Source organism: Triticum urartu, chromosome 3A (genome assembly GCF_056163025.1).
Source record: "Triticum urartu cultivar PI428250 chromosome 3A, HENAU_Tu73, whole genome shotgun sequence".
Classification (NCBI taxonomy): domain Eukaryota; kingdom Viridiplantae; phylum Streptophyta; class Magnoliopsida; order Poales; family Poaceae; genus Triticum; species Triticum urartu.
Window position 1 is genome coordinate 713,923,783 of NC_141875.1, and position 72,089 is coordinate 713,995,871.

The following is a 72,089-nucleotide window of genomic DNA, read 5'->3' on the forward strand; positions in this document are numbered from 1 at the left end:
ACGAGCTCTAGTAAGGTACACATCAATAACATGTATATCACATATACCTTTGTTCACCTTGCCATCCTTTTTATCCGCCAAATACTTGGGGCAGTTCCGCTTCCAGTGACCAGTCTGCTTGCAGTAGAAGCACTCCGTCTCAGGCTTAGGTCCAGACATGGGTTTCTTCTCTTGAGCAGCAACTTGCTTGTTGTTCTTCTTGAAGTTCCCCTTCTTCTTCCCTTTGCCATTTTTCTTGAAACTGGTGGTTTATTGACCATCAACACTTGATGCTCCTTCTTGATTTCTACCTCCGCAGCCTTTAGCATTGTGAAGAGCTCGGGAATCGTCTTATCCATCCCTTGCATGTTATAGTTCATCACAAAGCTCTTGTAGCTTGGTGGCAGTGATTGAAGAATTCTGTCAATGACGCTATCATCCACAAGATTAACTCCCAGTTGAATCAAGTGATTGTTATACCCAGACATTTTGAGTATATGCTCACTGACAGAACTATTCTCCTCCATCTTGCAGTTGTAGAACTTATTGGAGACTTCATATGTCTCAATCTGGGCATTTGCTTGAAATATTAAGTTCAACTCCTGGAACATCTCATATGCTCCATAACGTTCAAAACGTTGTTGAAGTCCCAGTTCTAAGCCGTAAAGCATGGCACAGTGAACTATCGAGTAGTCATCAGCTTTGCTTTGTCAGACGTTCTTAACGTCGTTAGTTGCATCTGCAGCAGGCCTGGCACCCAGCGGTGCTTCCAGGACGTAATTCTTCTGTGCAGCAATGAGGATAATCCTCAAGTTACGGACCCAGTCCGTGTAATTGCTACCATCATCTTTCAACTTTGCTTTCTCAAGGAACGCATTAAAATTCAATGGAACAACAACACGGGCCATCTATCTACAATCAACATAGACAAGCAAGATACTATCAGGTACTAAGTTCATGATAAATTTAAGTTCAATTAATCATATTACTTAAGAACTCCCACCTAGATAGACATCCCTCTAATCTTCTAAGTGATCACGTGATCCAAATCAACTAAACCATAACCGATCATCACGTGAAATGGAGTAGCTTTGAATAGTGAACATCACTATGTTGATCATATCTACTATATGATTCACGCTCGACCTTTTGGTCTCAGTGTCCCGAGGCCATATCTGCATATGCTAGGCTCGTCAAGTTTAACCTGAGTATTCTGCGTGTCCAAAACTGGCTTGCACCCGTTGTAGATGGACGTAGAGCTTATCACACCCGATCATCACGTGGTGTCTGGGCATGACAAACTTTGGCAACGGTGCATACTCAGGGAGAACACTTTTATCTTGAAATTTAGTGAGAGATCATCTTATAATGCTACCGTCAATCAAAGCAAGATAAGATGCATAAAAGATAAATATCACATGCAATCAATATAAGTGATATGATATGGCCATCATCATCTTGTGCTTGTGATCTCCATCTCCAAAGCACCGTCATGATCACCATCATCACCGGCGCGACACCTTGATTCCCATCATAACATCGTTGTCGTCTCGCCAATCTTATGCTTCTATGACTATCGCTACCGCTTAGTGATAAAGTAAAGCATTACAGGGCGATTGCATTGCATACAATAAAGCGACAACCATATGGCTCCTGCCAGTTGCCGATAACTCGGTTACAAAACATGATCATCTCATACAATAAAATTTAGCATCATGTCTTGACCATATCACATCACAACATGCCCTGCAAAAACAAGTTAGACGTCCTCTACTTTCTTGTTGCAAGTTTTACGTGGCTGCTACTGGGATTAGCAAGAATCGTTCTTACCTACGCATCAAAACCACAATGATAGTTTGTCAAGTTGGTGCTGTTTTAACCTTCCCAAGGACCGGGCGTAGCCACACTCGGTTCAACTAAAGTTGGATAAACTGACACCCGCCAGCCACCTGTGTGCAAAGCACGTCGGTAGAACCAGTCTCGCGTAAGCGTACGCATAATGTCGGTCCGGGCCGCTTCATCCAACAATACCGCCGAACCAAAGTATGACATGCTAGTAAGCAGTATGACTTATATCGCCCACAACTCGCTTGTGTTCTACTCATGCATATAACATCAACGCATAAAACCTAGCTCGGATGCCACTGTTGGGGAACGTAGTAATTTCAAAAAAATTCCTACGCACACGCAAGATCATGGTGATGCATAGCAACAAGAGGGGAGAGTGTTGTCCACGTACCCTCGTAGACCGAAAGCAGAAGCGTTAGCACAACGCGGTTGATGTAGTCATACGTCTTCACGATCCGACCGATCAAGTATCGAACGCACGGCACCTCCGAGTTCAGCACACGTTCAGCCCGATGATGTCCCTCGAACTCCGATCCAGCCGAGTGTTGAGGGAGAGTTTCGTCAGCACGACAGCGTGGTGACGATGATGATGTTCTACCGACGCAGGGCTTCGTCTAAGCACTGCTACAGTATTATCGAGGTGGACTATGGTGGAGGGGGGCACCGCACACGGCTAAAAGATCAAACGATCAATTGTTGTGTCTCTAGGGTGCCCCCTGCCCCCGTATATAACAGAGCAAGGGGGAGGTGCGGCCGGCCAGGAGGGGCGCGCCAGGAGGAGTCCTACTCCCTCCCTTTTCCTTGTTGGATTAGGAGAAGAGGGGGAAAGAGGTGGAGGAGAAGAAGGAAAAGGGGGGCCGCCGCCCCCTTCTCCTTGTCCTATTCAGACTAGGGGGGAGGGGCGCGCAGCCCTTGCCCTGGCCGCCTCTCCTCTTCTCCACTAAGACCCACTATGGCCCATTAACCCTCGGGGGGTTCCGGTAACCCCTCCGGTACTCCGGTAAAATCCCGATTTCACCCGGAACACTTCCGATATCCAAATATAGGCTTCCAATATATCAATCTTCATGTCTCGACCATTTCGAGACTCCTCGTCATGTCCGTGATCACATCTGGGACTCCTAACAATCTTCGGTACATCAAAACATATAAACTCATAATATAACTGTCATCGAAACGTTAAGCGTGCGGACCCTACGAGTTCGAGAACTATGTAGACATGACCAAGACACGTCTCCGGTCAATAACCAATAGTGGAACCTGGATGCTCATATTGGCTCCCACATATTCTACGAAGATCTTTATCGGTCAGACCGCATAACAACATACGTTGTTCCCTTTGTCATCGGTATGTTACTTGCCTGAGATTCGATCATCGGTATCTCAATACCTAGTTCCATCTCATTACCGGCAAGTCTCTTTACTCATCCCGTAATGCATCATCCCGCAACTAACTCATTAGTTGCAATGCTTGCAAGGCTTAAGTGATGTGCATTACCGAGAGGGCCCAGAGATACCTCTCCGACAATCGGAGTGATAAATCCTAATCTAGAAATACACCAACCCAACAAGTACCTTCGAAGACACCTATAGAGCACCTTTATAATCACCCAGTTACCTTGTGACGTTTGGTAGCACACAGAGTGTTCCTCCGGTAAACGGGAGTTGCATAATCTCATAGTCATAGGAACATGTATAAGTCATGAAGAAAGCAATAGCAACATACTAAACGATCGAGTGCTAAGCTAACGGAATGGGTCAAGTCAATCACATCATTCTCCTAATGATGTGATCCTTTTAATCAAATGACAACTCATGTCAATGGCTAGGAAACATAACCATCTTTGATCAACACGAGCTAGTCAAGTAGAGGCATACTAGTGACACTCTGTTTGTCTATGTATTCACACAAGTATTATGTTTCCGGTTAATACAATTCTAGCATGAATAATAAACATTTACCATGATATAAGGAAATAAATAATAACTTTATTATTGCCTCTAGGGCATATTTCCTTCAAAATGAATCAGTACATCACTTGTTCTTTGACTGTGTGGTGGCAAAAGAGATTTGGAAAGATATTGTTGATTCTTTTGATTTTTAAAACCCACAAAGTATGTTGGAACTTTCTTTTCTGTGGGGTGCTAATAACAAAAAGACTGTTATCAACATTGCTTGTGTTGCTGCCATTTGGAGCATCTGGACCATGCGTAATGATATTTGTTTCCAGGGCGTGCGGTGGACAAGTACTCGGGTGATCTTGGGGAGAGCTTGTGCACTACTTCACCAATGGAAGATCCTGTGTGTGGGAGATCAATCGATCTTACTGTGGCGCTGTCTCCGGCTGCTGGACCGGCAAAGAGGCGAGCTGCTACGCATTGCGTGGTAGGGAAGACGAGGGATGGAGCGAAGGGGGAACTAGCTGGCTTCATGCTCAAGGCGCACTCCGGCTGATGCCTCCTGCGAGAGGAACAAAACTCATGTAATAAGCTAGCTATCTCTCCATTCATAGTCGGCGCTGTCTGGTTCAGAGATCCCTAATAACTTTTAGTTGCCCTGTGCGGCCTCTACTGTTCCTTAGTTCTCATGTAATCTGGCCTGCTACTTTGGCTAGGCCCGAGAGCTACTAGATCCACCTGGATGTTGTTCCCCGTTTTTTGTCAATGAAAATGGGGAGGGGGGAAACCCCTTTTGTTCAAAAAACATAAACAAACAGAGTGTCACTAGTATGCCTCTACTTGACTAGCTCGTTGAATCAAAGATGGTTAAGTTTCCTAGCCATAGACATGCGTTGTCATTTGATTAACGGGATCACATCATTAGAGAATGATGTGATTGACTTGACCCATTCCGTTAGCTTAGCACTTGATCCTTTAGTATATTGCTATTGCTTTCTTCATGACTTATACATGTTCTTATGACTATGAGATTATGCAACTCCCGGATACCGGAGGAACACTTTGTGTGCTACCAAACGTCACAACGTAACTGGCTGATTATAAAGGTGCTCTACAGGTGTCTCCGATGGTACTTGTTGAGTTGGCATAGATCGAGATTAGGATTTGTCACTCCGATTATCGGAGAGGTATCTCTGGGCCCTCTCGGTAATGCACATCACTATAAGCCTTGCAAGCAATGTGACTAATGAGTTAGTTGCGGGATGATGCATTACAGAACGAGTAAAGAGACTTGCCGGTAACGAGATTGAACTAGGTATCGAGATACCGACGATCGAATCTCGGGAAAGTAACATACCGATGACAAAGGGAACAACATATGTTGTTATGCGGTTTGACCTATAAATATCTTCGTAGAATATGTAGGAACCAATATGAGCATCCAGGTTCCGCTATTGGTTATTGACCGGAGATGAGTCTCGGTCATGTCTACATAGTTCTCGAACCTGTAGGGTCCGCACGCTTAACGTTCTGTGATGATTTGTATTATGAGTTATGTGATTTGATGACCAAAGTTTGTTCGGAGTCCCGGATGAGATCGGGGACATGACGAGGAGTCTCGAAATGGTCGAGACGTAAAGATAGATATATTGAAAGGCTATATTCGGACATCGGAAAGGTTCCGAGTGATTCGGGTATTTTTCGAAGTACCAGAGAGTTACAGGAATTCGTATTGGGCCTTAATGGGCCATACGGGAAAGGAGAGAAAGGCCTCAAGGGTGGCTGCGCCCCTTCCCCATGGACTGGTCCGAATTGGACTAGGGAAAGGGGGCGCCCCCTTCCTTCCTTCTCCTTCTCCCTTCCCTTTTTCCTATTCCATGTGGGAGGTGGAATCCTACTAGGACTCTCCACACTTTGGGCGCACCCTATGAGGGCCGGCCTCCTCCTCCCTCCATCCTTTATATACGTGGCCAGGGGGCACCCCGTAGACACACAAGTTGATCATTGATCTCTTAGCCGTGTGCGGTGCCCCCCTCCACCATAATCCACCTCGGTCATATCGTCATAGTGCTTAGGCGAAGCCCTGCGCCGGTAGCTTCATCATCACCGTCATCACGCCGTCGTGCTGACAAAGCTCTCCCTCGACACTCTGCTGGATCGTGAGTTCGTGGGACGTCACCGAGCCGAACATGTGCAGATCGCGGAGGTGCCGTACTTTCGGTGCTAGGATCGGTCGATCGTGAAGACATACGACTACATCAACCGCGTTGTCATAACACTTCCGCTTACGGTCTACGAGGGTATGTAGAAAACACTCTCCCTCTTGTTGCTATGCATCACCATGATCTTGCGTGTGCGTAGGAAATTTTTTGAAATTACTACGTTCCCCAACACTGTCATGGGACCCTATGAGCACGGAGAACATGAAGGTTGAATATGATCAACTGACATGTTTGGAGACTACATTTAGTCCCTCGATCTCCTTAGTGATCTATTTATTTATGTCCATTTCTGATGTTCTAATATGAACATGATTATTTTTGTCATCATATATTGATAGCACAATATATTGTATCAGCATTTTGATACAAATACATTTGTATGTATTCTATATATCTGGCAGTGATTTTCTTGAGAATGTTCATGTCTATATAGATTTCTACGGGGGTCAATCTGATGAAAGATGATTTGTGCTATGTGGACATATGCACCACGAACTCTATACTCACGGAAATGATTTCCACTATCGTTGAGAGAAATGAGATATTTTAAATTCGCTAGATGCGATGAGGTATTTGTTGTCTCAACTCGGGTCATATTTACTATCCCTGTGGGTACTCGAGTAACGTCGGAATGCTTTATTCCTTCCGGGTTTAACTCATACCCTACTAAACTATAGAGGTCCGTCAAAATAGTTTCCATAGTGAAACTCATGATGACAACAAAGAGGAATATCTTCTCTTTACCATATGCAACGGATATGGAAGCACATTCTCTATGTATAATCGGCATTGCACTACACTTACTACAAAACCTGTAGCACATGTTGCGTATAAGATAGTTTTCCAGAGTGTCTTTTGCGTGACAAACTTGGCATACTCGTCTTGGTCATCCAGACATTGGGTTGAAACCGAAACTATCAGCAATTCCAATGGTTTATGATTATTATTATGCTAAATTCTAACAATATTTGAATTTTGTGTGCACTACATGTGAAACAGGGAGGCAAATTTAAGGCCCGCACGCCTTAAAGTGTATGCTGAACCACTCAGACTCCTTGAATGCATCAAGTCGAGGTAAGTGGCTCTTCCCAACCATTGAGTAGACTATTCAAGTATTCCATGGTTCTAAAAGACATATCTACATGATGGTCTTAAGTGTGTGCTTTATTCACACAAAACCATTGGCTCATTATCTTGACATCGATTTCAAGCAAATCGAATGGATAACATTGCAGAATTCTCCTTGAGTGCCTTCTCTATGGCCCTCGGATTGAAGTTTAGCAATTTGTCCTATGTCTAGACTCAAAATTGTTTGGTAGAATCCCATCCAAAGAATTGAGCTCATTGCATGATCTTTACTTTGAAATTTCAACTTACCAACCTTACGTTGGAGTCATGCAATCTTGCACGCTCATGACCAAACTGCATAATATTATTCCCCTCTATCTTTGTTACGTGGAAATCTACCAAGTATTTCCCATCTACAGTAATTCGGTTGCATATCGATATCACCACCCGACATACATCATTGGCCCCTCAACATATAGTTGGGATCTATGTGAGGAATAACTGCATTACTGTCAATATCTCAAGCCCCTCACATGGGGAGTTATTCAAGGCCAGTATACTGATTCAGTGAGGAACATTTCCAAGCATTAGGGGGAGATTTCAAGTACCATAAAGAATGCCATGAAATTAGTGGAATGTTCAACACATTTCTGCCTCAAATCCACATACTCAAAGATCTTAACCATGCGTTCAGAAGATTTGCAACACATTGCAAATAACCTTCCAGATTCATTTAATGACTACAAAGGTGTGACGCAATCCTACAATCCTGCAAAAATATGTCGGAAAGAGTGGAGGTACCAACTAAAACCACTCAACTCCCCGCTCAAAGCAACAGGGGGAGAAGTACGACAATAGTACACCAGGATTCAGCTTCTTGCAAGCAAGGATATCGAGGCCTCTGAATCAGTAAATGCAAGTCAACTTCACGTTGACAGACACCTAATGGATGGTATACACCTCGTGGATGAGAAACCTTCACCAACCCAGGTCATAGTGCACACAATGACCGGGACATCAGAATACCCGACTCAACCGCATTGGGAAATTGCGAGCAGTCACCATGGGTAACGATATTTTCATCAACTGTATATTGATATATAGATTCTGGAGAAACATATAACCGGAAGGCTACAACTGTCGACATTCATTTCTCAACTAGATTGCAAAAACCTTTCAAATGATTCAGATCCAAAGACCATGGCCATGGAAAAGTGTGAACAACACTCGGACTGGACTCGAGCAAAGGGTATAATCTAGGTAGAAATACTCTTGCTCAATAACGGGAAGGTATTCATAAACAATACCTACACCAGTTTTCTTCTGGAAATGGAATTGAGAACAATGAGGTGGTGAAACATAGAGCAAGTATTGTAGCACAAGGGTTCATGCAGATACCCAACTATTCTCCAGAGGTGAAATCTCTTTCCGATAAATTATATCATTGGCAGTACAAAATCATCTATCTCTGCAGTTGATAGATGTAGTGATTACATATCCATGTGGGTCACTAGATTCAGGTAGATGGTTCCCGATGGAATCTCACTTCTGAATCGAAATGCAAAATGCAACATACATTGTGTGAAATCAATAAGTCACCATATGGCTTATTATTGTCGGAACATTTGGTACAACCGACATAGTGAGTTCATTATTCACAAGGATTGCTCCTACATTAATGATTACCCATGCATGTTAAGCATGTGATCATCTAAATGACGGAATTTGAGTTGAAGGATCAGGTTGAAACCTCGAGCACCTTCACTCATACACTATGGTACACCGTGTTGTCTATATCCAAAATATATTGGAGAAATTCATTATGGACAAATCTTATGCATCCACAACTCGTATGGCTTTATTCCCTAGATATAAAGAAAGATCCATCAAAACCATGAGTTGATGGGAGTGCGATATTGGGACATAAAGTTTCATATCCTAGTGCCATTGGACCCACCACATATAATTGATTGGGGATCAAGAATATCTTTCAATATTTCCAAGGCATCAAACATCTTGTCCTAGTTTTTCAGTTTCAGAGAAATCTGGATACCAATATCATTGGATGCATCAATCAGATCCCTACTATGACAGATCGTAGACAAACTTTGTGTTCCTGTTAGGTGTGGTAACCAATATCCCATGAAAGTCTTCGGAAACAAACCTCAATGGCTACATCCACCAACTATTATCTCAAAGATAATGTTGCTTGTGTTGCCCAGATGCAAACAAGTTACGTAATAAGCAATATTACTATATTCCATATCTTGCAAGTCAAATCATGTGACTGATTTGTTCACCAAGTCTCTACCAACTTCTACATTCCAGAAATATGTTCATGGAATTGGTATGTGATGGCTTCGGAATTTGCAAGAATCAGGGGGAGTATCTTCCTAAATTGTTCTTGTTCAAAGCATCATATTATACTCTTTTCCCTTCATGAGTTTACTTTACAGGTTCTCATAAAGGTTTTTTAATGAGGTAATATTAACATGAGATCATATGTCGTATTTCCTTTTCCCAACCGGGTTTTTTAGGAAAGTATATACGACATATTTATTTTCTCTAAATTTATGAGTTTCTCATATATCGAGTTAAAAGAGACAATAACCATTATATGTTGCATTATTTTCTCCTTATTTTTCCCACTGGGTTTAAAGGAGTTTTAGCAACATATCAACACTGTTCTCCTCATATTTTTCCCACAGAGTTTTTTTTTGGGGGGGGGGGGGGGGGGGACTTTCAAGATCATACACAAGATTTCTCAAGATGAACATCGTATATACAAGAAGTCTTGAATGATAGATTATTCAAGAAGCGGTGTTGTACAAGGGGGAGTGTTAGAAATAGAATTACCACATGGGGTTTACTAATTAATATGTGCTAATTAGTGAACCGTCATTGGTCTAACTGGTGTGTCCAACACCGAACCGACGCCGCGTACAGACGCATCCTTTCCCTCTCTCAAAACTATAACTGGCGCCTTTTCTAGGTGTCTCTTCATCTTGTATATATAGTTCAAAGATCAATGAAATAAGTGTCTGTTCGATCATTCGTTTCTCTCATTTTACATTCAACAAAGTCATCATCATCATCAGAAGGTGATAGCATTCGCACAATAATGAAAATGGCTTGTCGGAGAAACCCTAGACGGTTGGGAGTCTTCCTTCCTTTCTAGGGAAGAACGTTGAGTTGCTCCTCTCAGTGCCTTGTGGGGCAGAGGGCGGAGTGACGCGCGAGGACGATACCAAGAGCACGACGAACAGGGCTCTATTTTGGTTTTGGGTTCGCCGAATCGGACAACGAATATGAAGCCCCTGTCAGCGCACAAAGTATTTCAACTCGCTGCACTGACTATGTGTCAATAATAGTCTTTAGTGAATTGACAACCCTAGTTCTGCAACCCATATTTTTTGGACCGGTATATCCAGTGAAAGTCGGATTTTTAGGCATGGTAAAACAAACGTTTTTCATGGCAAGTTGTGTTCGTCGAGGATGACAAGTTTAGTTGAGCATGACAAATCTGCCTTAGTTCATATTTTTGTCAAAAAATACCGTGCTTCGAACTAAATTTGCCATCTTGGCGCCAATATAAATTGCCATGAAAAATGTTCGATTTGACATGCCTAAAATTCCGATGTCAAATTTTAGCCTTTCGGTAGTCTGTTGTATTACCAGTCCGTTCGTCTTCCATGATTTTTCATAAGAAACAATAGTATGCTACGTGGCAAGTAGCTACGCAAGCGGAACCCGAATGTGAGCATGCTGAAAGTCAACCTTATGCGAATGGCAAGGGAGGGATTACACTAGGTTGACTTTGTGCAAACACACAAGAATGCTTCGCGGGTTGCCCGCTTTGCATCCTTAATGGTGGAAGTATCAGGTCGGCGGTATGAAGATAAGAGTCATGCAGATCATACTGTAACACAATTGCTGGTATTCCATTCAGGTTTTACCAGAAAAAACACAGTTAACTACCACTGCAACTTTGTACATGATGACAGTAATAAACGGTGCAATCAACAGGTCACTGGAAGTCTGAAACATAGTTGGTTCCGGACATATATAAAGTAAAGTTCTATTCATGTATCTTTGTCTTTTCAACCTTTTTTTTGACCGGATTGTCTTTCCAACCTCTTGCTCCTTAATTACTCCTGATACCAAATTGGATGGAACGGCGGATCCTCCGCTTCAGAAGGCCGCGCCCTCCTTACGAGAAGAGCCTCATGCGTGATCGGGACACGGCACACGGGGCAGGTCGATAATGTTGGGCCGCATTCCCTGCATGTCTTCGGACAGAAAAAGAAGGGCAAAGGAGGTTAGATCAGGCACTCATCCAAGAAAAGAGCTACTACTTCATTGTATCTGAATTTAGCCGTGTTTGTTCATAGTAAAGTCGGGGTTTCATTGTAAGTTCACAAGTCGAGTTTGTCCGGCGCTAGAGAGGCTTACCAGATGACCGCACTGGAAAGCCATGTCCTTCGGATTCCTTAAGCAGATGGGGCATACCTACAAGTTTTACAAAAACAGAGTCTAATAAGAGGCCATGACTGTAAAAAAAAATGAATATGGTGCGGACTTACTACTAGCCTGAAGGTACCAACCTGTTCATCCAAAGCGTCATTGCCAACGTCGGTTAACTGGAAGATTGCGGCTGGAGCATAGGTAGCTGCAACAGCATCATCACGTTCAAGGACTTCAATTGGTGGCGGAAGGATCATCCAAGGGTCAGCCATTTCTTCGTGCCACCTGAGAGATTAGTTTAGGATAAGACAATAAGTATGACGCCGGCAAATGAGAATATGACAAGGATGCCAAGGATAACTAATGCAGGGACGCCAAGAATGAAGAAGAGCGAGTACTCTGGAGGTAGGAGGCCTTGGGCCGCTTTGTATTGAGTGGGTATTTCCATCAGAGCTGCAAAGGCAAATGCAGCCTCCTTCTTCTCCATATCCTTGCTTGTTGACATGATGTCAGTAAAGTTCACAAACTGCAGTAGTTTATCAACAAGGTTATAACTGCATCAATAGATATATGAATGCAACACAAATCTGAAATTCTTCTAATCAGAAGGCAACGGCACAAAGTAAATTAATCTCAACAAAATGTGTTATTTTATTTCTTATTGGAATCATCAGCCTTCCCACATCATCAAGTCCAAGAAACACAGCTAGAATCATTAGCATTGAAGGCAGCACTTTTTTCTGTGTGGGGCACAACAAAAAAAATTGGAACTGAAGCAACATAATAGTATTGTTAAATCACCTGGAAATTGTAAAAAGCCCTGCTAGGAATACATTCATCAGCAGGCTGCATTTCATCCCATGGTCCATCGCCCACTCCCACCATCACAATTGAAAGAGGATAGAAGCTAGCAAACAAAAAGGCTTTAGTTAGTAATACAACAACACCAAGTCGAATAACAATAGATGAACTGCATTTACCTAGCATCAATAAGTGCTTGTATAGTTGCCTCTTCTTGTGGACTTACGATGCTGTAAGAATTTGAGGTGGTTGCCTGCAACTTTTGCTCAAGTGAGACTCACGCAAAAGGGATGAAGTTCCATTGAAGAATTTACTGCTACAATGAACACATTACCTGCCCATCAGCTATGATGACGAGGACATGATGTTGGTAGTTACTGTTTTCAACAACTGAAATCGCCGCGTAGATAAGAGGTGCAAAAGAAGTTGGTCCTACAGTGACCAGCTCAACCAAATTATGGATGAAACAAAAGATTTAAGTATTGCTGGTGAAGTATTCAGCTGCCCCTAAACAGAGACGGGGTCATAGATACAAAATTATTCAGTCAAAACACAATACATGAGTTATACTGCAAATAGCTTTTGTCTTTGTCAAAATAATGTGTGTAATCATGATGCAACAATCGCAAGGATATAAACCTTATCAACAAGTGATGTCAGAAACTTAAAGATGCACTACATAGAACTATTTGCAGTGTGCTATCCTAGGGTAATCTGGGAACATTATCAAATAAGTTTTTTTTTCTGAAATAAGCAACAGAATGTGTGTTATTTTGTATTAGGAGGAAGTATAAGATGACGCAACCTGTACAGGCGACCAAATGAACACAAAGCAAGGAAAAGCCAACAAAATTAAACAAAAGGAGGCCTGGAATAAATGAAACAAAAAACAGAAAACTGTACGGCTAGCTATCCATCAATGCAGGGAGGGGTCAGCAGGTCTGGCGTGCACTTCATCAAATAAGTTGAAGCAAGGAAACAGAGCACAGCACTATATGGCTACCTAAAAACATAACTTGTCGTAAAAACAGTTCATCGATTAGAAAAAGACTGTCTCCAGTGTCAAAGTTACTGAGACAGATAAAACTCAGATTTGTTATGGTTTTACAATCCCAGAATCTCTACTGAATGAAAAAAGGGGAATAAGCCTTCATTACCTGAAAGCTCCAAATATGGAATCATTTGTTTGTATCTGTCCAGAACCTCCTCAAAACCACAACAAGGACGGTAATCTTCGTAAAAGCTGAAGACGGAATGATCACATGTAGAAACTACAGGTTTGAATTACATTTCATCAAGTCACAGAAGAAGTACAAAATTTCCTTGAAAGAAAGTTAAAATAGAAAAGGAAAACACAGTGAGCCAATACTTACCATCACCAAATCCAAAGCATGGTATCAAGTTATCATCATCAAAAGGTGATAGTGTTCGCCCAATAATAGAAATGGCTTGCTCATATGGATTTGGGGTGCGGCTAATGGCATGCAGAGATTCTCCTCCGAAGGAATGCTTACCTACAGAAATCCAGCAGGATACTTATTCAGTTAAACGACAGGGACCCTATTGGGTAAAACGGCAGATCTGACGGTGACAGTGATACAGAAGTAACATTACCTGACCAATCGTTGCTTTTGGTGAAGTCAATGCCAAAAATCAGATTTGATGATTCAAGCCCAGCTTCTCTCAGTGCAGTAATGACCTTCATATATCCAAATTAGTACCAAATGTCTAGAGAATGCAAGCGCACGACAACATGATGTGGATACGATTTTATTTACTTACAATTTTAAAATGGAGATAAAGTAGCTGAAAATATTTTAAACAGAAGGTAAATGTGTGGCTCGGAGAAACAGTTAACGTTATGCAGATTAGGGCATGTAGCATACAGGTTAAAACATTTTATACCCTGCCAGGATATGACATTTCGCAACGTTTATCAAGAAGACCGCGTCGAAGATTGAATAACAGGGACGCAGAATTTGAGCAACACGCTGAGGTTTTAACCAAGCGGACACTAGAATAAGCTGGGTGACCGCCTCTGTCTGACTTTTCGCTGAAGTAACTTATGCTCAACAAACAGCGGTAGGATTCAGAGCAAAGAGTGTACATATAAGTAGCAGAGAAATGTATCTACACTTGATAGGCATGAGGAAACAGAGTGACCATACTGGGACAATGTCTGCTTGTGACTCACCTCATCCACCGTGCTGTAATTGTACATGGGCTCCCCTTCCTCGGAGCTCCCGGAAGGAACGTCGTCGGAACTCCCAGAAGGAACGTCCTCGGAACTCTCGGAAGGAACGTCCTCGTCATCAGTATTTTCGTCCCACGATGTCGGCGGCGATCTGCAGAACCACACGAATTCCGCGTGAGCGTCAGCAACCGTGGATCAACGGAATGTGCAAGAAATAAAAATGATTTCTCTCGGTTTCCTAGAAATTTACCGGGTGTCATGCTCGTCATCAGTCTCCTCCTCTTCATCCCACATCGTCGGCGACGACCTGCAGAACAACAGGAATTTCGCCTACGCGTCAGCGGCCCTGGGTGAACGCACTATGCCAAAAAAAAACATTGTTGGGAAAAATGATTTCTCGCGGTTTCCGAGAAATTTACCGGGTGGCATGCTCGTCATGAGCCTCTTCCTCTTCCTCTTCCTCTTCGCCCCAGCCCCACATTGTCGACGACGATCTGCAGAACCACACGGGGATTTCACCTACGCGTCAGCAACCCTGGATCGACGCGGCACTATGCAAAAACAAAAAATAAATGGTTGTGAAGAATGATTTCTCTCGGTTTCCGGGGAATTTACCGGGTGTCACGAGCCTTTTCCTGTTTGCCCCAGCCCCACATTGTCGTCGACGATCTGCAGAAGCACAAGATGAATTTCGCGTAAGCGTCAGCGACCCTGGGATGAACGCAGCATGCATGCAGAAAATAAAAATGTGTGGAAGAGATGATTTCTGCAGGTTTGCGAGAGATTTGGTGGGTGGCAGTGGCAGCTTGCTCTAGCTTGCTCTAACAAGGACAGCGACGGGGGCGGTGTGGGATCCAGATCTCTCCCGATAGATAAAATACAGTGATAAAATAAGACCGAACACAAACAGAGCATGTACAGAACTAGTACTAGTAACTAGTAAGGGTCAGATGAGGGACGGCATCGATGTATCAATCAATCAATCAATCGGCGCTCGCTGCCGTCAGGCCAGATCGGGCGGAGCGGAACCCCTGATCGCGCCCACCACCACCAGAGCGAGGGCCGATCCCCCGCCGCCGAGGAGGGACGGGGAGCGGCGGCGTGCGTGCGTGCGTGCGTACGTACGTACCGCTGCGGCGACGGCGACGGCGAGCGGGGAAGGAAGGAAGAGACGACGGCGCGCGGAGGCGGAGGCCCCGGCTTTGGGCTTGGGTTGCTGTTTGATGGCTAGAGACGCCAAACGAGCGGCAGTTTCCCGTGGGTGCGGGCGGGCGGCTATTTCGATCCGCGTTGCGCAGCCAGCACAGCGCACGGTGGCAGCCTGGCAGCGACGGCGACCTTCACTTCTTTCCTTTTTCTTTATTTTTTATTTTTTATTACTATAGTATATACTCGTTTTGTTTTATCGGTCGTCCGGAAATTCCTCAAGTCTCGGTCGCGCTCCCAAGCCAACATCTCCCGTCACTTTTTAGAATGTGAGCATTTTCCCTAAATACTTGCGCCTGCATACGGGAAACGTTTATAGCCGACAGGCGGTCCGGCGTTGAATCCCACAGGATCACACGGCCGTGCGTGCGTTCCGAAAGGGGTCAAACCCAATCGCTTCGCACGTGAACCTCCACCACACTTCCATCGGTCGTCTTCCCTCCCACGCCATCGCCTTCTCCTCCTGAGCACGCGCCAGCCTGATTCCGTCCAAGACGACGAGGGATGTACGCCGGTGCTGGAGACGACGCACCTGTACCGCTGCCACGGGGGGCGGCATCTTTTTTTGAGTCATCTTTGTGGTGGCCTTGACGCGCTGGGGACGTCGGTCACCGTGGATGTGCCTCTACAAAGCTTCACCTTTTCTTTATTGATTGCTGCAACCGCCGCATGAGACGCTACATCCGGTTATGAGGGATGCTACAACCGATAAACCTTTTTTGCTGGAACCAATGACTACTGGTTTCGTCGCTGTTTTATGTTTTGCTACTCTGGCAGTGAACTGCAACCAAACGGAAACGACGATTTTTTCCTGCCAATGCCGTCGGATTTTTCTACAACCGGCGGGAATTTTTTGCTACATTCATCCATGGCCGAGTTGCGGCCCCGCTACGGTGGTGATGATTTTTCTTTTGTTGCAACCATCGTGGATTTTTGTTACATCCGGTGAATTATTTTGCTACAGCCATTCACGGCGATGATGATGATTTTGCTGCAATTGTCGTCAATTTTTGCTATGACTGGCAATTTTATTTGCTACGTCCATTCATGATGAGCTGCGACTCCGACAGTGTTTTTGTTGCAACCGCCGTTGCTTTTTGCTACGACCAACATGTTCTTTTGTTACATCCGTTTCATGGTGTGACTGTTGGCCGTTATTCATGAAAACTCATGCAGACCGCGAGGGCGGGGGAGACGCACCGAAGTGCTACAACCATAGAGCATCGACGGCAGGAGTTGCCACTGGTCGAGGGGGAAGTTGCAACCAATCGACAACGGGATCTGCAACATAAATTGAGAGCAGGGGAGGTTCCTTGGCGAGCACCGTTGCGGGAGACGACGTGCGGCCTCGCCACTGTGAGTGGCGGCGATCCAACGAGCGACGGCGTCTCATTTTTGTCCTGCACGCGCTCACGTGATTTGGGGACAAAGCCAGGAAAAGAGGGAGTTGAGGAAGAAGGGATCCCCTGATCAGACGGCTATGATGCAGCGTATCGGACGTTCAGGGTGTGACCGGCCCAACTTTAGGCCGGCGCACCTGCGTCTAGTACTCGCCTGCGCCTATACTATATTTCACCCAAGTTTTTTTTCTGTCAGATATATTTTTCACCGAATTTGTATGCATCATATGGTGCAATTTCAGGACTAGTTATATTCTTTTTTGGTACCCGCCATCAAGGTAATTTATTCAAGTGTTTGGCGGATTTGCATCTGACTGTACAACGTCAAACAGAAATTCAGGGATAACATCGAAACCAAACAAGCTAGCATCTACTGTACCTTACACGCTGCCATTGCACTCACATATGGGCAGCGACATTTACTTCTCTCCACATGTTGTAGCTTGAACTCCTGGTGCGTCCCTAGCAATTGCACCCGTCCCAGCAATGAGTAACTCCATGGTCTACTGAGATGGCTCCGTCAACATTAATTTGCGTCCATCCCTGCTCTGCAGGTTTCCACCTTTCTCCTATAAACTGGTCCTTCGGACTCCCTGGAGTCGGAAATCCAGAGCTAAAATGAGCTCATCAATTAGCTCTCTTCATGGGCGAAATATCAGGTGAAAATGACTATTCGGTGAAAATCTAGAAATTTCTATCGTGAACTGTTGGATCAGGAGCGGACGTCATGGATCACAGGTGGGAGTCCTAACAATCCACTTAAACGCACATTAGCAGATAACCCCCTCTCTCTATTCAACTACTCCAGGATTTGGTTACCCCGTATGAGAAAATTGACCGCCTCCATAACCTAGCCGCACGCCCGCACCATGGCGACTCGACGGCGCGGCGCTCTCTCCAGGTGAGGGCGGCTCGATGGCCGGGTGGCCACCCCTCCCGCATCTGCGACGGTGCGTCGACGCTTCGGGCGACGGCGACTAGTGGTCAGGGCGCTGCCTCACACACAGGTGACTCGGCCGCCGGAGCTCCGCCCACACATGACGGTGCTCGATGCCTCGGGTGATGCTACGGCCGCGCAGCTACCCCTCATGCTACGGCGACCCGGTCGCCACGAGGCTTCCCCGCACAACGGTGGCATGATGGCCGTCGTGATGCCCTCAAGCAGCGGTGACATAGACCCAAAACTTATTATGTCCTGTTGTCTGATTCTACAGCCCAATGCTTGCTTCTTAGTATTAGTTCAGAAGTTGTATCTGAATGTTGTATTTTTTGGTGAAGCCTGTAAGCTTGCTTATGTAGTCCAAATTCTGAAGTTGCATTGGCATGCAATCTGTAATCTTTGGATGTATGAATTTAGTTGAATAAATTTCCTGAGCTGGGCTATTTTAAATCAGTGATTGACCAAACAGAAAAGCGAAGTTCTGTTCCAGCCCTTTTCTAGTCACTCAATGTGAGTTATCTTGGGCAATCCATTCATACTGGCCCTTAATATGAATTCAGTTGAAGATAATTGAAATGGGAAGAAAAAAAAGTCAGGTTTCTCAGTCATTCAATATATAATAATTGAAAGATTTGTTCGGGTGGATTTCAGTCTGCAAAGGACCTACTAGCAGCTAGCATTGTTGTGCTAGTTGTGGAACAAGCTTCATCTAACAAAGACGTTATTCAAGGCATACCCAGGCTACAAAATTGGCAACAACTTCAAGTTATTCCTCTCAGAAGAGTAACTAGACATCTCTCAGAAGAACTATGATATTCACATCTAGAAGTAACAGCAGTACAGCTCCCGGAAGAACTATAATATTCATTCTTAAAATTTATCCAACACATGAAGTTGTTGTTCTGCACCAACATACGCATTGGATATGAACCAAAATCCCAAGTACATACTGAGATGAACCAAAATCCGAGGATATTCTTATGTGCTCAACCTTAACAACAACAAGAAAAAATACTGATCATATTACAAAAGATACAATTCAGTGCAGACATTGTGCATAAACCAGTGAAAACTTACAGATCTTTCACAAGATAAATAACTATTTGTGTCTCTCTAGAAGGGAAAATTGAATTTCTCTAAAGGTAAACAAAAGGAAGTATCCAAAGACAATATTTGCCATCTTGCATATGCTTGACAGTTATCATGCATGGCCTCACAAGCACATCTAGTTAACTTTCTTGCATGTTTTCTTCGCTTCTCTCCCTTCAAGTCCTTGTGTTCCTCCTCATTTGTTCGGAAACCAACTTTGCCACAAAGAAATCGCCTCAGACCACCACATTATCTACAACCCTTTTTTGTTCAATTCTGATTGAAAACCCAACATTGTGTGCATATGCCTTGTAAAACTTCTCGACATCTTCCATAGTCTCGAATGCCATACCTACAAACACCCAGTAGTCATATAAGTCAATGATTATTAGAGAGATTTGAGTGAAATTATGGTGATAATGGTACTCACATAAAATAGGCCACTTGTAGCTCTCTTTTTTCATGTACCAAAGTTTCCAAATTGATCGGAGGAGGCAGAATTTCCATATCATGGGTCCCTCCATTGTTGACATGCTCAGGTTCATGCTCCATCTATAATGCAACATCGCATGATTAGTTCTTATCAATTGAGGAACAACAACAATCGCCAAATATCCATGTTCCGTATAGTAAATATACATGCTCTGTACACTGGTTGACCTATGACTTTCTATTGCGTAGCTTGTGATCTTTTTTCTAAAAAAGAATTTCTATGCTTGACAAAAACGGTGAAAATAATGTATGTCTTTTGTAGCAGCCAAAGCTTTCTCATGATGCTGAAGATAGTGACAACCAATTTGCGTACAAAAACATTGTCTTATCAGTGTATCCTACTCGTCATTCTAGGTAAGCATCTAGTGAATTACGATGCTTGTCCATTTGATGTACTGGATTACCTGTATATGACTATGAAGAGGCAGTGGCACGTCAGGGTTCAAAATTGTGAGGGGCAGCGGTGACAAGTACTCCTAAGGATGAGTCCCGGCTACAAGAGGGTGAGCCAAGTCCAATGGAGGGCGACACGCAGCCGACGAAGGCCCCATCACTGTCGATGGAAGGGCAGCCATGGCACGAGGCGCGGTTGGCAGAGGGAGAATTGCGATGGATGAAAGGCCCATCCCGACGGTCGGAGGGCCAGCCGTGGCCGGCTGAGGGCAGTGGTTACGCGCCGGCAGCGCTCAAGACGATCGAAGAAACAAATCTCAGGATCTCACGAAGGGTCGAGCCCTGTTCACCTCAAGATTAATATAGAGGGGGGTTATCTGCTAATGTGCGTTTAAGTGTTTTGTTAGGACTCTCACCTGTGATCCATGACGTCCGCTCCTGATCCAACAGTTCACGATAGAAATTTTCAGATTTTCACCAAATAGTCATTTTCACCTGATACTTCGCCCTCTTCATGAACATATTTGTTTCCGTTGGACCAAATCGCCCCACATGACCGAAACTGCAGTCGCTGCCTTGTTTTTGGGTATAAAACTTGTCCGGGAGATCCTTTGCTAGTTATACTCCACTGCGTGATTTTTAGGTGAAAGAAGTCCACATAACCCCCCGAGGTTTCATGAACCGGCCAATTTACCCCTTGAAGTCTAAAACCGGGTAACTAACCCCCTGAACTTTTCCAAACCATGTTAATCACCCCCTAACCCTGGTTAGAGTGGTTATGTAGGTGGTTTTGATGACGTGGTGAGGTGCTCCTCGTTCCCGACATGCACCTGGCCTCGACCATACTACTCCGAGCACGAACCAGTGTGGTACCACTCATGGCACAGGACATCGACATGTAGCTCGCCGAGTCTCACACTTCTAACTTTGTGATCTTCTTGGCGCGCGGTGAGCCTTCCCAGCTCCAGGTCGTGCAGCCTGCACGAAGCCAGCAGCGTCTTGCATCAAAAGGCAACCCCTCGACCAGGCAGGCCAACGTCCTTGAACCTGCTCTCCTGCCTAGTGCATGCGCCCAAGGTTTGAGAGATCCTTATGGCTGTCTGCGCCATAGCGCTCCTGTTGCTTCCCACGTGACCAGTGGCTGGTACAGTCATACTCATGCTCTCCGAGGCGGACAGTGGAGGTCGTCTACGACGGTGACGAGCAGGGCACGAGCGCCGGAAGCACGAGGAGCTGGTGAGCCGCGTGCACTTGAGGAGGTAGGCACGAGGTCCCCGATGGCACGTGAACTCAAGCTCCGCCGGAGACAATACACACGTACATACATACTGCTGTTGTTGAATCGATTCTCTCCTGGACAAGCACACACGTACACACATCAAGTATGTGCCACCATGTACAAGCTAGACATGACTATTCTAATCGTGATTAGCTCTAAAATGGTGGACGTCGCCAGCTGCCGGCGGCAGCCCCAGCCGCAGGTGGCATGGGCGCGAACTCGGTATGTGGTGCAGGTGCGAGCTACTGTCGACTTGAGGACAAAGCGAACGCGGTCAGCGAGGGCTGCCGAGGCGACTAAGGCGACGACGGTTCAGTTGCGTGTGCTTGCTTTTAGGAGCCAGGGGCCTTGCCAATTTGCCATCCGATTGATGCACCAATTTTTTTACGGATGAGGACGGAGCTCGAGAAGCCATTCCGCCGGGTTCAACGAGAGTACAAAGGCGAGGGGTCACGCAGAGTGGGCGCAACAGTAGCACATCATGCGACACAAGGTACTCCTTGTACTATGCTGGGCTTGGCTCCCTCGTGGCCGGCTGCTTGTTGGTGCTATCATGAGGTCGACGAGTGGTTTGGGCGCGACGTGCAATGGCAGAAGGATCGGAGGAGGACAGGAACCGTGCCGACCTGGCACCTGCAATCTGCCCAGTCACCAAAACCGCTTGAAAAACAAGTCTAGTAGATGTGAGGGGATGATTCACCTGGTTTGGGAAAGATCAGGGGGTTATTTAGCCGGTTTTAAACTTCGGGGGGTAAATTGTCCGTTTCAAGAAACCTCAGAGGGTTACGTGGACTTCTTTCATTTTTTAGGTGACCGAGATTTACCAAACACCGAGGGCGCTCAACATTTCTAAAGTGCTCCTGCCTGTTTTATTTTTCCTAACGAAGGTTAAAGGTTTGCCCATCCATTGATTAAGCATACGTAAAAGAATTGCTCGGTGCGAACCAACCTATGATTGGATAGTTAGGAGGACAGTGGTATCTCCAGCCCACCAGGGTCCAAATCCAGGTGATTGTATTTATTCTGGATTTATTCCAGGATTACCGGCAATGCGCGTTCAGTGGAAAGATACATTTCCATCGACTACGAGCCGCCTATAATGACTTTGTAAAATCTAAAGATGATACGTCAGCTCAGTCTTTCGGAGGTGCTAGGGTGTGCGTGTGTGCATTCATAAAGAAGAGTGTATGCACGTATATATGAGCGCTTGCATCTGTTCTGTGTTAAAAAAAAGAAATTTTGCACCGTTAATTAGCGGAAAACCGAGTCCTCTAGCTTGTGGATCGGCTGAGCGTGGATTACAAACAATTTGGAAGTTTGAACTCTCCCTTTCGACTCGAGGAGGGCATGGCACATGGCTTTGTCTCTGCTCACCGTAATTCTAGCGGTGCTTCCTTCAACCCTATATTTGATCGTTGCAACTCCTTTACGCACTGCCACTCTCTCCGCATTCACGCAACGACTCTTCATGGTCTTTGCTGTAGGCTCTCACGTCCATGGTGTTAACCGTACGATCATCCTACAAGCGTTAGAGGATAAATTCGCTTTTCCTCCTCTAACCAGCACCTAACGGATCCTCAAAAGCTTTAGAGGAGGATAATTTTTACTCCAGCCCCTCTCGATCCCTAAATACACTTGCCCATGGCTAGCTGGAGTAAAAAAGAAAAATTCGCTCCAAAGACACCCCCACACCTCCAAATCCGCTCCAATCTATCAGGATGGTGATATGAAGATGCAAATTATATTGAACCACAATTATTTCTAGTACTTCCTCCGTTTTTATTTACTCTGTATATTAGAGTTGACTAAAGTCAAACTTCGTAAAGTTTGACCAAGTTTATAAAAAATAATATAAACATTTAGCATAACAAATTTATACTATGTGAAAGTACATTCAATAATAAATCTAATGATGTTGATTTGTTATCGTATATGTTAATATTTTTGTTTATAAAATTGGTCAAAGTTTACAAAGCTTGACTTTGACTAAAGCTAATACGCGAACTAAATAAAAACGGAGGAAGTATTGATTCATTTAGGTTTTACAGGAAAACACGATTTTCAACTACGACTACTGCTGCTACTTTTTTTACAAGATGACAGGAATAAACTGCACAAGAGGTGATGGAAATTATTCATCAGACTCAGACAGCCGAAACAGTTGGCGCTGGACATGTTATACAGTAAAGCTTTATGAACATGTACATATCTCCTTGCCCGCCCAACTTCTTGCTCCTTGATTACTGCCGATAACATATTGCATGAATGGCTGATTCTTCACTTCCAGAAGTCTGCATCATCTTTATGAAAAGAGCCTTACACGGACAGTGATTGGCGCGCGGCACAAGGGGCATGTCGATAGCGTTGGCCCGCATTCCTTGCATGTCTTGCGACAGACATAAAAGGAGACAGGAGGAGGGTTAGATCAGAGTACTCATCCAACAAAGGAGCTAGTACTTCATTGCATCTCAATTTTTCCAGTGAACTGCTTCATTATATGTTCAGAGGTTGAGTTAGTTTGGTGCTAGAGACTCACCAGATGGCCGCATTGGAAAGCCATGTCCTTTGGATTCGTTAAGCAGATGGGACATACCTTTCATGTTAAAAAAAAGAGTTAAGGTCATAACTGTAAAAAGAATATGAGGCGGAGTTACTGGCCTCAAGGTGCACCAACCTTTTCATCCGAAACGGTGTAGCCAACGTCGGTTGACTGCGAGGTTGCGGCTGGAGTATGAGAAGCTGCGACAATATTGTCACGTTCAAGAACTTTGCTGGGAGGGGGAAGGATCCTCGGAGGGTTGGCGTTTTGTGCGTGCCTCCTGATAGATTAGTTAGGCTAAGGTGTTAAGTACAAGATCGGAAAATGAACGCTTTCATAAGGATGCGAAGAATAACTAATGCAGGGCCTCAAGGAATGAAGAAGAGCAAGTACTCTGGAGGTCGGAGGCCTTGAGTCGCTTTGTATTGGGTGGGTATTTCCATCAGCGCTGCAAGCGCAAATGCGGCCTCCTTCTTTGACATATCCTTGCTTGATGACATGATACCAGTGAAGTTCACGAACTGCAGTAATTTATCAACAAGGTTATAAGTACAGCAACAGACAAATAAATGCAATGCAAATCAGAAATTCTTCCAAGTCCAAGAACAAAGTAAATTAATCTCAATGCAGTATGATATTTTCTTTTTATTGGAATCATCAGCCTCCTTGCATCATTAACTCCAAGACACACAGTTAGAATCATTGTTCTTGGCACTGAAGAAATTTGGAACTGAAGCAACATAATAGTACTGTTAAAACACCTGGAAATTGTCGAAGGCTCTGTCAGGAATACAGTCATCAAAATGCTGCATTGCATCCCATGGCCCATCACCCACCCCCACCATCACAATTGAAAGAGGATAGAAGCTAGCGAACAAAAAAGGCTTTAGTAATAATACAACACCAAGTTGAATAACGATATATGAACTGCATTTACCTAGCATCAACAATCGCTTGTATAGTTGCCTGTTCTTGTGGACTTAATCTTCCACCTGAAGTTGAAGTGGTCACCTACAACTTTTGCTAAAGTGAGGCTCACGCTGAATGGCTGCAGTTTCATAAAAAAATTGTACTACTACGATAAACACATTACCTGTCCATCAGCTATGATGACGAGGACATGGTATTGGCAGTTACTGCTTTCGACAACTGACATCGCCGCGTAGATAAGAGGTGCAAAAGAAGTTGGTCCTACAGTGAACAGTTCAACAAAATTATGAGGCAACAAACAGAAGATTTGAATATTGCTGGTGAACTATTCAGCTGCCCCCAAACAGAGACGGCATCATAGACACATTATTATTCAGTCGAAACACAATACATGAGTTATACTGCGAACACCTTTGTCTTAGTCAAATAGCTATCGCACCATGTTCACAGATTACATAATGTATGTAATCATGATGCAACAATCACAATGATGCAAATCTTATCAACAAGTGATGTAAAAAACTTACAGATGCACCGAATAGTTGAGCACCGACAGGGCTATTTGTTACTATGTGCTATCGTACAGTAATCTCAGGACATCATCAAATAAGTTGTTTTCTCGAACAAACACCAAAATTCATGTCATTTTTTACATTAGCAGGGAATGTCAAGATGACGCAAACTGTACAAGCGGCCCAGTGAAAACAAAACAAAAACTACCTAAGCTAGCCGAAAGGAACTGGTAACGAGACAGAAAACAGAACCAGAAAACAAAAAACTGTAGAGCTAGCTATCCATCACTGCAGAGAGGGGTGGGGAGGCCTGGCGTGCACGTCATCAAATAAGTAAGCAAGGAAACAAAGCATAGCACTATATGGTTACTTTAAAACATAAGTCATCCTAAAAACAGTTTGTTGATTAGAAAAAGACTGTCTCCACTGTCAAAGTTACCGAGGCAGATAAAAACTCATATTTGTTATGGTTTTACAATCCCAGAATCTCTGTTGAAGGAAAAGAGGGAATAAGCCTTATTTACCTGAAAGGTTCAAATGTGGAACAATTTGTCTGTATCTGTCAAGAACCTCCTCAAAACCACGGCAAGGACGGTTTTCTTGGTAAAAGCTGAAGACAGAATGATCATGCGTAGAAGCTACAGGTTGAATCACATTTTATCAAGTCATAAAAGAAGTACATGATTTCCCTCGAGCAAAGTTAAAATGGGAAAGTTAAAAACAGTGAAGCGAATACTTACCATCACCAAATCCAAAGCATGGTATCAAGTTATCATCATCAAAAGGTGATAGTGTTCGCCCAATTATAGAGATGGCTTGCTCATATGGATTTGGAGTGCCACTAATGGCATGCAGAGATTTTCTTCCAAAGGAATGCCTACCTACAGAAATTCAGAAGAATACTTATTCACTTAAACGACAGGGATCTTGTTGGGTAAAACAGCAGATCTGATGTGACAGTGATACAGAAGTAACATTACCTGACCATTCATTGCTTTTGGTGAAGTCGATGCCAAGAATTAGATTTGATGATTCAAGCCCAGCTTCTCTCAATGCAGCAATGACCTTCATATATATCGGAATAGTAGCAAATTACATCGTGGTAGAGAATGCAAACGATATGATTACTTATTTTTAAAAGGAATTGAGGTAGCTGAAAGCACTTCAACAATGTTTACTGTGAGCAACAATACAGAAGGGAAATCTGTGGCTCGGAGAAACAGTTTATGTTATGCAGATTTGGGCATGTGGCATATGGGGAAAACAGTTTATTCCCTGCCAGGATATGGCATTTCTCAACGTTTATCCTGCAGATTGTCTCTGTCTTATTTCTCAACGTCGGAGAAACAGTTTAAAACATTGAATAACAGGTTTGTGCAATGTCCTAAGGTTTTAATAACTAAGCAAATACTAGAGTAATAAGCCAGGTGATGGCCTCTGTCTTATTTATTTTTTTCTGCAGTAAAAAATTATGCTCAACAAGCAGCAGCAGGATTCAGAGCAAACAGGAGTAGCAGAGAAATCTGTCAACACTTGATATGCATGAGAAAAGGAGAGAGGACACTCACCTCATCTACCGAGCTGTAGTTGTCTGCTATGAACTTGGGCTGCCGGTCCTTGGAACCCCCGGACGGAACGTGGTCGTGATGGTGCCCATGCCTGTGATGAGCCCTCTCGCCCCACATTGTCTGCCGGCGACGATCTGCAGAACTCGCACGGATTTCGCCTACGCGTCAGCAACCTGGATCAACGCACTATGCAAAATATGTTACTGGGCGGCAGTGCGCTCTGGCTAGTACACGCTAGGATAGGAGCGCGCGGTGTGACAACAACAGCAGCAACGGACTGGACTGGACTGGAATCTAGATCCATCCCAGTGAAATAACAGCAGAGCAGAGCAGACAGAGCGTCGGCTTAGGCGGTTGCAGACTTGCAGTGCGCCGACTGACTGACGGATTCGCCGGGCCGGGCAGCCAAGCAAGCAAGCATGAGCAGAAGGGCTGGCGCGAGTGATGCGTGATGTGCGGGCCATGGAACGGATCGCAGCCACAGTGGAGCGTCAGGGGCTCCGTGGGTGGTGCATCGATCGATCGGCTCTAGCTACCGCCGGGCCAAATCGGCCGGGACCCCTCCCCCGCCAGAGCAGGGGCAGGGGCCGGCGAAGGGGGCTGCTGGGGCTACTAGGCTGGAGGGGAACGAGCGGGCGAGGAATTCGGCCCGGCCTGGGCCCCTGAGGAGGAGAGGCGAGGAGGGAGGGGGCAAGTTAACGGGGAGAGAGGCGGGGGAGCGTACCAGCGCCGACCGGAGGGCTGGACCGCGGCGACGACGACGGTGACGGACGGCGACGGGGGCTGCTGCTTGCTTGCTGGATGGGATTGGGGAAGCGTGCGTGCGTGAAGGTGAAGCAGAGAGAGCACCGAAAAGGACGCGTCGGCTGGGCGGCGTTCACTCCTTTCTTTCCTTTTTTCTTTTCTTTTCTTATTCGTTTTGAGTTGCTGCCTTTGCTTTCGACGTGATCCATTCCACGTGCGATTCTTATTTTTTATTTTGCCTGCTAAAGTACACTTGAGTAGTTTTCCATCCTGACCTCAGCGCTAGATAGGTTCAGCGAGTTGTATCTTAGTACTCCCTCCGTTTTTTTAAGACGTTTTAGACAACTGATTTTGAACCGTTTCAGAAGCTGCCTGAACTTTCTAAAATGTCTTATAAAAGTGAACGAAGACGGAGAGAGCAACTTTTTATTAGGAGGTTGTCTCATCGTCAGTTGTCTGGAAATTTCTCGAGTCCTGACGTTTCCAGTCAATAGGTCAACAACTCCGGTCATGACTTTAGGTGACCGATATTTACCAACAAAAAAAATAGCAAACATTCTGTAAAAGTGGGGACAAAATCGATGAACCCCGACTTGTTTTATTTTCCATGACGGAGGTAAAAGGTTTGCCTCATCCATCCATTAATTAAGTAGGAGATAATTTTCCTAATTAATTTGCAAAAAACCAGGTGCCCTTTTTTTTAGCAAAAAAAGGGACCTTATTCCCCTCCAATTTCATACAAAGAGATTAAAGCGCCATCAACAAATATTCAAGATTAAGTCTATTACAAACTGGAGGTACGAAGACCTACCATCACATCAGGAATAGAACATGATCCAGGACCAGAGGCCAGACAAGGCTGGAAACCCGCCAACAGATAAAATTGACTCCGAGAAAACATCAAATTAACAAAACTAAAACACAGGACTAGGGGAGCAAGCAAGAGAAGCAGCAACTTCAATGGAGCGCCAAGTCAGGAACTATAGTATCTCCATCTGTCAACCACCAATCCGAAGAACTCACGGCCTCTACCCTTGCGGCACCCGCTAAACTTCATTTGTTACTCGCTTGACTAGCTTTGCTCCTAGCTTCAACACCCTTGTTTCTGGCTGCTTTGTCTGCAAAATTGGGCAATCGATGACCGACGAACACAATAACCTCACAAGGATTAAAGAGCCACTAATAGTTTTTCTTTCAAACATAATGTCATTTCTACATCTCCAAATAGTCCAAAACATGGTTGCAACACCAACCAAAACAAGTTTCTTATCATGTCTAGGGAATAATCAGATCCATCTACCCAAGAAATCATTGAGACAATTAGGAGTAGAGTTTAGATTAGAAGCACATTTCTTCAGGATCCACATCAACCTAGCAGCCGAACAAGTAAAAAAAACCAATGGTCAATAAACTCATTCTAACCACAAAAGGCACAATTTTTATTACCTTTCCAACCCCTTTTAAGCAAATTATCTTAAAATGAGCCACAAAAGGATTTATAGTCCCTGGCCATAAAATGCTTTTTCTAGTCAAGAGCCACTAAAGGGTTTTGATCTTAGCTAGGACATTGGTTTTCCACAAAAAAATTATGTGGAAAGCCAATGTCAAATTTAACCAAAAACAAATACAAGGATATAACAGTAAATTTCTTATCAATTGTCAGTGACTCAGCATCCACTTAATGTGATGTTTACCCCCATTCATTTGAATTTCATCACATATAGTTTTCAAGCTATTCCAAAGGTCAAGGGATTCACCCTACAAAGTTCTTCCAACAGTAAAAGTATCCCACCCTTTCTCAATAGCAAAACCGAGTGCTCTAGCCTGTGGATCAGTTGATTGTTGAATCTTTGCTTGCCTTCATTTTAGTGGCACTTCTTTCACCCTATTTTGATCTTGTAACTCTCTTACGAATTGCCACTCTCTCCACCTCCACCTCCATGCACTGCATCTTTGTGGTCTTTGTTGTAGGCTCCCACGCCCATGATGTTAATCCTACCGTCGCCCTACACCATCTCTCACATATGGCGGTGTTGTGTCATGCCTCGTCACCCCCCCCCCCCCCTCTTCATCTGCCATTGCCACATCTAGGTAGCATGGTGTTTGTCTTCGAAGCGAGTGATCCACTAGCATTTCCAAGACAAGCATGACAAAGGAAGAGTGCCATGAAAAAAAAGATGGAAGATAGTTCTAAAACTATTGTTGTCGTTTCATCCTAGATTTGGTGTATTTTGTTTTGCAAATTGGAGGGCGACGGCGCCTCACCAATCGACCTCCCTCACTTCCTCCTCCGTCATTTATCTTCCTTCTCCTCCTACATGTTGTGTCGTAATACCAAACTTTGAATGGTCGTCCTCACAGATTAGTAAGCACATCTTTGTTCTTTTTCCGAGCTCGATCACTTTTCATGTGCGTAAACATTAACAGTAGGATTTTAAATCGCCGATGATGAAGCCAGCACCCAGGTAAATTTTGCATCGTGAGTGCACACGTGAAAGCAACAAGAGGGACGATTCTCGCACAAGATTCTTGAACATGAGATAGATTTGAGCTAGACGGGCAAGTTTCTTGACTAAAAAAGATTCGAGTATATGTGCTCATGCTCACCCAACAGATGGGATAGAATTTGCAGCCCAAAGTAAGTGTCGATGATTCATAGCTAGTCAACAAATATATTTCCACAAGAAGAAGAAAAAAACGCAGGAGAAATGAAGTGTTTGCAAAACGTGAAAAACAAAAATAGAAGCACGCCCGGTGGGACTCGAACCCACAATCGCCTGATTAGAAGTCAGACGCCTTATCCATTAGGCCACGGGCGCCGTTGTGATCACAAAAATAATATCAACTTATTTATAGGTTTACAAGAAGTGGGCAGACTGAGAGCACACAAATGTCCGCGTGCATAAAATGTAAATTCTGATTTTAGATCAACGCTCTGTTCGCACCAAAGAGGCCAAGGGATGAACGAGGTGCTTCAGTTTTGGCAAAGGGCTCCTTCGGTTCATATGATTGGAAGAAATAATGAATGAATCCTATGAGATTTTTTTCCCCGGGAGCTTCTTCCATAGGAATGATTCCAAAGGATTGCATTCCTACAAAATCACACACCTATAGAAAAAATTCCATAGGATGGCAATACTATGAAAATCCTACGAATCAAAGGATTGTTTATGGGTGCGTGGAGTGGGTTAGTTATGACTGGATTTGTTTGTTAACGGGAGAATGGTGCCGGTCTACAAAAATACCCCCTTCTTCACAAAATATAAGGCGCCGGTTGGTTGACTTTTTTGGTCTTCGTTGCACAATTTTGACTATGATTTTCACATAAGTATACAGACATATGAAATAACATTATTTTGCAAGACAAACATGACAATGCCATTTATACGTGTTCAATCCATGTACTTTGGTATATATTAGTGGTCAAAAAGTCATGCATCAAAGATCATGCAAAGTCAATCATGTCTTACATTTAGGAAGGAAGGGGTATCACCTATGAGTGCTTTAACGTTGAACACATATTTGATTTTTCCTACAAAAAAGAACACTTATTTGATTGATGACCAAGAAGTGGTATGTGGGAAAATTGTGCCAATCAATTATATTTAAGTGTCGTTACAAAGAAGGGGTCCACTTTGGTTTATTATAGCCATTGAAAGTTCTATGCAATATAGTGATCCAAGTGTCCATGGAGAACCAAGAAGATGCCCTAAGGGTAGTACCATCACCCAAGAGAGGATCATGGATCGACAGCCTCCTCATTTGCACGGGAAGAGCTATAAAGAAGGCTAGATTGAGAGACATACTTTGGAAAATAAGTATCATTATTTTTATATAGAATTGATTTTTCTACGCTTATTGAAAGATCACCTGAGACCAAGATAAGTGCATAGAAATAATCAAGCATCAACGGCTTCTCTGGAAGATCACAACACCATTGAGCTCTCAAGACTTATTCAGCCATGAACGGGACACAACTATGATGCTAAGCAATTCACTCACAGGTGTGACCAGACTTGTCACTCCTGGGCCTGTAGACGACACTACAAAGCTGCACAATGACATGTCAAGTAATGAGATTGTTGTCCAAAATTTGTTCCATATTTTGGAGGTTGACATTGATTAACTAAAGGAACAAGCAATTGAATTTTTTTTAGCGTTAACTACAAGCATGAAACAAAATTTCTTCGAGAGGCTGCATCACATCGTACTTAAGGATAATGATATAGAGGCAGAACAGAATGAAGAGAAAGAGAAAAGAGTGATTAGAAAAGCCGGGGAAGGACTCATCAGATTTGTTTAGGGTCTCAAGTGCAACAGTCGACATTGATCTACTTACCATGGAAGATGGAATCAAACTATTGACGAGGGTAATTCTCTGTCACTGCATCCACCTAGTTTTAATCTTATTCTCATTTTCTCTAAGGATTCTTAGCAGTTCAAACATGGATAAATGGGTCAAAATGGTTGCTTTTGGCTCCTGGGCATGAGTGATTTTAGGGCGAAATCAATTGTTAGTTTTACCAAGGTGGTTTTCTTGGTTGCATATACATGTCATTTTAGTATTCTTCCTCCAATGTTCTTGTGAAGTTATAAAGACGAGTAATGTTAGAAGTAGATTATTCTTGTTGACAAGTAATTATACAAATATGCTATTTTTGTTGATGAGCAATTGTCGGGTACTCTGTTTTTGTTGCCTATTTGCATTGCATTGATATGTATCATTTTCATTGCATTCATTTGTATTAGTATCATATGTGATATGATTAATCCTTGCAAAAAAAATATACTATGATTATAACATTTCTAATTGGCTTTTTGTGCTAAAATTATTGTTCTAGGTGGTTAATTAAATATTATCTAGCGAGGAAAAAAATACTGTGAAAAATGAAGAAGAGAGCAAAATGTTGGCTGCCATGTTATTCAGGCTCTTGAGACCATGTCGGGTGTGTATGAACGCATGCTCATGAGTGGCAACCATGACGAGATGCCTGTCAAGGCTTTGGCTTCCCTTGTGAAATGGAGTTCGTGGCACAAGGCTAGAGATGTGATGCACTAAGAAATGGGTGTTGCTTGTTTTTGTCCTAATTTTTTTATTTTTTGCAAATGGTGTGCTTGTACAGTTTGTTTTATTAAGTTTTGTTTTTATGCTGAAAATGATAAAATATTGTTTCAAATGACAAATTAAAATTATATCCTCTTTTATGGGTCCAACCAACCCTTTGACCCGAGGTTTGTACATATTTTATACTAAAATTTTACACTTATTATCCTACCGTGTTAAGGATTATAGTTTTATTACTTATTTGGCATACTTAACAACACAATAAAGTTCAATATTAATCCTATTATTTATTTATTACATATTTGTAATATATAGTACCGAAAAATACTCATGCATTGCGCTAAATTCAATTTGTACTTTGTAACAAAAATGTTTTTTAAAATAGTGTTTGATACTTATGTAAATTATATACATATCTATGTTAGATATATCGCTAAAACATATGGTTTGACAAATATCGTAACAGTGGTTGTACTATATGATTAGAAAAACATATATGTAGAAAATTCTAGAGTACAAATTTAATTGTTGCTTAAGTTATATTCGTTTTTGGAGCATCCGTGTACTAATTTAATCATATATTTGCTAAACCATATGGTTTATTAGATGGACCTATATACCTTTTTTTAAATAGAAATAATGAAGGCAAGTAGTGTAGCCAGCCGCCGCCAAGCTAGGGTTCTCTGCCTTCCGCCGGCGCCGGCGCCGGTCTGTCCCGTCTCCGGTGGCCTTAGGGCCATGGAGGCGAAGTGGATCTCGGCCCTTGCCGGTGGGAGGGCTCCGTTTTTAGATCTTTTCAAGCTTTTTTAAGGTTTGTGTCCTGCTCGGGAAGGTGAGACGGCAGCGGCTCCCTGAAGATGGAATAAAGGTCTTCCCACCTAGCCCCGTTCCAGTGATGCATCTAGCATCATCGGTGGGCATGTGGAGATGTGTCTCCGAAGGATCTATCTTTGGTGGATTTGCTCGAATTTGCTCGTCATTCGTCTTCGTTCGTGTGTCTTCGGGTTGGATCCTTTTGATCTACACTCTTCATTCGCGGCGATTGATGTTCTGGTGCGTTGGTTCTATGGGGCCTTAGCACGCGACGACTTTCCGACTGTCTACAACAACAAAGTTTGCTTGACTCCGACAAGGGAGGGGCGATGACAGCGGCGCGCCTTCGACTCACTTCAATTCTTGTAGTCGTAGCTAGGTGGTCCATGGATTTGGATGCATTTTTTATTATTTCTAATGTTTGTTGTACTACTATGATTGAAGATGAATATATTGGAAGTTTTTCCCGTAAAAAATAGAAATAATGAGTGTACATCTATACACCCATGTACTGCAAGGCCCCAGATTTTAACTCAACCTGGCAGCTACCACACTAATCTAATACTACGAAATCTTGGAATATTTAGAATTTTCGGCAGGGTTTCTCTTGTTTAAATGGACACCCGTGTCATGCAAATAGACATATATATCAGAATAATCAATAGCATAACTTAAATGACAAAAGACTCGCAGAAGGTAGATAAATATTATCCAATTGTTATACTACAACTAGTACATAAACATTTGAGTGTCATCTAAGGATTATATGAAGGTATATGTTGTACTCAAGTGATGTAGTGATGCTACTCCCTTGCCCATGCATTTCACTACTTGGTGTACTTGAAATCCAAATAAAATCCAACAAAGAAACAAATACTACCTCCGTCCTGGTTTATTGACCCCCTTCACATTTTATGCTAAAATTTGACCTTAAATTTAACTAACAAAATGTTAATGCATGTAACAAAAAATAATATCCCTGGATACTATGTTCAAATATGAATCTAACTATATAATTTTTGGTGACATGCATTATTATTTTCTTAGTTAAATCTATGGTCAAAATTTGGCGCAAAATACTGAGGGGACTAATAAACTAGGACGAAGGTAGTAAGAGTGAGTAATGATTACTCAGCAAGTACAATTTAGATCCATAGAAATAAAAAGTAGTCACAGAAGGTAAATCCATAACAGAAGAAGTCTGAACCAGAACTGAGTATTTCGGTATGCTGAATCATCACATTTGGGGCTCTCCGGAATAGACACATCCTGTGTCACTCTCATCGTCATCGGAGATTGAAGCAGACATGACGGACTTTCCACAACGGTATTTACCGGAGAAGTCGACCAATGCCTGTACTGGACGCTGAATGACATGGCGGACACTTCAGTTACCGAAAGAGTCGACTGATGCGTGAACTGAGCTGTCAAAGCTGAACGTATGGGCTTAAAACTGAAACTTGCAAGTGCAGAAAACACTGAAACCGAACAGGTATCCACAACACAGAAAGATCAAACAACATAAGAATGGTGAACCACAAAAATAACCAAAACAACTTGCAAACCACAAAAATACACCAAGGTCGTCTTGTACTTGCCTCAAATTCAATGGAGCAGAACGGTGCATTGTCGGCTTAACTCCTGACGGAGCAACACCAGAACCTGAGCAAATATTGTCTACTCCGAAAAATAGCAATGCGTACTGCTCTCTCCGTCCCATATAATATAAGAGTGTTTTTGACACTAGTGTAATGCCAAAAACGCTTTTATATCATGGGACGGAGGGAGTATGTGATAAAATATCTAAAGGTGCTGTCCATGCTTTTGTTAATTTCAGATTTAATTATCTTCAACTGTAACTTTACTAGAACAAACGAAAATAAGGTGTTTAATATATTGCTCCATGTGCACCGTGTGTACTACAACCACCCCTGAGCGTACACAAAAAAAAAATCAGAGCTTAAATTCCAATATCTGGGTCATATATGTACTGCAACTGTAGCTTCATTGTGTCAATTAATTAAAGATAGAGCCAGATGGAATAAAGGCAGGGACTAGTACGAGTGAATCACATGATGCTGTGCCAAAATTACTAGCTAAGGCTAGCAGCTCGTGTTCCTCCTACCAAACCAAAAGTACTAGTGATGTTTCAACCAAATCAGATTCTTGATTCTTTTTACCAAGCAGTCAGCTTGGTAAGCTACCTACAAAAATTTGCAATCAAAAAAGACTCTTGATTCTTTCTTTTTTTTGAGCATTTTTTTAGCATAAAAAAGACTCTTGATTCTTTGTTCGGTGCTGAAGACTCAAAAAGAAAAAAACTTGGACTTTACAACATGGATAATCGGATGTACTCCCTCTGTTCCTAAATACTTGTCTTTCTAGGCATTTCAACAAGTGACTACATACGGAGTAAAATGAGTGAATCTACACTCTAAAATATGTCTACATACATCTGTATGTAGTAGTCATTTGAAATGTCTAGAAAGACAAATATTTAGGAACAAAGGGAGTATATGCTAGAGGCTCCGGCAAATCTCAACATGTACTGCTACACGTAGAGCCATGCCAGTCTCTGTTTCACAAATCGAGGAACACTGAGAAATTGAGATTGGAGATGAATCTATAATTTAAACATCCTATAATTTTAGGAGCATGTAAACATAAATTGTTAGAGATAAGAGTTGGAGAAAATTCATTAGCATGTTTTGTCTCTTTATTTGCCAAACAGTGCGTAAGACGAGAATGTCTTATCACCCGCTATATACATACGTTGAATGGATGAAGATCTAACGACCACAGCGACTGACAACTAAGGAGGAAATGAAGATCGAATGGTTGAAAGAATATGTGGTGTGGCCCACCCACATTTCCCACCCCTTCTCTCAATTATCCCCTTTTGTAATTTACTTTGGTGCCCATATCCTTGATTGATTGCACTTTGTTTGTTTGAACCCAACTGAAGCTAGCACTTGGAGCGTGTTTATTTTTCTGTGCCAAACGACCAGGCAAACCAACACCAAAACCCTATCGGTGCAGAACAAATTGTTGGCAGTTTTTTGTTAGTTCTGTAAAAATACCATCAACCATGCTAGAGCAGGTAAAACACCCAAGTTAAAGCCGCCGTTGCTAGGTGATTTGTGTCTACTACCATGTTGGTGACTGTGATGATACTTGGCTGGAGCCCTTGGTCGTTTCGTATGCCCAAGTTTTAATTTAGTTGTTGGTTCATCAGTTTGTTTGCGCAACAAATTTACAGCATGGTATGAATTAGTCTTAAATTGCTCTGCTCAACTCGGTCAGAAATTTAACACAAACTACTGTATCAGACAGAGCCTTGGGCAAGCCAAGTTGATGCGCCTTCAGCTCATAACCCTGCTAGACACAAGCAAAATGACTAGATGAGAAAGTTTATCCTCTCTTATGCCTGTAAAACCATACTTGATATGTTTACAACCTTTGCCCCTGTGTCTTCTTTTTCTCTAGCTTCAGAAAGTTAGAGCGGCCACCAATATTGATGGAGGAAAAAAGAAACTCTCTGTAGAAGAGAAGAAACCAAACTGGTCACTGATTGCCATCTGCAGTCACAAAAGCATTCGCCATAAACAACATGATATCAGTACTACGTATATAGCATTAATATAAGATACAAAGATATATAAGCTTGTACCTAATCGACAACTTGAGTCTTTGGTGTGCTGCTATACTTCAATATGTGGGGACTAAGACTGCGTTGATAACGGGCAAGGCACTGGAAAGGTGTTCTCTGTGTACCCAACGCAACTGCAATATTAATCCAGTTATGCGTTCCTTTTTCTTGGACAGTTAGTATAAGTCTTTTCTCCTCACATGCAGTCCAGGCGTTGTGATTAATCAGTGGATCGTCATAGTTTAGCCACCTAGAGAATAAAATTACAATTTCTTGAATTAGGACTAACCAATTGAAAACACAGATGCAGACACATATTGCAGAAACGTTAAATGACAATATCAGGAGAGATGGCAAAGTAAGATCTGGTGAAACTTTTGCAAGATGAGCGAAATGAAAATTGCTCCGTGCGCTAGAAGGGAAAAAAATCTTCTAGAGGGAAAGTACCTTGATTCGCATTCAGCACCGGATCGACCAGGCAGGTACATAGCAGCGATATAGTCCCAGTTTACTAATGGCAAGACTGACCGGAGAATCTCAGGAGTCGCCTCAAAATTACCCCCAGCGTTCGTCAGTGCATAAGCCATATCTACAGCACTGAAGTCACCACTGGAACTGCAGAACGAAAAAGGAATAACAGAATAAGATTGCATGTCAAATCTTCTAGCAGAAGACCATGTAAAATTACATTAAAACTCATAAGTTTGGCATCAAACCCACATCTCAATTTGCGGAAAACAAATACCCCAGTAGCACAACTATAGAGACTATAAAGACTGTCAATTCATAATTTATAGACAGTTCAGTCAGGAACCCATTGAATTCATATTGATAGAAAACCATCAAGAAAAATGGAAAATAGCTATTAGAACCAGATACTCCCTCCGTACCAAAATAAGTGTCGTTGATTTAGTACAAAGTTAGTATAAAGTTGTGCTAAATCAACGACACTTATTTTGGGACATAGGGAGTACAAAACTTTTAACACTCTTGAAGCTTAAAAAGGGGTGCTCTTCAAGTGTTAGCAAAGAATAATTGATAAACTATGACAATGGGTTGTTCAATGTGATATTAAGTGATTAAGTCATGATTCAAGATCCATGACCGAAATAGAAGATGAAAATGCTACATTGGTGCAAAGAGTTCAATAATTCGACAAACCTTCCATTCTTCATGGAGTCCTTAATTAACATTTCCTGATACTGCTGCTTTATTCCTTTAGCAAGCCTGTCTTTCTCTGTATCTGACCATGAATGCTTCTGAAGCGACATTGGGAATTGCTTCAGAACTACTTGTACTTTTCAATATGAGGGTTCTCAGCTGGGCCAAGAAGTAATGGAGACATCTTACATTTATTCTGCAAGAATAGAATACTCTTTTGTAAGTGCCATATTATCTGTTCCTAAAAATCAAGAAAGATAATCACTTGAGAGTCATGTTCATGCACATGACAGAGCAATATGTGACTATATTCCCATGATCCGCGAGCTACTATGTTTTTATGTACCATTCTCTCCATTATGAAATGGAAAACAATGGTTCGGGCAACAGAGGAAGAATATGTACGTGTACAATAGAAACAATATTTAGAATTGATCTGTCTAATAAATAAATTGATTTAAGTGTGATAGAATAGCAATTCAATATCCCTAAAATAAAGAACAGCAATTCAATTAAATTCTACAAAATACATACATGTTAACAAGAAAAGGATCTTAAGTAATTTAGTCAACAGACTCAACATGACTGAAAATGCTATCACAACATAGTTGCAAATCAACATCTAGCTTCTTATACAATAGAGATCTACCCTGCTAATCAACATATGCAAGTCCGATTCAATGAAAATTTGTTGTAGATGATTACCAGATCCAAATGGATGCTATTTCATATTTGAATTTCTACTAATCAAACAATCACATAATCTCAGGGAACATTGCCTGAAGAGAGCAATGAAAATAATAGCACAGGTGACACACTTAAACCACCAACATATGTCATTCCTACTTGCACTAGGATACGAAACCTATTCGCCTTTTCATACAGGTATTTACAACTATCTTATGCAGGAAACAAGCGTGGGTGTAGAAAAATCTGTAATGAAAGTTAATAACTACGTGGCGTTTTCAGAGAACAAATAGGAACATCAACAACAGAAGGTACAAGTGCTCTATAAGTCTATATATCATAAGGTGATTATATATGTTATCTAATATACAATACACAGCTGTAAATACTGACGTTATTACCATTGCGGATTGTGCGGTTTGTTTTTTAGAGGAAATCAATCGAACACGAGGATCCACCTTGTGGCATAAAAAATTGCTAAATGATCTTCTGCAGCTTAACTGATAGTCCATAAGGCATTTGACGCGATCCCTAAGATCCTTATTTACTTCAATCTTTGCTTCAATGTTAATCATCTTCCTTCTAATAAACTTCTGGCATGCTCTGTTCTTCTTGAGAGCATCTACTAACAACAGTGCAGCTTTGGGGAACCCAGTTTGAGTGAGAGCTTTCATGTTTTTGTTCTGTACATCCTCTTCACCAGGTCGATGTGCAATAAATTCATCGTCCCCTTCTTTCGATGCCTCATTTTTCATGTTTTCCAATGGACCAGTGGAGGTACCTTCAGTAGGTAAATAAAGATTAAGGGACCCTTTATGTATCGACATATATGCCTTTTTACACTATTCAGGAATTATGATAACATTGTATATGTTGAGTTTTCGATTATATACTGGTACGCGTGTCTTCAAGAGAAAAGGGTTCTGCTTACATGTAATAACTCGTGAATCAGAAAATCAACCATATATTGCATCTAATTTGTCGACAGAGTTTGTAATGGGTTATTCTCATGCATTGCAATTCTAGTATCAGGATAACACTACATATTGTGTTAGCACAGCCCATAGTTTAACATTCAAAGCTAACACTGTATGGAAGTTACTACAGATGTAGCATGTTTTAGTTACTAGCCTTTATAAGACAACATTGCTACATAAAATTCAGAACAGTATAAAATCAGAAATACTCAAAAATGGCAATCAGATACTTCTTTCATACCAAACGAAATGCACTGAATATTTTATGATTAAATGTAATCAAAATTCAGCTTGGAAGTTTCTCATGGTATTTTGAGATATCTATCTAGAATAGGGATTACCAGGCTATATCGTACTATCCTTGATGTACCATCAAACAGACATGTCCATACACAGAAGAAATGCGAATGCACACAAAGTCCCGAACAAGCCGAAAACACTCACCAGGCACTTCCAAACTGGAACTGGGAAGAACCGGATCGTGAGTGGTCTCACCAGAATGGTAGTGTGAGAAGCGGCGCTGTATCGCGCGGAGCGTCTCGAGGCCATCCTCTTCATCATCCTCCGTGTCGGAAGGCGGCCAGATGCAGATCGGGCGCGGCGAGGAGGGCGAGGCCTTGTTCAGGTGAAGGTTCTCGCGGATGCTGCGAACGAGGGCGAGGTCCTCGTCCTCCTCCTCCTTGTCCGACAAGCCATCAGTTGCCGCCACCGCTGTGTCGTCGCAGGGGCGACGAGATAGGAGGAGGCCTGTGCGACGGCGGCGTCTGGGTCAGCGCCGGCAATGATGCAGGAGCGGCGGACCAGGTCAAGATCCTCCTGGAGGTCCTCGTCGAACTCGGAGTCTGAGTCATCGTCGGAGTTCAAGTCCATTGAGGCGGCAGCAGAGGCGCCGGTTGTGGCGATGGTGCGCTAGTAAAATAGAAGGTAAAATTCTGGAGGATATGTGCAGCCACCTGGATGAAAAATTAAAAGCTTAGAATGTATAAAAGGGCGTTTGCAATGCAATCTGAATAATTAGTGGACTGGGCTGCATACACGTCATATCTATATGTTCTAAGGAAAACAGGAAATGGGGTGATAAGTTGGTGCTTCCTCATGTTGTGCAAGAACTGGTTCTACATGCTATTTAAATGCTTCTTGTATTTAAAACCAAACTGTTCTGGTTGTTTTGTGGAAATATAATCATCAACATGATTTCCAATTGAGTTGGAAAATAACATTCACAGAGCTCGCACCTTGGGAGCAGAAAGTAGATTACGTCGCCACCATTTATTGGAAGATCCTAGCTGGGCTGAAGTGGTAAAGCACGTAGCAGGAGGTTTCCAATGTCCGGTAAGTAAATCCCTCCATCGGCATGACAGTGCTCCCAGCCCGGCTTAGTCACCTCAAACTATGGAACACTAATATGCTAGTACCAATGTCCAGGGCTCCAGGCTGATGGACACTTGAGTTCCACCAACCTATGTTTTTAAGGCGACGCTTTGCTTTAAGGCGCTGGGGGGGCGCCTCGACGCCTAAAGCGGACATATTTGCAAAGCGCTGGGGGGGGGGGGGGGGGGGGGCGCCTCGACGCCTAGGCGTCGCCTCGCCTTAGAGACGCCTTAAAAACATAGCCACCAACTTATGCATATTACGTACTACGGACTAACCCTATCTTTCTGTCTTTCTTCCTTCTTTTATCCTTGTTCTAAGTTTTAAGACTTCTCAGTATGATATGCTAGTTGCAAGTTTGTTTCGTTATGTATCTGATAAGCAAAGCTAGATTGGTGGAAGTACAGTTTGCAATTTGGGCCCGATAACAAATCTGATAAGACATCAATCACTGAGCAAGAAACGGTGAACATGGTGTGATGATCTGCAATACTAGATTGAAGCTTAAGACCAATTTAACACCCTGAAACATCAAGAATGCATTAACGAACCAGTGGCTGCTGCATAATACCGCTAGTGTCAGAGATGCAGTAGTGGCGGCATAAGAGGAGCTAAGCAGAGGGCTGGACGTGAGGGGCGGGCATGGAGGATGGCAGGGCGGGCAGGAAGGACGGCAGGGGCGTGGGACAGGATGGCGGGCACGGCGGGCGGGGTGTGGCACAGGGGAAAGGCGCCCGCCGGTCCTGGGGCGCCGCTGACCTCCATGGCGGAGGGAAGGAGCGACGGGAGCAGGGATGCGGGAGGGGGCGGAGATGGGGAAAAGGGGAGGAAAGCACCTGCGCAGCCGCCGGTCGCCGTCGTGGTCGCCGCCGGCCTCCCTGCCTGCTCGGTCGCCGGTCTCGTCTTTTTTTTTTTGAGGGCTTGTCGCCGCTCTCGCCTGCGACCCACCTAATCGTCGCGCGGGCCGGAGAACACCTACCAAACGCGCACTCCCCTGCGCGATTTGGTCCAGCCCACGGGGCGCAGGCGCCATTTTCTTTTACGTTTACGTTTTCACTTTATTATTTTCTGTTTTTACTACTTTTTAAAATTTATAACAAATAGAGAAATGATTCCATATTTTAAACTAAAATCGTAGATTCAAAAAATGTCCTTGAAACCAAAAAATGTCCAGCCCATTAAGGGGCGCGGGCGCCATTTTCTTTTATTACGTGTATATTTTCCCTTTTGTTTTCTGTTTTCACTACCTTTTAATTTTTATACAAAATATCCTTTAAAAAACAATTATCAAAAATAATAAATTCTTACATGTTGTAATAAAATCATAGATTCAAAAAATTTCCTCAAAAACAAAATATATTTGTGAATTTAAAAATATTTAAAAATTCAAAAATGTTCACAGATTTCAAATAATGACAATGTTTGTGAAATTCGTAAAATGTTCAAAATTTCAATAAAAATCTAGAAAACAAAAAAGTATTCATAAATTCAGATAAATCGGAAATATAAAAAATGTTTATAAATTACAAAAAAGTTAGTGAATTAGAAAATATAAAAAAATTAAAACGTTCATGAAATAAAAAAGTTCGTCAACTAAAAAAACACAACTTGAAAAGTCTGACTTTTCAAAAAAATGTTGACGAACTTAAAATATGTTTAAAAAATCCCAAAAATGCACAAAATGTTCTGGCATTTAGGTAAAAATGTTCACAAATTGTTAAAAATGTTTTCAGAAAATTAAGTTGATGAAATTCAAAATATATTATTTAATTGTGAATGAACTAAAAGGAAGGAAAATGAAAGGAAAAACCCGAAAAGAAAATTGCAGAAATAAAAACCGCTCTTATAGGTGAAACCGGATCAGATTCAGAGTTTTGATCATAAAGATTCCATTGATCCCGTCAAAAGGAGTCCCAACACCTGGGATAGGACGGTACATCTAAGAAATTATTCCATGAATCATACTCCCCCTTGATGCAGGAATAGCAAGGATAATATTTATGTCGTATCATATTTCATATGAGTTTTTTACTTTGATTTATTTTTTCTTGTTTGTTTCTTATAAGATGTGATATTGCCCTACTTCAGATAATGATTAACATAGACAAATGTTGTTCAAATGAGATATTGTTCTTCGTCTTTTAACCGCCATTCCCCAATAGTATGTACACATGATTCATAGTTTTTTTTCCTTTTGTAGATACTCTATGAAGTTCTCACTACAAAACTAAGAGTTTGACTTATATGTTCCTACAATTGTCAAAGTGCTAAAATATATGGAAGAAGAAGACAACGATGACATAAACAGAAGGCAAACATGTGGTCTTCTCGTTTATTTCCAGTCTTTTGATTTTTGTGCTGTACTTACGGGTTATATCCACTATATTGCTAATCACAAACACATTATCATTGGTAGTACAATGGAAGAATCAATACATTGTGAATGCCATTAAATGTGTGCATTCAACCAAAACCTCCTTAAATAATATAAGGATTGATAAACATGGGACCTCAGGTCATTTTTGTCCTGGGTCCGCCCCTGTCTCGCATGGTGGAGACATGCAAAAAGATCAATGGAGAAGATTCTAGTGGTGTCATCTCTGACCATGTCAATGCATCAGTGATGAACAAGCTCAATAAGATAATAGAAATGAACAAGAATGCTACCACTCAAGACTGGATAATTTTGAACATTGTATTTGATATGATCATATCAATGGTTCACCTCAAGCCGAGTTGTGCCACTGAGTTGAACCAAAATAACTTCCACGAGGTACTCTCCAAGGCTGTTGAGACCATGCCGGGTGTGGATGAACGCATTCTCATGGGTGTCAGCCATTGCAAGATGTCTGTCAGGCCTCTGGCTTCTCTTGTGGAATATGAACAGAATGAGCTCGTGACACAAGGTTATAGACGTGATGCACTAAGAAGTGGGCGTTGTTTACTTCAGTCGCCAAAAAAATCTTTATTTGTTGTAAATAGTGTGCATGTGGAGTTTATCTTGCTAAATTATGTTTTATGTTACTGATGATACAATTTTGTTCCAAATGTCATATTAAAATTATCTACTTTTTCATGGGTCCAATCGACCCTTTGACTTAGAGTTTATAACATATTTTATACTAAAATTTTATACTTATCATCCTACTGTGTTAAGGATTATAGTTTTATTACTTATTTGGCATACTTAACAATATATCAAAGTTAAATATTAATTGTATTCTATATTTATTATATATTTGGAATATATATTACTGAAAAATACTCATGTGTTGTGCTGAATTCAATTTGTAATTTGTAACAAAATTGATTTTGTAAATAGTGTTTCATACTTATGTAAATTATATACATATCTATGTTACATATATCTCTAAAACATATGGTTTGACAAATATCGTAATAGTGGTTGTTGTACTGTATGATTAGGAAAACATATATGCAGAAAATTCTAGAGTACAAATTTAATTATATGCAAGGAATTGTTTAAGATATACTCGGTCTTTGGAGCATCCATGTACTAATTCAATCATATACTCCACAATGGTATTTGTTAAACCATATGGTTTAACAGATGAACCTATATACTCTTTTTAAAATAGAATAATAGATGTACATCTGTACACCATGTACTGTAGCGCACCGGATTTTAACTCAACCTTGCAGTGGTACCACACAAATTTAATAATACAAAATCTTGGAATATTTAGAAGTTTCGGCAGGATTTATCTTGTTTAAACGGACACCCATGTCACACAAATAGACATATATCAAAATAATCAGTAGCATAACTTAAGCGACAAAAGACTCGCGGGAGGTAGATGAATATTATCCAATTGTTATACTACAACTAGCACATAACAATTTGACTGTCGTCTAAGGATTGTATGAAGGTATATGGTGTGCTCAAGTGATGTAGTGATGCTACTCCCTTGCCCATGCATTTCACTACTCGGTGTACCTGAAATCCAAATAATATCCAACAAAGAAACAAACAAGAGTGAGTAATGATTTCTTAGCAAGTACAATTTAGATCCATAGGAATAACAATTAGTCACAGAAGGTAAATCTATAACAAAAGAACTCTGGACCAGAATTGAATATTTTGGTAATACCGAATCGTCATATTTGGGGCTCTTCGGAATAGACACATCCCGTGTCGCTCTCATCAGAGACTGAAGTAGACATGTCGGACTTTCCACAATGGTATTTAATGGAAAAGTCAACCAACGCCTGAACTGGACGCTGAATGACATAGCGGACTTTCCACAACGGGGTTACCGAAAAAGTCGAAAAATGCCTGAATTGAACTCCGAATAACATGGCGGACTTTTATCTAGTTTAATTTAATCATCCTATAATTTTAGGAGTATGTAAAAAATATTAAATTCTTACATGTTGTAACAAAATCATAGATTAAAAAATTTCCTCAAAAACAAAATATATTTGTGAATTTAAAAATATTTCAAAATTCAAATGTTCACGGATTTCAAATAATGACAATGTTTGTGAAATTCGTAAAATGTTCATGAATTTCATAAATGTTCACAATTTCAATAAAATCTAGAAAACAAAAAATATATTCAAAAATTCAAATAAATTGCAAATATAAAAAAGGTTTATAAATTCCAAAAAAGTTAGTGAATTAAAAAACATAACAAATTTCAAAACGTTCTGGAAATAAAAAAGATCATCAACTAAAAAAACACAATTTGAAAAGTCTGACATTTCAAAAAAATGTTGACGAACTTAAAACATGTTTAAAAAAATCCCAAAATGCACAAAATGTTCTGGCATTTAGGTAAAAATGTTCACAAATTTTAAAAATGTTTTCAGCAAATTAAGTTCATGAAATTAACAATATATTATTTAATTGTGAATGAATTACATTCGCAAAAAATGTGAACGAATTAAAAGGAAAGGAAGGAAAATAAAAGGGAAAAAGCAGAAAAAAAACCCGAAAAGAAAATTGCAGACATAAAAACCGCTCTTATAGGTGAAACCGGATAAGATTCAGGGTTTTGATCATAAAGATTCCACTGATCCCGTCAAAAGGAGTCCCAACACCTGGGATAGGACGGTACATCTAAGAAATTATTCCATGAATCGTACTCCCCCTTGATGCAGGAATAGCAAGGATAATGTTTATATTATATCATATTTCATATGATTTTTTACTTTGATTTTTTTTCTCTTGTTTGTTTCTTAAGATGTGATATTGCCCTAGTTTGGATAATGATTAACATAGACAAATGTTGTTCAAATGAGATATTGTTCTTCGTCTTTTAACCGCCATTCTTTACGGTTTTTTTTAACCCGAGTGTCAGTGAAATTGGACAACAATGGTCATTGGAGTGATTGATTGTGTACGTTATTGTCCCTTTTATCCTTTACGGCCCCTTTGGATGTCGATACTGAAGGCAAAAATTGGACTTTGGCATTCGGGTGGCCCCTATATCTCTGTTTGTATGGTCACAACATTCATATGCGTAATTGCCAACACTTGGTCCACCCCATCCCGAATTTTTGTTGCCAGTTCTGTGTGGTCATATATGTATTGATTTATGCTGAAAGTATATAGGATTATATTGAGAGTTGTGACGCCCGCTCCTGCTCACCGCCGACCACCATGGCCGCCGGAGATTGGTCGGAGAGGGGCCAGCGAGGGGGTTGGAAGAGAAGATCAGAAGTTAGGGGCGGCAAAGGGGCACAGCCTCGGCACGAGGGCCAATCCAGAAGTCTGAGTTCTCGACGAGGATGCTCACATTGTTCATTCTTGCAAAGGCCTCTGCAGTTCAGGCCTTCTTATTACGTGAATTATGCTACAGACGTGGATGTGCAGAGGATTAGCACCTAACGACATGTACCTGACGACTATTCTGAGTTCTACTAAATACTCCCTCCGTCCGAAAAAGCTAGCATCAAATTAGAGCTAGATACATCCATTTGAGGGACAGCTTTTTCAGACAGGAGTATCTTCTAAGCACTTTTCACTTGCCGTAACAATGACATGCAGATTGATCACCCGGGCCAAGATGTGCCTCTCCGATATTTGCACAGAAAAGGGAAGCACAAAATTAAATTATTGAACGATCTCCTTCAATTTGACAAACCATGATCTATGCGCACAGTTTGAATCTCCAAATTTAATATTTTGGATGACGGTTGTGGACACAAAACTATATCATCACAAGGAGCATCCTTGCATCAATCTCTAACTTATTTAGTTCTCGCTACAGATCATCGCAATTCAGGGCCAAGAGGACTTGAAACTGCGGCGCCGTTGCTAAATTTATACTTACCAATTATGAATCAGAGCTACTCTCAGTGTGCATTCTTCCAAGCTCTACTCTCAAAGCAAGCTGCACCAGACACAGCTCCTTTTGCTTACATGATCCCAAATCTAGGTGCAGAAAGAACATGTAGTCAGACTTTGGATCGACAACATTTAGAAGAGTACCACCATCATCATGACTTCATGAGTATTTGCAAGCTCATGCAATCGGAGAAATGGTAATTTAAGCTCGTTCAGTAAAACCACTGAACTGGCTTTGTGTGGATACGACGGGCACAGCTGTGAAGTAAAGGATATTAAGTTCCTACTATAAGAAATAAAAACAGGCAGAAACAGAGAAACAGATTTAAAAAAAAACAGAAATAAACGTCATACATAATACTGTGTTGATGTGTGAAAAAATCGAATAGTAAACAACTCTTTATAAGCATCTACATTATGAATAAAAGGGATACTCATAGCTCGCAAGGCATAAAGCCTTCTACTGGTGATTTAACTGAAAGCTCAGCAGTCATAAAGCCCACAGGGTTATTATTACTCACCAGAGCAGGGCTTAGTTAACAACAACTGGAGAATACAAAATCCAGTTTTGTCTAATCTAGTTGATATGCTAAGAAAATCTTTCTCTTCAATGCATTAATTAAACTAGAAAAAAGAAGAGCAAACATGATGTGTCTAATCTTTCTCCAGTTGTGCCTAATCTAGTTGATATGCTCACACCATACACTTTGAGATATATAAGCCAACTCAGACTATAAACCTGCAAGTATCAAAGTCGCATCCTGGCAACTGAGATGATCAGAATATTTGTAGACAATAGTAAATGACCAAGTTCACAACACATTTTGTATTTGAACTAGTTAAGATGCATGTGCTACACTACCGAAGCAAAAAAAAACGTACATAGAACATAGTTTACTCAAATGATATTCACTCCGGCGCGTTCATTTACCAATTATAGACTATGGACAAAGGAACTGCTATTAAATGCAGGGTAAATTGGTGCAAGGTCTATAGACTGGACGAACCCTGGTAGCTTTTGCTCTCAAGATTCGATGAGCTTTGGCATGAAAAGGTTGTTGGGTTTGAATTTTAAATGGGGATGGGTAAGGGGCAAACAGACAACCACCAACTCAGATATTTACAAGGGATGGCCGGATGGGAAAGGTTTCATGAAGTGAAAATGTTTGGTTGAGGCACAATCATAATGATACTTCTGTGACATGGCAAACAGTGTCGCACCATAACTTAATTGTGCCTACTCTTGCCCTTCATTTTATTATTGACAATGGAACAAGTCGGTTAACAACATTAAAAAAAGAACACAATCGTTATCAGAACCAAAACAACCATATATGCCTATGTTGACCAAACACATACCGCCTTCAGAATAACTAGAAAGCATCTATTGTGATTTTTTAGTCGCTTAGGATGAAAACACCACAATAAACATGAAATTAAATGCATAGCCTACAGAAATCAACTTATGACCGCCAGCAACCACAACAAAGGGCACAGCCTGCCTTTTTAGCAGCAAGAGCAACCATACTCATCACTACTCACTGCATGCATAATTAAGTTCACAATAAGCAATGTACTACTATACTTGTTACAAGATTGCAGCAGCAGTGATCTCTGATAGATGCCATGCTATTCTGTCAACAAGATTTAGAACATCAGCCATCACCCACAACTCTAATTTAATTAGAACTGCAATAATAGGCTTTCCACAGACCTTTCATAATAAGCACTTGAAGAGACAGTACCTTTACTGATGCAGTGCAGAAGCATCTACAAAACACAAAAGATACATATAAGAGGACATCCCAGAACATTCCAACATGGGGAAAAGCATTGTGCATTTTCAAGATATCAAGAACACCTTAGAAGGCAAACGGTAGAGCCAATGCAGGCACCTGAACTCTGGAGCACTATCAAATAGGCAGGTAGGCATCGTTAGCTTTCTTGAGTAACACAAAAGTAATAAAAAGGATAAACATCTCCAACAATATGTAGCCATATTAAGAAACATAGACAAGTCTGGAAACTACATAGTGCAGATCATAGTGCTGGACTTATAAAACACATGATACAAGAATCCAGAAGGCAGCAACCAACAAAAATAATCTCCATGATAGCCACTGAAGCTTGGTTGTAAGCATTGTCCTGCGAGTAAACTGAGATAAGGAAAGCTCATTTCTTTCTCCCACCACGCTCCCTCAGAGCTAGATTGATGACCACCCCAGGGCCCACATTGTAATAAGCAAGAGAAAGATTGTCCTTGAGGAAACTAGTCCTCACACTCAGCTTCTGCTTATTAGCAGGAAGCTGCAGCTCTCCAGCAATTTGCTCCTTCAGACTGCCGACTGTGTCTGAGAGTGATTGGACAGAGATTTCCAAAACTTGGCCTCGCAAGTTTCCTTCATCAAGGTTGGGCACAGAAACTGAGATGCGAGCAGGGCCCTGTAGGAGGAACAAATAAATTAGCATGACAGCGCAGAATAATAAGAAAGATAAGTACGTGATTAGAGTGGAAGTATATGAAAAGAGACATTACCGGATGCTGAGCGAGGAACTGCTCAGCTGGGATCAGAGAAGCATCATCTGTTCTCTGCCTCTTAGGTTCTGGTTCCTCAGGTAGAGGTGGCTGCTCCTCGGCAGGTGGTTGTGGAGGCAAAGGTGGTGGAGGCTGGGGGATTCCGATGGGGTTGACCATGGTTGGCATGTTCTGCATGTGCGGGGGAGGGGGCATAGCAAACCGTGGTGGACCAGGCATGAACTGAGTATTATGGCCTGGAGGCGGCGGAGGGATATTACTTGGCATATGACCCATGGGACCTGACATCCTAATCATGTGTTGTTGACCTGGTGGCAGAGGTTGGTGCATGTTGGACATCATATGTGGTGGAACTCCTTGCATATGATGAGGGGGTTGGACATGATAAGGCATTGGATTGGGTGTAAATCGGGGAACATTGACCAAGGAAAGTGGTTGGGGAGGCCGGGGCAACGGCATGCCAGGCCGGGGAAGTGGAGCTGGACCTGGAGCATTCGAGGCATCACCCTGTTCTTCTCCACCGACAGACATTGCCTGAGTGGCTGTCCAACCGATGCTCCCAGAATGACCATCCCAAATAACCTGCTTTGGCTGCTCATCCTTTTTCTTTTCAATTTCTGCCTTGACGGCATTAGAAACCTCTTCCTCGGTGGTTCCAAAAATATCTGGCCTCGTACGTGCAAGACCAATAATGTTACGAGAGATCTCATCATCAGGAGCAAGAGTGGTTTCCTTAATCTTGGCCAGCATTCTTTCTTTCTGTTCCTTGTACTTGGGGTCAATGAGCGAGATGCGCATGTGTTCCTCCATCTCGCTGATCGGAATGAGCTCCCCGGTTATTGGTGAGACAACAACCTTGGTCGGGTCCCTCTCCGCAGGGATCCTCTCCTCAGGCCTCTTGTAGTTTTTGACAATTCTCATAGGCGGCTCATCATCATTACTGGCCACCTTAACTTGTGCTCCTCCATCATTCTCATCGAGCCTTGCTGCCTTCATTCCTTCCTCGACAAGCTGCATCTCCTCCTCATCCATCTCCATCTCAACATCCTTGGCTGGTTCAGCCAATTCCATGGGCTCCTCCTCTCCCAAGGTCTCCATCCTCTTGCGGCGCTTCAGCTCTTCCAGCGTAGGCGGCACAGGGAGGCCCTCAAACTCATCATCATCAAACTCAATAGTCTCGACAACGACAAAATCATGCCAATCAATCATGGACATCTGCATCCTCTCCATCTCAACCTCATCCTCCGCCTGCTGCTTGGCCTGCTCCTGCGACCGGTCCCACTCGAGCCGGTTGAGGCAGCGCTCCAGCACCGTGGTGAGGTCCTTGGTCCCCTCCTTGAGCTCCCTCATGAGGGCGGCCACGCCCTCGTCAGGCCTCATGACCCTCGAGTAGATGTCGGCGAGCGCGGTGAAGAAGGGGAACATGCTGTGGGTGGGGCGGAGGAAGTTGAACTGCGGGTTGGTGCTCTCCCGGGACGCGAGGCTGGCCAGGAAGGTCTTGCCGTTGCGGGCGACGAACTGCGCCGTCAGCTTGACGATGTCCACCTCCTCGGTGGTGATGCCCTCGGGGAGGCGCACGGTGTAGAGCTCGGCCTTGGGCGGCACCAGCACCTTGGCGGGCGGGCCGACGCGGAAGGGCGCGGAGTGGTCGTCGGCGGGCTTGCCGTCGGCGGCGGAGTCGTCCGAGGGGAGAGCGTCGGGGTCGGTGGCGGCGGCGTCGGGGGCGGGCGGCGCGTCGGCGATCTCGGAGACGCGGTGCTGGTAGTAGGCGTGGTAGGGGTCGGAGGGCTGGAGGAAGTTGAACTTGGCGTTGCCCTGGTTGTGGGCGACGATGCGGCGCTCGAACTCGGGCCCGTTCTTGGCGACGAAGGTGGCCGTCTTCTCGATGATGACGCGGATGTCGGGCGGCGGGTGGATGATGCCGATGGTGCGCGTGTGGGTGGCCACCGTCGGCGCCGGCTCGGGCGGCTTGGAGGGGGCGGGGACGGCGGAGGAGGGGACGATCTGGAGCTGCTGCTGCCGCTCGTGGTCGCCGTTGGCGTCCGCCTCGCCGCCGTCCGGGGCGGCGGCGAGGAGGGGCGCGGGGGCCACCGTTGGGGATCCCATCGGCGGCGGCGGCGGCGGCGGGGTCTAGGGTTTCGGCGGCAGATCGGAAGCGATTGTGGGGGTGGGTGGGGATCCGGTTGGAGGGGTGCGGGCCGCAAATTTGGCAAGGTGAAGAGAAGAGAGGAGGTCGGTTGGACTTGGATCGGGCCGGTGCCCTACCCAAGTCCAAGTCGGTCCGTGGGCCGACTCGGCTCGAGTCAGTACCAGTCCTGCCACAGGCTCAAAAAAAAAATCTTTCCCTTAATCTATTTGATTTGGTGTATATATTGCTAAAAAAAATTGATTTGGTGTATGTACATACTGAAGTACATAGGAGACTTGAGTAAGGATGTAAATGGTATAAATAATTTTCGTTCCAAATCCGCATTCATATCCGTTTTTAAGGATGTGGTATGCATAAAGGTGAAAGTTGTTAGGATAATTTTCATATGAAACATGGTACAAAAGGGTTAAAAGTCAGACATCGGATTCTTGGGATTTGGAATCACGTGTTTTATCTACCATTGATCAAGTAGCACGGATCTTGGCCATGAATGGCTACCACGTCACTTTCTGCGGTTGTTCACTCGGGCGCCCGAAGCGAGTGCACAAACTTTTTTCCCTCACCCATTGAACTCACGGACTGGCCTCACCAACTCTCTTATTTTCTCCATCTCTCACCTTTTTCACCACGCGTCCTCCATCCCATCCCCTCCCTAACGACCTTCCTCGGCAATCCTCGGAGGCGATGATGCGGGCGACAACACATAGATCCGGCGATTTTTCGGCACATCGGAGGTGGTCTGGTGGCACGGAGAACACATAGAGGTAGCAAAGGAGCGCGTGTGCTCCCTGCGTGAGCGCGCCCGCAGGGGGGGAGGAGTTGCGGCATAGGAGCTGCACATCGAGCTCGAGCTGGAGCGCGGGGAAGGAGGGTCCGGCGGGTGGCCCCATCGCCGCTCCCTTCCACTAGCTAGGTTCTGGTGCTTCCACCTGCCGGAAGGAAGGGTGGAAGGGATAGGACTGCCGCAGCAGGAGACCGGGGCATGACGGCGTTAGCAAAGGGAGCAAGATAGGGGCGGCGGCCGCCGACATCACCATGGACCTCGACATCCTCGACTACCCCCTCTGCTTCAACCCATGTGCCCTCCCGTTTTCCAGATGCCCACTGTGTGTGTGATCCGTACTGATATACTATTTTAAACCCTAAGAGCTACTCATGGATATAATCATTTCATGTGCCATGGAGATGGATAGTGTCAGTGAATCTGTAGATTTTTTTGTGAAGCTCATGCTGCTTTGTTCATATACTATGCGATGATTTTCATCTCGTGTCTAATTTAATTTTGTTCGTGTGCTACAAAATGTTCCTGTGGTTATCAAGTTGGAATTCAGTAATTGATGCTAAAGTGGAGTTCGTGATTCACACCTTGTATCGTCAAGGTAAAGGTCCAAGATAAATATTACCTTGTCTTCGAGGCACACGGCTAGAGCAGAACCGCACGGTAGAAGACTACGACATCGAGTGCGGGTCCATGCCCGGCCTCCAGGAGATGATGCAAATCTACGTGACTGAGCTGCTGATTGGTAGGACCATCTGAAGGAAATATGCCCTAGAGGCAATAATAAAGTTATTATTTATTTCCTTATTTCATGATAAATGTTTATTATTCATGCTAGAATTGTATTAACCGGAAACATAATACATGTGTGAATACATAGACAAACAGAGTGTCACTAGTATGCCTCTACTTGACTAGCTCATTAATCAAAGATGGTTATGTTTCCTAACCATAGACAAAGAGTTGTTATTTGATTAACGAGGTCACATCATTAGTTGAATGATCTGATTGACATGACCCATTCCATTAGCTTAGCACCCGATCGTTTAGTATGTTGCTATTGCTTCCTTCATGACTTATACATGTTCCTATGACTATGAGATTATGCAACTCCCGTTTGCCGGAGGAACACTTTGGGTGCTACCAAACGTCACAACGTAACTGGGTGATTATAAAGGAGCATTACAGGTGTCTCCAAAGGTAGATGTTGGGTTGGCGTATTTCGAGATTAGGATTTGTCACTCCGATTGTCGGAGAGGTATCTCTGGGCCCTCTCGGTAATGCACGTCACATAAGCCTTGCAAGCATTGCAACTAATAAGTTAGTTGCGAGATGATGTATTACGGAACGAGTAAAGAGACTTGCCGGTAACGAGATTGAACTAGGTATTGGATACCGACGATCGAATCTCGGGCAAGTAACATACCGATGACAAAGGGAACAACGTATGTTGTTATGGGTCTGACCGATAAAGATCTTCATAGAATATGTAGGAGCCAATATGGGCATCCAGGTCCCGCTATTGGTTATTGACCGGGGACGTGTCTCGGTCATGTCTACATTGTTCTCGAACCGTAGGGTCCGCACGCTTAAGGTTTCGATGACAGTTATATTATGAGTTTATGAGTTTTGATGTACCGAAGGAGTTCGGAGTCCCAGATGAGATCGGGGACATGACGAGGAGTCTCGAAATGGTCGAGACGTAAAAATTGATATATTGGACGACTATATTCGGACATCGGAAAGGTTCCGAGTGATCCGAGTATTTTTCGGAGTACCGGAGAGTTATGGGAATTCGCTGGGAGAAGTATTGGGCCTTGATGGGCTTTAGTGGGAAGAGGAGAAAAGGCCTGCTGCGCCCCCCCTCCCCTCTAGTCCGAATTGGACTAGGGAAAAGGGGTACGGCCACCTTTCCTACTCCTCCACTTCCTTCTCCCTTCCTCCCCTCTTGGTGGACTCCTACTAGGACTTGGAGTCCTAGTAGGACTCCACATCCTGGCCGCGCCTAGCCTTGGCCGGCCTCCTCCTCCTCCATCCTTTATATACAGGGGCAGGGGGCACCCCATAGACACACAAGTTGATCCTCGTGATCGTTCCTTAGCCGTGTGCGGTGCCCCCCTCCACCATATTCCACCTCGGTCATATTGTTGCAGTGCTTAGGCGAAGCCCTGCGACGGTAGAACATCAAGATTGTCACCACGCCGTCGTGCTGACGGAACTCCTCCCCGACGCTTTGCTGGATCGGAGCCCGGGGATCGTCATCGAGCTGTATGTGTGCTAAGAACTCGGAGGTGCCGGAGTAACGGTACTTGGATCGGTCGGATCGGGAAGACGTACGACTACTTCCTCTACGTTGCGTCAACGCTTCCGCAGTCGGTCTGCGTGGGTACATAGACAACACTCTCCCATCTCGTTGCTATGCATCACCATGATCTTGCGTGTGCATAGGAAATTTTTGAAATTACCACGTTCCCCAACAGTGGCATCCGAGCCTAGGTTTTTATGGTTTGATGTTATATACACGAGTAGAACACAAGTGAGTTGTGGGCGATATAAGTCATACTGCCTACTAGCATGTCATACTTTGGTTCGGCGGTATTGTTGGATGAAGCGGCCCGGACCGACATTACGCGTACGCTTACGCGAGACCGGTTCTCCCGACGTGCTTTGCACAAAGGTGGCTAGCGGGTGACAGTTTCCCCAACTTTAGTTGAACCGAGTGTGGCTACGCCCGGTCCTTGCGAAGGTTAAAACGGAGTCTATTTGACAAACTATCGTTGTGGTTTTGATGCGTAGGTAAGATTGGTTCTTGCTTAAGCCCGTAGCAGCCATGTAAAACATGCAACAACAAAGTAGAGGACGTCTAACTTGTTTTTGCAGGGCATGTTGTGATGTGATATGGTCAAAACGTGATGAGATATAAGTTGTTGTATGAGATGATCATGTTTTGTTATCAGCAACTGGCAAAAGCCTTATGGTTGTCTCTATATTGCATAAGATGCAAGCGCCAAATAATTGCTTTACTTTATCGCTATGCGATAGCAATAGTTGCAAGAGCAATAGTTGGCGAGACGACCGTGTGACGACACATTGATATAGATCAAGATGATGGAGATCATGGTGTCATGCCGGTGACGATAGAGATCATGACAGTACTTTGGAGATGGAGATCAAAGGCGCAAGATGATGATGGCCATATCATGTCACATATTTTGATTGCATATGATGTTTATCTTTTATACATCTTATTTTGCTTAGTTTGACGGTAGCATTTTTAAGATGATCTCTCACTAATTATCAAGAAGTGTTCTCCTTGAGTATGCACCGTTGCCAAAGTTCGTCGTGCCCAGACACCACATGATGATCGGGTGTGATAAGCTCTATGTCCATCTACAACGGGTGCAAGCCAGTTTTGCACACGCGGAATACTCAGGTTAAACTTGACGAGCCTAGCATATGCAGATATGGCCTCGGAACACGGAGACCGAAAGGTCAAGCGTGAATCATATAGTAGATATGATCAACATAGTGATGTTCACCAATGAAACTACTCCATCTCACGTGATGATCGGACATGGATTAGTTGATTTGGATCACGTGATCACTTAGAGGATTAGAGGGATGTCTATCTAAGTGGGAGTTCTTAAGTAATATGATTAATTGAACTTTAATTTATCATGAACTTAGTCCCGGTAGTATTAGCATATCTATGTTATAGATCAATAGCTCGCGTTGTTGCTTTCATATGCTTATTTTGATATGTTCCTAGAGAAAATTGTGTTGAAAGATGTTAGTAGCAAAGATGCGGATTGGATCCGTGATCTGAGGTTTATCCTCATTGCTGCACAGAAGAATTATGTCCTTGATGCACCGCTAGGTGACAGACCTATTGCAGGAGCAGATGCAGACGTTATGAACGTTTGGCTAGCTCAATATGATGACTACTTGATAGTTTAAGTGCACCATGCTTAACGGCTTAGAATCGGGACTTCAAAGACGTTTTGAACGTCATGGACCATATAAGATGTTCCAGGAGTTGAAGTTAATATTTCAAGAAAATACCCGAGTTGAGAGATATGAAATCTCCAACAAGTTCTATAGCTAAAAGATGGAGGAGAATCGCTCAACTAGTGAGCATGTGCTCAGATTGTCTGGGTACTACAATCGCTTGAATCAAGTGGGAGTTAATCTTCCAGATAAGATAGTGATTGACAGAATTCTCTAGTCACCATCACCAAGTTAGTAGAACTTCGTGATGAACTATAATATGCAAGGGATAACGGAAACAACTCCCAAGCTCTTCGTGATGCTGAAATCAACGAAGGTAGAAATCAAGAAAAACATCAAGTGTTGATGGTTGACAAGATCACTAGTTTCAAGAAAAGGGCAGAGGGAAGAAGGGGAACTTCAAGAAGAACAGCAAGCAAGTTGCTGCTCAAGTGAAGAAGCCCAAGTCTGGTCCTAAGCCTGAGACTAAGTGTTTCTACTGCAAAGGGACTGGTCACTGGAAGCGGAACTACCTCAAGTGATTGGCAGATAAGAAGGATGGCAAAGTGAACATAAGTATATTTGATATACATGTTATTGATGTGTACTTTACTAGTGTTTATAGCAACCCCTCAGTGTTTGATACTAGTTCAGTTGCTAAGATTAGTAACTCGAAACGGGAGTTGCAGAATAAACAGAGACTAGTTAAGGGTGAAGTGACGATGTGTGTTGGAAGTGGTTCCAAGATTGATATGATCATTATCGCACACTCCCTATACTTTCGGGATTAGTGTTGAACCTGAATAAGTGTTATTTGGTGTTTGCGTTAAGCATGAATATGATTTGATCATGTTTATTGTGATACGGTTATTCATTTAAGTAAGAGAATAAATTGTTGTTCTGTTTACATGAATAAAACCTTATATGGTTACACACCCAATGGAAATAGTTCGTTGGATCTCGATCGTAGTGATACACATAATCATAATATTGAAACCAAAAGATGCAAAGTTAATAATGATAGTGCAACTTATTTGTAGCACTGCTGTTTAGGTCATATTGGTGTAAAGCGCATGAAGAAACTCCATGCTGATGGGATTTTGGAATCACTTGATTATGAATCACTTGATGCTTGCGAACCATGCCTCTTGGGCAAGATGACTAAAACGCCGTTCTCTGGAACAATGAAGCAAGCAATAGATTTGTTGGAAATCATACATACTGATGTATGTGGTCCGATGAATATTAAGGCTTGCAGCAGGTATCATTATTTTCCGACCTTCACGGATGATTTGAGCAGATATGGGGATATCTACTTGATGAAACATAAGTCTGAAACATTTGAAAAGTTCAAATAATTTCAGAGTGAAGTGGAAAATCATCGTGACAAGAAAATAAAAGTTTCTACGATATGATCGCAGAGGTAAAATATTTGAGTTACGAGTTTGGTCTTCAATTAAAACAATGTGGAATGGTTTCACAAACTCATGCCACATGGAACACCACAGCATAATGGTGTGTCCGAACGTCATAATCGTACTTTATTGGATATAGTGCAATCTATGATGTCTTTTACCGATTTACCACTATCGTTTTGGGGTTATGCATTAGAGACAGCTGCATTCACGTTAAATAGGGCACTATCTAAATCCCTTGAGACGACACCGTGTGAACTATGGTTTGGCAAGAAACCTAAGCTGTCGTTTCTTAAAGTTTGGGGTTGCGATGCTTATATGAAAAAGTTTCATCCTGATAAGCTCAAACTCAAATCGGAGAAGTGCGTCTTCATAGGATATCCAAAGGAAACTATTGGATACACCTTCTATCACAGATCCGAAGGCAAGACTTTTGTTGCTAAATTCGGAAACTTTCTGGAGAAGGAGTTTCTCTCGAAAGAAGTGAGTGGGAGGAAAGTAGAACTTGATGAGGTAACTGTACCTGCTCCCTTATTGGAAAGTAGTACATCACAGAAAACTGTTTCTATGACACCTACACCAGTTAGTGAGGAAGCTAATGATGATGATCATGAAACTTCAGAACAAGATACTACTGAACCTCGTAGATCAACCAGAGTAAGATCCGCGCCAGAGTGGTACGGTAATCCTTTTCTGGAAGTCATGCTACTAGATCATGATGAACCTACGAACTATGAGGAAGTGATGATGAGCCCAGATTCCGCGAAATGGTTTGAGGCCATGAAATCTGAGATATGATCCATGTATGAGAAAAAAGTATGGACTTTGATGGATTTGCCCGATGATCGGCAAGCCATAGAAAATAAATGGATCTTTAAGAGGAAGACGGACGCTGATAGTAGTGTTACTATGTACAAAGCTAGAATTGTCGCAAAAGGTTTTCGACAAGTTCAAGGTGTTGACTACGATGAGAGTTTCTCACTCGTATCTATGCTTAAGTCTGTCCGAATCATGTTAACAATTGCCGCGTTTTATGAAATCTGGCAAATGGATAAACAAAACTGCATTCCTTAATGGATTTACTAAAGAAGAGTTGTATACGATGCAACTAGAAGGTTTTGTCGATCCTAAAGGTGTTAACTAAATATGCAAGCTCCAGCGATCCATCTATGGACTGGTGCAAGAATCTCGGAGTTGGAATATACGCTTTGATAAGTTGATCAAAGCATATAGTTTTATACAGACTTGCGGTGAAGCCTGTATTTACAAGAAAGTGAGTGGGAGCACTACAACATTTCTGATAAGTATATGTGAATGACATATTGTTGATCGGAAATAATGTAGAATTATTCTGCAAAGCATAAAGGAGTGTTTGAAATGAGTTTTTCAAAGAAAGACTTTGGTGAAGCTGCTTACATATTGAGCTTCAAGATCTATAGAGATAGATCAAGACGCTTGATAAGTTTTTTCAATGAGTACATACCTTGACAAGATTTTGAAGTAGTTCAAAATGGAGCAGTCAAAGAAAGAGTTCTTGCCTGTATTACAAGGTGTGAAGTTGAGTAAGACTCAAAGCCCGACCATGGCAGAAGATAGAAAGAGAATGAAAGTCATTCCCTATGCCTCAGTCATAGGTTCTATAAAGTATGCCATGCTGTATACCAGATCTATTGTATGCCCTACCACTGAGTTTGGCAAGGGAGTACGATAGTGATCTAGGAGTAGATCACTGGACAGCGGTCAAAATTATCCTTAGTGGAATAAGGATATGTTTCTCGATTATGGAAGTGAAAAAGGTTCGTCGTAAAGGGTTACGCCGATGCAAGTTTGACACTAATCTAGATGACTCTCAGTCTCGGTCTAGATACATATTGAAAGTGGGAGCAATTAGCTAGAGTAGCTTCATGCAGAGCATTTTCGACATAGAAATTTGCAAAATACATGCGGATCTGAATGTGGCAGACCCGTTGACTAAGATTCTCTCACAAGCAAAACATGATCACACCTTAGTACTCCTTGGGTGTTGATCACATAGCGATGTGAACTAGATTACTGAATCTAGTAAACCCTTTGGGTGTTGGTCACATGGCGATGTGAACTATGGGTGTTAATCACATGATGATGTGAACTATCGATGTTAATCACATGGTGATGTGATCTAGATTATTGACTCTAGTGCAAGTGGGAGACTGAAGGAAATATGCCCTAGAGGCAATAATAAAGTTATTATTTATTTCCTTATTTCATGATAAATGTTTATTATTCATGCTAGAATTGTATTAACCGGAAACATAATACATGTGTGAATACATAGACAAACAGAGTGTCACTAGTATGCCTCTACTTGACTAGCTCGTTAATCAAAGATGGTTATGTTTCCTAACCATAGACAAAGAGTTGTTATTTGATTAACGAGGTCACATCATTAGTTGAATGATCTGATTGACATGACCCATTCCATTAGCTTAGCACCCGATCGTTTAGTATGTTGCTATTGCTTCCTTCATGACTTATACATGTTCCTATGACTATGAGATTATGCAACTCCCGTTTGCCGGAGGAACACTTTGGGTGCTACCAAACGTCACAACGTAACTGGGTGATTATAAAGGAGCATTACAGGTGTCTCCAAAGGTAGATGTTGGGTTGGCGTATTTCGATATTAGGATTTGTCACTCCGATTGTCGGAGAGGTATCTCTGGGCCCTCTCGGTAATGCACGTCACATAAGCCTTGCAAGCATTGCAACTAATAAGTTAGTTGCGAGATGATGTATTACGGAACGAGTAAAGAGACTTGCCGGTAACGAGATTGAACTAGGTATTGGATACCGACGATCGAATCTCGGGCAAGTAACATACCGATGACAAAGGGAACAACGTATGTTGTTATGCGGTCTGACCGATAAAGATCTTCATAGAATATGTAGGAGCCAATATGGGCATCCAGGTCCCGCTATTGGTTATTGACCGGAGACGTGTCTCGGTCATGTCTACATTGTTCTCGAACCGTAGGGTCTGCACGCTTAAGGTTTCGATGACAGTTATATTATGAGTTTATGAGTTTTGATGTACCGAAGGAGTTCGGAGTCCCAGATGAGATCGGGGACATGACGAGGAGTCTCGAAATGGTCAAGACGTAAAAATCGATATATTGGACGACTATATTCGGACATCGAAAGGGTTCCGAGTGATCCGAGTATTTTTCGGAGTACCGGAGAGTTACGGGAATTCGCTGGGAGAAGTATTGGGCCTTGATGGGCTTTAGTGGGAAGAGGAGAAAAGGCCTGCTGCGCCCCCCTCCCCTCTAGTCCGAATTGGACTAGGGAAAAGGGGGCCGGCCACCTTTCCTACTCCTCCACTTCCTTCTCCCTTCCTCCCCTCTTGGTGGACTCCTACTAGGACTTGGAGTCCTAGTAGGGACTCCACATCCTAGCCGCGCCTAGCCTTGGCCGGCCTCCTCCTCCTCCATCCTTTATATACAGGGGCAGGGGGCACCCCATAGACACACAAGTTGATCCTCGTGATCGTTCCTTAGCCGTGTGCGGTGCCCCCCTCCACCATATTCCACCTCGGTCATATTGTTGCAGTGCTTAGGCGAAGCCCTGCGACGGTAGAACATCAAGATCGTCACCACGCCGTCGTGCTGACGGAACTCCTCCCCGACGCTTTGCTGGATCGGAGCCCGGGGATCGTCATCGAGCTGTACGTGTGCTAAGAACTCGGAGGTGCCGGAGTAACGGTACTTGGATCGGTCGGATCGGGAAGACGTACGACTACTTCCTCTACGTTGCGTCAACGCTTCCGCAGTCGGTCTGCGTGGGTACGTAGACAACACTCTCCCATCTCGTTGCTATGCATCACCATGATCTTGCGTGTGCGTAGGAAATTTTTGAAATTACCACGTTCCCCAACACCATCACCCTCGAGGTCGACAACCACGAGACCATTGGCAACGTCGAGGACAAGATCTAGTACATGGAGGGCTTTCCCAAGGCCAACAGTGCTTTTGTCTATGTGCTCTAAATGATCTTTGTGAATTATTGTTTATGCCGATACAAAAGGAGAAGACAACAGGCTAAGAAAGAAAATGAGAAAAAAAGTATATACGTACTAATAACAATGAAAACTAGAGACTAGAGATATAGGAAGATAATGATAGACTGAACAAGGACTGAGACTAGATTTGATTGAAGAAAGAAGAAAATTGGAATCTGAGAACAAAAGATGATATTAAGAGACTGGACAAGAACCGAGACTGAATATGATTGATGAAAGAAGAGACTAAAGACATAAAGACATAAAGACATAAAGAAAGATGACTGAAGGGACAAAAATAATGAACATGAATAATTATGAGTAAATACTAAAAGTAAGTGGTTGTGGTCCTACAAAGGTTGTGCTAACTAAGATACAAATGACCGGAAATTAAACTAACAAACAAAGATAACTTATTTTCTCTCAATGATGAAAATGATGGACTATGAAATGAAATTAGAAAATGAAGAACTGTTACGATGTTACCAGTCTTCACATTGTGAAGAAACGAGGGGTCAACATTGCTTATATATGTGCACTTGACTATATATGATGTCACCTAGTCTTCACATTAGTTAATCTACTCATGCCTAGACAATGAGTAAAGAAATAGAAGCAACTACTAAGCGCCTGTTCTGATCTCCTCCAGCTTCTCCAAACTCCACGAATCCAGCTTCTTAGCGCAGCTTCTTGCTCCACGTAGCGAAGTCATTCTGTTAGGCAGCATCGCCGTGCTTCTCCATCGCTAGCATGGGCTGACAGCGTCGCTGGCCTGCCTAAGCGCCATAATGGGCTGTCTGGAGCCAGCCCAGTTCGGCCAACCCTATGTACGAGAGAGGGAGCCGCTCCTCTAGCGAATCGTTTTCTGTTTCGAGGGGGAAGATAACGAATCGTTTTCTTAGGCGGTGGCAACATCGCTGTAAATACTCTCAACTCTCACTTTTTGCTTTCGTGGAGCTGGGTTTCCCTGGCTTCTCTAATTTGCACTACGGCCCAGCTCAACATCTCGTTTCCAGCTTCTACAACCTAAACCGTTCGGCACAGATTCACTCCAGAATTTTGAGAAGATAGAAGCTCGAGGAGATTAGAACAGGACCTAAGTCTTCACATTACTTCATCAACTCATGCCCCCCATGATCAAAATGATGGACTAAACAAAAGACTAAAGCTTATGGTGGACTGAACATTGGTAATCTCAACACTTGACTAAAATCAAATACTAATGGACCAGAACAGTGTGTGATCCATTTCTGCAGCCCCAACATCAACTTGTGCTTGCAAAGGCTTCAAATGAAAAAAAGCAAGGAGATACTAAGAATACTCTTTCAAACTCAAAGTATTCTTTAGCTATTTGTTCCACATAATACTGATAGCTAAAAGTAAATTTCAGCAGAAGAAATATTGTGTCCCCCATACTAGCACAAACACAAACACCTGCTGCAGCAATCGACACTGAAAGCCCACACAGTGCTGAATCGAATCGCCAACACTTTCCAAGAGCCAACAAAAAAGGTCTTGATCCTGGCCCCCTGGGCCTGCTTCAAGCTATAGCAGATGGGACTAAGCTACTTTTTAAAGAAGATATTCTGCCATCCCGAGGATATATTTCTTTATTTAGCATTGGATCCTCTATAGCAGTCATATCAGTTTTATTAAGTTTTTTAGTTATCCCTTTGGGATATCATTTTGTTTTGGCCGATCTTAGTATTGGTGTTTTTTTATGGATTGCCATTTCAAGTATAGCTCCTATTGGTCTTCTTATGGCAGGATATAGCTCAAATAATAAATATTCTTTTTAAGGCGGTCTACGAGCTGCTGCTCAATCCATTAGTTATGAAATACCATTAACTTTTTGTGTGCTAGCAACATCTCTACGCGTGATTCGTTAAAATAGATCTTTTTCCTATAAAATCCATTAACTATTTATATTCCTTTTCTTATTTAGTATTTGGGTTGGTAAGTTAAACTAGATAGCTATATGAGTGAAACAAAACAACTTATAAATTTGTAGTAAAAAGAAAAAAAATCTCATTTCCTACGTACAAGAAAAAAGTGGAAGTAAACATAAGTAGTGTAAACTCTTTATCCCAAGGTTGATATTTTTTAATTAGTCATCATATCTTGAAGCGGCCAAGAATAAAGGATTCACGATATGGAATTCCATTACTAGAATACTCCTAGTTATTACTATAACTTAATAATCCATAAGAAGAATCCACCAAAAGTTAGTGAAGGGTTAGGAACACTAAAGTACATAAAGGATTAGTAATGGAAAATCTAAAACATTAGAGATTTTTGCCCATAAAAGGAATCATAATAAGGACTTGCAATTTGTAGAAATTATCAAGTAGTACTTTCTTCGGATTCTGATCCAGAGTATGCTCCCATTCACTTGTTAAGGAAATGGCTATCAAGAACGAATTAACCCTTTATCCATTTTTTCTTTTTAAATGTCCCCTCCCTGGGGAAAGAAGAATAGTAAAAAAGATATGGAGTGCACTAGATTTTTTTTCATTATTTCCTTCCTCTATCCATATTCATGCAGAATTGCTCATGAACTAATACCCAACTGTTTCCATTTATTAATTGAATTCCTATAACAAGTAACAAGTGTTTTATTCCAAGATTAAGTTATTACTGAACAAAGAAAAATTTTCATTATATTATAAAGGATGAGATCAATTTGGAAGCGCTTTTTCTTATTCTAGTAGACGGAATTCCTTTGGTCTAATTTAGGACTTTCAAATCTATTTTATTTTATCTAATTCTATCTACGCCCCCGGGGCTAGGAACAAAACAGTCCTTTCCTTTTTCTGATCATAGAGAAGCCATATGAAGCTAAGGTTTCATGTACGGTTTTGAAATAGTGGTGGGAACTATGATGTTATCATCGACTATGATTATCTAACAGTTCAAGTACAGTTGATATAGTTGAAGCACAGTCAAAATACGGTTTTTTTGGATGGAATATTTGGCGTCAGCCTATAGGTTTTCTGGTTTTTTTAATTTCTTCTTTGGCAGAATGTGAAAGATTACCCTTTGATTTACCAGAAGCGGAGGAAGAATTAGTAGCAGGTTACCAAACTGAATATTCGGGTATCAAATATGGTTTATTTTATCTTTTTTCTTACCTCAATTTATTAGTTTCTTCTTTATTTGTAACAGTTCTCTACTTGGGCGGGTGGAATTTATCTATTCCCTATACATCCTTTTTTGATTTTTTTCCAAATGAATAAAGCAGTTGGAACTTTGGAAATGACAATGGGTATATTTATTACATTAACTAAAGCTTATTTATTTCTCTTCATTTCTATCACAATAAGATGGACTTTACCGAGGATGAGAATGGATCAGTTATTAAATCTTGGATGGAAATTTCTTTTACCTATTTCCCTGGGCAATCTCTTATTAACAACCTCTTCTCAACTTGTTTCACTATAAATAAGATAATACAATAATAGTAAGAATATTTTCAACACAAAAGCTCTCTCAAACAAGAGAAAGAAACATATCTTTTTCATAGATATTTAGAATGAATATGTTCCCTATGGTAACTGGGTTCATGAGTTATGGTCAACAAACAATACGTGCTACAAGGTACATAGGTCAAAGTTTCATAACTACCTTATCCCACACAAATCGTTTACCTATAACGATTCACTACCCTTATGAAAAATCAATTGCACCAGAGCGTTTCCGAGGGCGAATCCACTTTGAATTTGATAAATGTATTGCTTGTGAAGTATGTGTTCGCGTATGTCCGATAGATTTACCCGTTGTGGATTGGAGATTTGAAAAGGATATTAAAAGAAAACAATTGCTTAATTATAGTATTGATTTCGGAGTTTGTATATTTTGTGGCAATTGTGTTGAGTACTGTCCAACAAGCTGTTTATCAATGACTGAAGAATATGAACTTTCTACCTATGATCGTCATGAATTGAATTACAATCAAATTGCTTGAAGTCGGTTACCAATCTCCATAATGGGAGATTACACAATTCAAACAATTAGGAATTCGTCTGAAATTAAAATAAACAAAGAAAAATCTTCAAATTCAAGAACGATTACTGATTACTAAACTTTGATTTTGTCTTTTTGTTATAAAAATCTAATAATTCTTTATTAAACTTTAAAATTAAACTATAAAGAAAACGAAAAACTACTGCTTATTGGAAATTATTTCTTATTTTAAATCAGACTAGATTTTCGTGATATAATATAATTTATAACTATAAGTTTATACACAAAAAAATACCCTAATCATTTTTTCCTTCCTTGAATCCTTTAGTTTTAGTCAGTTCATGAAAAAATTTATACTATTAATTTCTTTTTATCCATAATGGATTTACCTGGACCAATACATGAGATTTTTATGCTATTTGGGGGATTTGTTCTTCTACTAGGGGGTCTAGGAGCAGTATTACTTACCAACCCCATTTATTCTGCCTTTTCGCTGGGATTAGTTCTTGTTTGTATATCCTTATTCTATTTTTTTATTAAATTCCTACTTTGTAGCTGTCGCACAACTTCTTATTTATGTGGGAGCCATAAATGTCTTGATCATATTCGCTGTAATGTTCGTAAATGGCTCAGAATGGTCTAAAGATAAGAATTATTAGACTATTGGAGATGGGTTCACTTCACTCGTTTGTACAACTATTGTTTTTTCACTAATGACTACTATCCCAGATACGTCGTGGTATGGAATTCTTTGGACTACAAGATCAAACCAAATAGTAGAACAGGGTCTCATAAATAATGTTCAACAAATTGGAATTCATTTAGCAACCGATTTTTATCTTCCGTTTGAACTCATTTCCATAATTCTTCTAGTTTCTTTAATAGGTGCAATTACTATGGCTCGGCAATAAGAAAACTTAGAAAAAGTACAAATTATAAGAATTGCAAATCTAAAATAAATAACTAAAGAATCACAATTTTGATTTAGTAAAATCCATCTACTGCCAACAAATACCTCCTTTTTTCTCTTTTGTTGTGTAATTATTCTATTGTAATTAATTGAATCGGTTCAATTCTTGCCCTCGTATTGAAATGAATCGAGATTGATAAGGAGTTAGTTAATGATGTTTGAGCATGTACTTTTTTTGAGTGTCTATTTATTTTCGATTGGTATCTATGGATTGATCACAAGCCGAAACATGGTTAGAGCTCTAATATGTCTTGAACTTATACTGAATTCAATTAATCTAAATCTCGTAACATTTTCTGATCTATTTGATAGTCGCCAATTAAAAGGAGATATTTTCGCAATTTTTGTTATAGCCCTTGCAGCTGCTGAAGCCGCTATTGGACTATCCATTCTTTCTTCCATCCATCGTAATAGGAAATCCACTCGTATCAATCAATCTAATTTATTGAATAATTAGACTTTTGCATAATTAGACATAGAATCCTCTAGACAAAGGCGCACATATTAAAATAAATAGAAACCAATACTATTTTCTTAGTATTATTTGAGAATATCCATTTTTAGTAGATTATTGCATAGTATTCTTTTTCACTTAAATGAATTTTTGTATTTGTAATTCATTGATATTGCAATTTGAATATTGCAATAATTTATATTGAAAAGACGATAGCCAATTTATTGGCTAATTCGAATTCGTCTGTACAATTCGTAAAATTCTTTCTTATTTCTTATTGTTGAAATCCAAAATTAAAGTCTCTTGGCTCTCTTCACGCTTTCTCACAAACAGATTAAAAAATAGATTTTTATTTTTGAAGTTTGGATAAACCATTGCTTCGTCTGGTGTCTACAATACATATGACTCATTATAGTACTAATTTCATTTTTACCAGATCGAAAAATTTTATGTTGAAAAGAAAAATTTATTGATCCAATGTCACATTCCGTAAAAATTTACGATACATGTATAGGATGCACTCAATGTGTACGAGCTTGTCCAACAGATGTATTAGAAATGATACCCTGGGATGGATGTAAAGCCAAGCAAATTGCTTCCGCGCCGAGAACCGAAGATTGTGTGGGTTGTAAGAGATGTGAATCTGCCTGCCCGATAGATTTTTTAAGTGTCCGCGTTTATTTAGGGCCTGAAACAACACGTAGCATGGCTCTATCTTATTGATACGTTACAAAAAACTTCACTTGAATCGTCTGATTCCTCTTTACCGAAGAAGCCTGTGCTCGAAATAATCGAGCACGGGCTTTTCTGGTCAAAACGTATCTTGTCTTTATCACTTTATCATGAGTTATTTTCCTTGGTTAACAATACTTGTTGTTTTGCCGATATTTGCAGGTTCATTAATTTTCTTTTTACCTCATAAGGGAAACAAAGTCGTTAGGTGGTATACTATATCTATTTGTTTATTAGAATTCCTTCTAATGACTTATGCGTTCTGTTATCATTTCCAACTGGAGGATCCCTTAATCCAATTAAAGGAGGATTATCTATTTTATTGACAGGATTTATCACTACTTTAGCTACTTTAGCAGCTTGGCCAATTACACGGAATTCGCGATTATTCTATTTCCTGATGCTCGCAATGTATAGTGGTCAAATAGGATTATTTTCTTCGCGAGACCTTTTATGTTTTTTATCATGTGAGAGTTAGAATTAATTCCTGTTTACTTACTTTTATCCATGTGGGGGGGGGGGAAGAGGCGTCTATATTCAGCTACAAAGTTTATTTTGTATACTGCAGGCGGTTCCATTTTTTTCTTAATCGGAGTTCTGGGTATGGGCTTATATGGTTCCAACGAACCAGGATTAGATTTGGAAAGATTAATTAATCAATCATACCCTGCAACCTTGGAAATACTTTTATATTTTGGCTTCCTTATTACTTATGCTGTCAAATTGCCGATTATACCCCTACATACGTGGTTACCAGATACCCATGGGGAAGCACATTATAGTACATGTATGCTTTTAGTGGGAATATTATTAAATATGGGAGCATATGGATTGATTCGGATCAACATGGAATTGTTACCTCATGCTCATTATCTACTTTCGCCCTGGTTAGTAATAATAGGAGCGATCCAAATAATCTATGCAGCTTCAACTTCTCTTGGTCAATGAAATTTCAAAAAAAGAATAGCTTATTCCTCTGTATCTCACATGGGTTTCATAATTATAGGAATTGGTTCCATAACCAACATTGGACTCAATGGAGCTATTTTACAAATATTATCCCATGGATTTATTGGTGCTACACTTTTTCTTCTTGGCAGGAACCGCTTTTGATAGAATGCGTCTTGTTTATCTCGAAGAACTTGGGGGAATATCTATCCCAATGCCTAATTTTTTACCATGTTTAGTAGCTTTTCAATGGCTTCTCTTGCCTTACCAGGAATGAGTGATTTTGTCGTAGAATTAGTAGTATTTTTTGGTACTAATTACTAGTCCAAAATTTCTGTTAATGCCAAAAACACTAATTACTTTTGTAATGGCAATTGGAATGATATTAACTCCTATTTATTTATTATCTATGTTATGCCAGATGTTCTATGGATACAAGCTATTTAATGTTCCAAACGCAAATTTTGTGGATTCTGGACTACGAGAACTCTTTATTTTAATCTATATCTTTTTACCAGTAATAGGAATTGGTATTTATCCAGATTTTGTTCTCTCCCAATCTGTTGACAGGGTAGAGGCTCTCTTATCCAATTATTATCCTAAATAGGTTTGCTTTTTTTACTCGTCTGCTCTATTAATGCAGAAATAAGTAAAAAAGTATAATTAGATCTATCTCGAATTTTTGAGAACCCTTTGAGAAGGCGTTCAAGGGGTTCTCAAATAAAACATAAAAGTAAAAACCTTCATGAAATGAAGGTTTTATTTTATGTAATCATTTAGGTGTTAATGTAAATGAACCATAACTATGTAAGCCTATTCGTAATAGATTTATACCAAAATAACAAATCCAAATTATAAGAAATCCTATCGAAGCTATAAGTGCAGAATTCGTACCCTTCCAATTGAAGGAAATATGCCCTAGAGGCAATAATAAAGTTATTATTTATTTCCTTATAATCATGATAAATGTTTATTATTCATGCTAGAATTGTATTAACCGGAAACATAATACATGTGTGAATACATAGACAAACAAAGTGTCACTAGTATGCCTCTACTTGACTAGCTCGTTAATCAAAGATGGTTATGTTTCCTGACCATGAACAATGAGTTGTTATTTGATTAACGAGGTCACATCATTAGTTGAATGATCTGATTGACATGACCCATTCCATTAGCTTAGCACCCGATCGTTTAGTATGTTGCTATTGCTATCTTCATGACTTATACATGTTCCTATAACTATGAGATTATGCAACTCCCGTTTACCGGAGATCTCTGGGCCCTCTTGGTAATGCACATCACATAAGCCTTGCAAGCATTACAACTAATATGTTAGTTGTGAGATGATGTATTACGGAACGAGTAAAGAGACTTGCCAGTAACGAGATTGAACTAGGTATTGGATACCGACGATCGAATCTCGGGCAAGTAACATACCGATGACAAAGGGAACAACGTATGTTGTTATGCGGTCTCACCGATAAAGATCTTCATAGAATATGTAGGAGCCAATATGGGCATCCAGGTCCCGCTATTGGTTATTGACCGGAGACGTGTCTCGGTCATGTCTACATTGTTCTCGAACCCGTAGGGTCCGCACGCTTAAGGTTACGATGACAGTTATATTATGAGTTTATGCATTTTGATGTACCGAAGGTTGTTCGGAGTCCCGGATGTGATCACGGACATGACGATGAGTCTCGAAATGGTCGAGACGTAAAGATTGATATATTGGAAGCCTATATTTGGATATCAGAAGTGTTCCGGGTGAAATCGGGATTTTACCGGATTACCGGGAGGTTACCGGAACCCCCCGGGAATCATATGGGCCTTAGTGGGCCTTAGTGAAAAGGTGAAAGGGCTGCGCGCCTCCCCCCCTCCCCTAGTCCTATTAGGACTAGGAGAGGTGGCCGGCCACCCCTCTCCCTCTTTCCCCCTTGGGAATCCTAGTTGTAATAGGATTGGGGGGGGGGGGGAGTCCTACTCCCGGTAGGAGTAGGACACCTCCTGCGCCCTCCTCCTGGCCAGCGCACCTCTCCCCCTTGGCTCCTTTATATACGGAGGTAGGGGGCACCTCTAAACACACAAGTTGATCCACGTGATCTATTCCTTAGCCGTGTGCGGTGCCCCCAGCCACCATATTCCTCGATAATACTATAGCGGAGTTTAGGCGAAGCCCTGCTGCTGTAGTGCATCAAGATCGTCACCACGCCGTCGTGCTGACGGAACTCTTCCCCGACACTTTGCTGGATCGGAGTCCGGGGATCGTCATCGAGCTGAACGTGTGCTCGAACTCGGAGGTGCCGTAGTTTCGGTGCTTGATCGGTTGGATCGTGAAAGACGTACGACTACTTCCTCTACGTCGTGTCAGCACTTCCGCAGTCGGTCTGCGTTGGGTACGTAGACAACACTCTCCCATCTCGTTGCTATGCATCACATGATCTTGCGTGTGCGTAGGATTTTTTTTGAAATTACTACGTTCCCCAACAGTGGCATCCGAGCCTAGGTTATTTAT

General features: G+C 42.0%; 3 protein-coding genes, 1 non-coding gene and 1 pseudogene across 9 annotated transcripts; all 5 read right to left on the reverse strand.

Annotated features, from left to right (window-relative positions):
- Positions 1 to 10,930: 10,930 nt before the first annotated feature.
- LOC125546175 (E3 ubiquitin-protein ligase RGLG3-like) lies at positions 10,931 to 15,764 on the reverse strand. Of its 2 annotated transcripts, none has more exons than XM_048710344.2 (15): positions 15,605 to 15,764; positions 15,091 to 15,144; positions 14,895 to 14,969; positions 14,726 to 14,782; positions 14,476 to 14,626; positions 13,896 to 13,980; positions 13,655 to 13,795; positions 13,439 to 13,552; positions 12,616 to 12,713; positions 12,461 to 12,534; positions 12,282 to 12,387; positions 11,879 to 12,006; positions 11,621 to 11,765; positions 11,469 to 11,525; positions 10,931 to 11,305 (listed from the first exon to the last, which is right to left on the reverse strand). In XM_048710344.2, the coding sequence occupies exons 2-15, from the start codon at positions 15,129 to 15,131 to the stop codon at positions 11,165 to 11,167; spliced, it is 1,413 nt and encodes a 470-aa protein (XP_048566301.2). In that variant the 5' UTR covers positions 15,132 to 15,144; positions 15,605 to 15,764; the 3' UTR covers positions 10,931 to 11,164. The 2 variants fall into 2 exon arrangements, with proteins under 2 accessions (XP_048566301.2, XP_048566302.2); XM_048710345.2 differs by lacking the exon at positions 15,605 to 15,764 and adding an exon at positions 15,406 to 15,572.
- Positions 15,765 to 23,279: 7,515 nt separating this feature from the next.
- On the reverse strand, positions 23,280 to 27,703 carry LOC125546176 (E3 ubiquitin-protein ligase RGLG3-like). Of its 4 annotated transcripts, none has more exons than XM_048710348.2 (12): positions 27,548 to 27,703; positions 26,824 to 26,957; positions 26,236 to 26,320; positions 25,996 to 26,136; positions 25,780 to 25,893; positions 24,907 to 25,004; positions 24,751 to 24,824; positions 24,575 to 24,680; positions 24,207 to 24,334; positions 23,949 to 24,093; positions 23,811 to 23,867; positions 23,280 to 23,660 (listed from the first exon to the last, which is right to left on the reverse strand). In XM_048710348.2, exons 2-12 carry the CDS (start codon positions 26,938 to 26,940, stop codon positions 23,577 to 23,579), a joined length of 1,149 nt encoding a protein of 382 aa, XP_048566305.1. In that variant the 5' UTR covers positions 26,941 to 26,957; positions 27,548 to 27,703; the 3' UTR covers positions 23,280 to 23,576. The 4 variants fall into 4 exon arrangements, with proteins under 4 accessions (XP_048566305.1, XP_048566304.1, XP_048566303.1 ...); XM_048710347.2 differs by having other exon boundaries at positions 26,824 to 26,996; positions 27,548 to 27,702; XM_048710346.2 differs by having other exon boundaries at positions 26,824 to 27,009; positions 27,548 to 27,702.
- A 2,610-nt stretch (positions 27,704 to 30,313) lies between these two features.
- On the reverse strand, positions 30,314 to 30,386 carry TRNAR-UCU (transfer RNA arginine (anticodon UCU)). Its single transcript has one exon. It is a non-coding gene; the product is annotated as a tRNA-Arg (tRNA).
- Positions 30,387 to 36,604: 6,218 nt separating this feature from the next.
- On the reverse strand, positions 36,605 to 41,389 carry LOC125547283 (uncharacterized; annotated as a pseudogene). Its single transcript, XR_015599100.1, has 7 exons — positions 41,155 to 41,389; positions 40,415 to 40,872; positions 39,344 to 39,723; positions 38,256 to 38,451; positions 37,542 to 37,709; positions 37,116 to 37,344; positions 36,605 to 37,023 (listed from the first exon to the last, which is right to left on the reverse strand). The product of XR_015599100.1 is annotated as an uncharacterized LOC125547283 (transcript).
- Positions 41,390 to 49,566: 8,177 nt separating this feature from the next.
- LOC125546174 (putative splicing factor 3A subunit 1) lies at positions 49,567 to 52,330 on the reverse strand. The gene is made up of 2 exons (XM_048710343.2): positions 50,140 to 52,330; positions 49,567 to 50,045 (listed from the first exon to the last, which is right to left on the reverse strand). The coding sequence occupies exons 1-2, from the start codon at positions 52,243 to 52,245 to the stop codon at positions 49,776 to 49,778; spliced, it is 2,376 nt and encodes a 791-aa protein (XP_048566300.2). The 5' UTR covers positions 52,246 to 52,330; the 3' UTR covers positions 49,567 to 49,775.
- Positions 52,331 to 72,089: the final 19,759 nt, after the last annotated feature.

Coding starts and splice junctions, on each gene's coding strand:
- LOC125546174 (XM_048710343.2), bottom strand. CDS start 52,245: ATGGGATCCCCAACGGTGGCCCCCGCGCCCCTCCTCGCCGCCGCCCCG. Junction 50,046..50,139: donor AGTTCCTCGCTCAGCATCCG/GTAATGTCTCTT, acceptor TTCCTCCTACAG/GGCCCTGCTCGCATCTCAGT.
- LOC125546175 (XM_048710344.2), bottom strand. CDS start 15,131: ATGTGGGGCTGGGGCAAACAGGAAAAGGCTCGTGACACCCG. Junction 12,535..12,615: donor TCATCATAGCTGATGGGCAG/GTAATGTGTTCA, acceptor CAAAAGTTGCAG/GCAACCACCTCAAATTCTTA. Junction 11,306..11,468: donor CTTTCCAGTGCGGTCATCTG/GTAAGCCTCTCT, acceptor TTCTGTCCGAAG/ACATGCAGGGAATGCGGCCC.
- LOC125546176 (XM_087514212.1), bottom strand. CDS start 27,287: ATGGCCCGCACATCACGCATCACTCGCGCCAGCCCTTCTGCTCATGCT. Junction 25,894..25,995: donor ATGCTTTGGATTTGGTGATG/GTAAGTATTCGC, acceptor TTCAACCTGTAG/CTTCTACGCATGATCATTCT. Junction 24,681..24,750: donor CAAGCGATTGTTGATGCTAG/GTAAATGCAGTT, acceptor TTTGTTCGCTAG/CTTCTATCCTCTTTCAATTG.